A 72,089-nucleotide genomic window follows, 5' to 3' on the forward strand; every position below is an offset into this window, starting at 1 on the left:
TAAGGTCAAAATGTCCTAAAAAGGAACAGACAATGGACACACACACACAAACTCAAACTTGCACATACACCCAAGGAAACACCAACAGAGACAGCCTCAGAAAACACACAAAGACATACACACACACACAGACACACACAGACACCCACAGAAAACACACAAAGACATACACACACAGAGAGACAACCACATAAAAAACACAGAAAGACATACATACACACACTCTCACTGAGACATCCACAGAAAACACACAGACATACACACACCCTCACAGAGACACCCACATAAAACACACACCCTCGCAGAGACATCCACAGAAAACACAGACATACATACATACACACACACACACCCTCACAGAGACATCCACAGAAAACACAGACATACACACCCACCCTCACAGAGGCATCCAGAGAAAATACACAAAGCCAAACATACACACACCCTCACAGAGACACCCACAGAAAAAGCTCAAAGACATATGCACACACCCTCACAGACATCCACAGAAAATGCACAAAGACATACACACCCACCCTCACAGAGAGACCCACAGATAAAAAAATACATACACACTCATAGAGACACAAACCAAAGCACAAAGACATAAACACAGACACCCACAGAAACACTCACAGGACGAAACATTTATGCACCTTGCATCCCCTATCTCAACAGTGTGTGACATGCATGAGCATGATAAAAAATGTTTAGAAATTAAGAGATCACTTTTTAAAGAATCATATTTGTAAATGTGCAAACAAAAATAATTCTGTGAATTCAAAATTGTACATTAATGAACTGGGTAGATGGCTAGATGAAGAAAAATACCTTTAAAAGGTTGACATATGTTTGTTTGTTTGTTTTTCCCCATTTTCCCCAACCAAGACACCACTTCAAATATAGTGTACAAATTTTCCCAGCTGTCAGCTGTACTTATGAATTTTGAAAATGCTGTACTCTATATGGTCTTGGTGGGACCATAAGCTGTGGTACTCATATCATTAGATCTGGTTAAATGCAGGATTTAGGCTTGTTGGTATGTATTTCAAAATTAAGCTGTAGTGTAAACTGAACAGTTTTAAGTTAACCTCTCTCATTTCAAACACTAAGCAATCTTAGTCTGAGAGTATAAAATTTTATGCAGATGTAAAAATCTTAGATAAAATGCCTCCTTGCATCTGGAAAGTCCTTGAATAAAGGGGCAGTAAACTGGAATGTATATATATATATATATATATATATATATATATATATATATATACATATATATATATAATGCATATCTGCCAAAAGGGCATCTACCATTTGTGTATTGAGGAGGAAACATTTCTGCATGGTTTTAAATATAGAATTTCTACAGCATTGTCAAATAATCATAAATACACTGCTGCTAAAAAATTGTGTTTTTATGGACCCCTAGCCCCACCAAACAACTACTACCACACTGAAGTTACAATCCAAAATTGCACAAAGAAATAAAAAACATTTGCTAAGTAAGTACTACCTCCTCTGCAAATGAAAGTGATCTGCCGTCTGACTCAGGCACACACTGTACAAAGTGCCAAGTCTGTCTCACACTGCGCATAGTGGTTTAGTGCACACTAAGAAATCCTCTCAAATGCTAATACTTTACTCCTTGTAATAACATTTCCCATGCTCAATTAGCACTCTGCTGTAGTACCCACTGGTGGCTGCCCAAATGTAAAAAAAAAAAATTTTTTTTTTTTTTTTTTTTTAGTTCTTGCCTCATGGGGCCCCCCTGGCTCATTGGGCCCCTGACAGGAGTCACCCCTGTCACCCCCTGATGGCGGCCCTGTATATATATAAAAACATAGGATGCAGGATGGCGCAGATGAAACAGCTAGTATACACTGATATAAATCAATAAAGGTATTTACATAAAAGGTATAAACCTGTGATCAGTCATACCATGTAGGAAACAACTATGATAATATATTTTAAAATATAAAAATATGATAAAAATATGTAGTAAGATACACAGTCCCAAAAGATGATAAAAATGAAGTCAGAATAGCAATCTTCATCAATTTCTCCCCTTTTAGATTTGCACTTACTTCCAGCAACCTCAATTCTATGAGGTAAGAATGTAGCAATATCACTGATGGGCTAGGCACCTCCATACTACAGGAGTTTTTTTTTATCAAAATTTACAGGCTTTCAGCTGTGTGCAATGAACAAATCAAACAAAAACAACTGAAATAGCTTAACACAAGGAATGCTTCAAGTGGTTTTCCCAAAATTAACTGAAATTGCAACGTTTAATGAATTATGCAGTCTCAAAATTATTCAACCCCCTTAATAGAATCCCTCACTAAAGCACAAATATGCAAATCAGGTTTTGTCTCAAGCACACCTGATGCAACTAATCAAGCGCTTCATTAGTTGTACCAGGTGTGCTTAAACTAGAACACATGAAATACCTGAACTGGCTAGGGGTTAAGTGTCATTTTTGACTGCATATTAGAAATATGGCCAATTAAAAAGAATGGTCCAAAAAATTAGGAGAAGAGATCATCATCCTTGACAAACAAGGAACAGGATACAAAAAGATAGCAAAGGCACTGAATGTTCCTAGTGACACCGTTGGAAGTACAGTTCGCAAGTTCAAAGTTAAAGTGGTTACACTACCTGGATGGGGCAGAAAAAGGAAGCTTTCTATGTCTGCAACCAGATTTCTGAGAAGGCAGGTTGAGAAAAACCATTGAGTGTCTGCAAAGGACCTGTAGAAAGACTTGTTTATCTTGTTGAGGTTCATTCTTTGATTACGGAAATCATTGCTTAGCAATGGGATAAACCAGGTGTGCCTTTTACTCCAGCAAGCACATTTTAAAAAGCTTTTTTCTATTGCTGACTCCAATGTAGAGTTATGGGGTACTATTCGAAAGGTTGATGGCACAATCTCTATGCTAGCCAAGAGAACAACTATTCCTCTGGAGGATATTACTTCCTTTAAAGATCCTATGGACTGGAAACTTGAGGGTTACCTCAGGGGGACTTTTACTGCAGGATGGTTTATTATTTCAACCAGCTGTGAGCAGGTGTTATTTTTTATTAGAGTTGGTCTCTAGGGAGCCATCTTTAGAAGAGATTCAAAACAGAATTCAAGCACTGAAAAGTGCTAATTTCTTTATATGTGATGCAGTCATACAGATTGTTTGCATTACTGATAAGGATACTGCATTGCTAGTGCTTTCTAGAAGAGACCTTTGGCTTAAGTCTTGGTCGGCGGATATGGTTTCCAAAATTCACAGCCCAAAGTGATCAGGTAAGAAAACCACCTGGGCTTTGAATAAATGCACAGGGGCTGTGTGCAAAAACAAAGGAATCCTAGTATACTGTCAAACAAGGGTTAATCCAAGAGAGTAGTCAAGGTATTACAGAGATCTAAGGAAGCCAGAGGTGCAGGAAAACAATGAGCTGGGGTCACAAGCCAGGGTCAGTCTTGGGGATTCATGAACAAAGACACCTAAACTAGAAACAGGAAACATGAAACAAAGAACTGACAATGAGCACAGGAAAAGGCAGGGTTATATAGCCGGCTAATGAGCTGCTAATTAGTAGGAAGTCCCAGGTAAGCCTGACAGACAGGTTGTAAATGAGCACAGGTGATCCAGGCAAAGCAATATCCAGAGTCCAGCCCCAGTGCTGAAGGCAGGATAAAGAAAGGTAATGAAAGGCTTACATACACACACAAATAGAGAGAAGCAGCCATGGCTTAGAGGAAAGAGAACAAGCCTAGGATAAGAGAGGACTCAGGTTCAAGTCCCTCGCTTGCCCCCAAAGGTGTGACCATGCCTGGCTGTCTGCATGGAACTGTGGGAACTGTGACAGTTCCCTGCCCTTAAAATTGCCCCCCAGGCATGAACAGGCTCGGTAGATGCCACTTTGAGTTTGGGAGCAAAGTCAGCCTCATCTTCGGAGATGTCATCTGGCAGGACTGTGACTCTCCCGTGGGCATCCAGACCTACAATTTGGTCATCCTCTACATTACTGGAAAACACTGTGCCAATAGTGGCCTTAGCAGTAGTGATGACGCGAATAGTTCCCGGCGAACATAGCATGTTCGCGTTCGCCGCGGCGGGCGAACATATGCGATGTTCGATCCGCCCCCTATTCGTCATCATTGAGTAAACTTTGACCCTCTACCTCACAGTCAGAATACACATTACAGCCAATCAGCAGTACTTAAGATGGCGGGGACAATTGTGGGGTGGGGGAAGGGAGCTGTTTGGGAGGGATCAGGGGGTCTGATGTGTCAGGTGGGAGGCTTATCTCTACACTAAAGCTAAAATTAACCCTGCAAGCTCCCTACAAACTACCTAATTAACCCCTTCACTGCTAGCCATAATACACGTGTGATGCGCAGCAGCATTTAGCGGCCTTCTAATTACCAGAAAGCAACGCCAAAGTCATATATGTCTGCTATTTCTGAACAAAGGGGATCCCAGAGAAGCATTTACAACCATTTGTGCCATAATTGCACAAGCTGTTTGTAAATAATTTCAGTGAGAAACCTAAAATTGCGATTTTTTTTTAGTTTTTTTTAAATTTGATCGCATTTGGCGGTAAAATGGTGGCATGAAATATATCAAAATGGGCCTAGATCAATACTTTGGGTTGTCTACTACACTACACTTAAGCTAAAATTAACTCTACAAGCTGCCTACATGCTCCCTAATTAACCCCTTCACTGCTGGGCATAAAACACATGCGGTGCGCAGTGGCATTTAGCAGCCTTCTAATTACCAAAAAGCAACGCCAAAGCCATATAAGTCTGCTATTTCTGAACAAAGGGGATCCCAGAGAAGCATTTACAACCATTTGTTGTTTGCAAATAATTTCTGTGAGAAACCTAAAGTTTGTGAAAAAGTGAACAATTTTTTTTTATTTGATCGCATTTGGCGGTGAAATGGTGGCATGAAATATACCAAAATGGGCCTAGATCAATACTTTGGGTTGTCTACTAGACTACACTTAAGCTAAAATTAACTCTACAAGCTGCCTACATGCTCCCGAATTAACCCCTTCACTGCTGGGCATAAAACACCTGTGGTGCACAGTGGCATTTAGCAGCCTTCTAATTACCAAAAAGCAACGCCAAAGCCATATAAGTCTGCTATAATGGCATGTCTGGGACACAGTGTTGGGGTAAGGGTCCATCTGACCACTGATACCTGGTCTGCAAAGCATGGTCAGGGCAGGTATATCACCTACACTGCGCACTGTGAAGCGGGCGTAACCCTTACACTACCTGATCGATACAACATCATACCTGATGTTTTAAAGCACGTTTAAAGCACGTTATTCCAAACAATTTAGGAATGTTAGGTGATTTATGCCCTTTATGGATTAAAACTAACTATGTAATTTTCCATGGGAGTTTTACCATGGATCCCCCTCCGGCATGCCACAGTCTAGGTGTTAGTCCCCTTGAAACAACTTTTCCATCACTATTGTGGCCAGAAAGAGTCCCTGTGGGTTTTAAAATTCGCCTGCCTATTGAAGTCTATGGTGGTTCGCCTGGTTTGCCCGTTTGCGAACTTTTGCGGAAGTCCACGTTCGCTGTTCGCGAACCCAAATTTTTAGGTTCGCGACATCACTACTTAGCACAGCCTTCTTCCTATTCATTTTCATCTTAGCTGCTCTCAAAGTACTCGCAGGTGAGGCATTCACAGCATGCAATGCTGTCTCAAACATCACAAGATCCTCCTTGTAGACAAGGGTACCATTCGAGCCAAAAGTGCAGTCAGGTGGCAGTACTTTGTCAGGACAGAATGTAATGCTGGTGCTTGCCGGTACAGAAGTGATGGTTTCAGGATTAGGCAAATCATCAGAAAGTTGAGAAGATGCTCCTTCTTCTGGCTCTTTCTTGGGGGACCTGCCTATTCCGGATTACCCCCATCTCCCTGGGCTCCTCAATGTCCTGGAAATGAGTATACGATTCATTAGGAGCATCAAGGTTTGCGGTTGAGTACTGGTAAAAAGCATTCTAGTCACAAGGAAACCGTGATCTGTAGGAACGTGGAACAGTCATAGGAACCTTAGTTTGCCCTGTGGTAGTACACTGAGTGGCCATGGCTGTTATTTAAAGCCCCCCAGTTGTCTAGGACACAACTCTTAGACTGGAGCTTCTGGTGTGCCAATTTTTTTATCTGCCCAGAGAGCAGGTTAATGGCTGAGCGGACCATGATAAAGTCAGTGGCATACATAAGAGGCTTTAAGGCAAACAAGAGCTCACAATCTACCTTAAAGGACAAGAAGGAGGAACGGTTACCATCGAATCTCTCAGGTAATAGTACAAAAGGTTTACGATACGCTGGTTCTGGGTGTACCGTACCTTTAAGAGCACAAAACTCCTGCTGAAAATCCAGAACAGTCTGAGACAAGTTGGCTACTTGCTGGTTCAGGGCAGTGAGCATCCTATTCATCTCTGCGGGCTCCATAATGGTTAGTTCTTATGTAAAGGTCTTACCTGGATTGGAGTCTGTAGCATAGATATATGCTCACCCTTACAGGTATCACAGCCCAAAGTGATCAGGTAAGAAAACCACCTAGGCTGTGAATAAATACACGGGGCTGTGTGCAAAAATCAAGGATCCAAGTATGCAGTCAAACAAGGGTTAATCCAAGAGAGTAGTCAAGGTATTATAGAGATCTAAGGAAGCCAGAGGTGCAGGAAAATGATGAACAGAGCTGGGGTCACAAGCCAGGGTCAGTCTTGGGGATTCAGGAACAAAGACACCTAAACTAGAAACAGGAAACATAAAACAAAGAACTGACACTGAGCACAGGAAAAGGCAGGGTTATATAGCCAGCTAATGAGCTCCTAATTGGTAGGAAGTCCCAGGTAATCCTGACTGACAGGTTGTAAATGAGCGCTGGTGATCCAGGCAAAGCAATATCCAGAGTCAAGCCCCAGTGGTGCAGGCAGGATAAGGAAAGGTAATGAAAGGCTTACATACACACACAAATATAGAGAAGCAGCTGTGGCTTAGAGGAAAGAGAACAAGCCTAGGATAAGAAAGCACCCAGGTTCAAGTCCCTCGCTTGCCCCCAAAGGGGTGACCACGCCTGGCTGTCTGCATGGAACTGTGGGAACCGTGACAAGAACAAGAATCAGAGATCTGCATCTACACAAAAGACAGAAACACAAAAGGCTACCTGGAATCCTACCCCTGTCTGGAATAAAACTAAGTAGCACAAGAAATCTTCCTCTGATTCATAAACCACATGAAGGTGCGTTCCTCAGGGGACTTTTTCCCATCAGTTGCCTCATGGAAGCAGTGTACAACTCCATTCGATTTGCCAGGCTACATCTGAGACCCCTTCAATTGTGCATGCTCTGACAGTGAAATGAGGATCATTCGGATCTGTCTCAATAAATAAACTTGGATCAATTCACCAGACAGTCACTGAGCTGGTGGTTAGCCCCTTTTCCAATATTGGTAAGCATGGTTTTCAATTGTCCAAGGTGGGAGAAAATCACCATGGAAGCCAGCCTTACAGAAGGGGGCACAGTTTGGGGTCTTCAGAGGGCCAGGGTGTTTAGAACTTTTCCAATTATTCTTTTTCAATAAGACAATATTACAATGGTGGCATACATAAATCACCAGGAAGGAACAATGAGTTCCTTAGCAATGCAGGAGGTATCTCACATTCTGTCCTGGGCAGATACTTTTCTGTGAACCGTTTCAGCCTTTTACATCCCAGGAGTGGACAACTGGTAAGCAGATTACTTGAGTCGTCAGACTCTTCATCCGGGAAAATGGTCTTTCAATTAAATGGTCTTCAACTGTGTCTTGAGAATGTGTGGAACATTCTCAGAGATAGATCACATGGATTCTTGCCTAAATCACAAATTACCACAGTACAGCTCAAGGTTGAGGGATGTTTAGGCCGAGTTGATAGACACGCTAACTGCTTCTTGGAGGTTCAATCTAGTATATCTGTTCCCTCTTATCGTATTGCTTCCATGAGTTGTGGCTCATCTCAAGCAGGAGAGTGTTCTGGCTATTCTCATAGCTCTGGCATGGCCTCACAGTACTTGGTATGCAGATCTGGTGAGGATGTCCAGCGATCCCTCTTGGTGTCTACCTCTAAGATTGGATCTTTGGGCTCAGAGGCCATTCTTTTATCAGAATCTTAAGTCTCTCAATTTAACTTCTTGGAAATTGAAAGGTTAATACTTTCTCATAGAGGATTCTCTGACTCTGTGATAGACACTTTGATTCAGGCTTGAAAGCCTGTTATTAGGGAAATAACCATAAAGTAAGGAAAGTTTATGTTTATTGGTGTTCTAAACGAGGGTTCTCATGGCATTTAGTGCGTATTCCATGAATTCTTCAGTTTTTACAAGAAGGCCTAGATAAGGGACTTGTAGGTTTTATTTTATAGGAAGTTGGCTCGTTTGCCTGACATTCAATCTTTTGTTCAGGCTCTACACAGAATTAGACCAGTGATCAAGTCTTCTCTTCTGTGGAGCTTGAATTTGGTATTCAAGGTTTTGCAATATCCACCTTTTGAACCTATGCATAGATAGGATATCACACTTCTTTCGTGGAATGTTTTTTTGTTGTTGTTTTTTTCTTCTGCGCACAAGGTGTCAGAATCAGCCAATAGGATTTCAGTGGCGCTCATCCTATTGGCTGATTTAAAAATGACAGCCGAATAAATCCATATGGTACAGCACAATGATTGGTGGGTGGTGCAAGCTGTGGGGGTACCACACAATTCCCCAACAATGTAGCACAGTCCAAAAAAGGCAGCAGCAGTCACCACTTATACAAAAATTTCCATCTTTATTGGGATTTTCAAAGAAAAAAAGACAATGTTTCGGACCTCTAGTCTTTAGTCATGTCGACTGACATGACTAAGGACTAGAGGTCCGAAACGTTGTCTTTTTTTTTTTTCTTTGAAAATCCCAATAAATATGGAAGTTTTTGCATAAGTGGTGAGTGCTGCTGCCTTTTTTGGACTGTGTTAAAAATGACAGCCAATAGGAATGCAAGGTACCCCATTTTTAAAATGGTACCTTGCATTCAAGCAAGCCATGTAGGGCGGTGATCGTATCGTATGAAGAGGATGCTGGATGTCATCGACGGTCATGGATAGCTCCGCTCCGTGCCTCCACAGGTTTGCGCCACCGGGATGAAGATAGAAGATGGTCCCGCGATGGAGGAAGATGTTGCCTCCTGGATGAAGACTTCTCACCGCCTGGATGAGGATGGATGACTGGACTTCAGGATCCGTGAGTAGATGTTTTAGGTTTAGTGTAAGATTTTTTTGGGGGGGGTGTTTTTATTTTTAGCTTAGGGCTTTGGACAGTAAAATAGCTGAATGCCATTTTAAAAACAGTAAAAGTGCGGAATGCCCTTTTAAAGGGACCTATAACACCTTCTAAAAATTGTTTAAACTAACTTATATTTACTAATAATCACAAAGTAATCATGAATCCCTATTCTTGCTGCTCAGTTAATAGCTGTTACTATTAACTAAAACAGTTCCTCTAGCCAAATAGAGCAGTCAGACGTATTTCTTCTAGCTTAGAAAAAGTTTTGAGTTCTTTGAAATTAATAAAATGCATGCACAACAGAATATTTATTTATATAAATATGAGGCACATATGAAAACTGTTTATACAGCTAATTACAGCACTCACTTAGCACCACTGTGAGAGAGCATTCTGGTAATCCTCATGTGCATCACGTGACTACTGTGCCTGTGAGCAACGTGCGTTACAACATGGCAGCACACATAGCAGCACTGAGCTCAGTATCACCATTCTGTTTAACAACACTTTTCTTGAATACAATAAGGGTAAGCTGCATAGACTGCCTAAAAATCCTTTATTACTAAATTTGTAGTAGATTTATGGACTGACAGCAGAAGTTAGTTAGCAGAATCTGCATCAGGTGTTTAGTGTCCCTTTAAGGGCAATACTAATACAAATGCCCCTTTAGGGGCAATAGGTATCTTAGGATTTTTAGTTATATTTTTTTATTTTAGGGGGTTGGTTGGGTGGGGGGTTTTACTTTAAGGGGGGAATTTGTAATTTTTTGTAGGTAAAAGAGCTGTTTAACTTAGGGCAAGGCCCTACAAAAGGCCCTTTAAAGGACTATTGGTAGTTTATTGTTAGGTTAGGGGGTGTTTTTATTTCGGGGGGCTTTTTATTTTTATAGGGCTGTTAGATTAGGTGTAATTGCTTTTATTTTTGATAATTCCATTTATTATTTTTTGTAATCTTAGAGTTTTTTATTTTTCTTATTTTTAGTGTTTATTCTTTTTTGTAATGTTATATTTTAAATAGTTTATTTTTATTTTTAAAATGTTTCCGTAGTATTAGGTTTATTTAAATTTGTAATTTGGGTTTTTATTTTTTTCGAAGTGTTAGGTTTTTTTAATCATGTAATTTAGGATTTTTAATTGGTAGTTTTTTTTTTATTTTATTAGAATAGTTATGTTAGGTTAATTTATAGTTTAATCTTGTTTTTTTTATTTCACAGGTAATTTTTTATTTATTTTAAGATAGTTATATGGTAACTTTTAATTTAAAGTTAGGGGGTGTTAGGTTTAGGAGTTAATAGTATAATTTTGTGTTTTGCGATGTGGGGGGCTGGCAGTTTAGGGGTTAATAGGTTTTGTTAATTAGTTGCGATGTAGGGGGCTGGCAATTTAGGGGTTAATAGGTTTTGTTAATTAGTTACGATGTAAGGGGCTGGAGGTTTAGGGGTTATTACTTCATTAGAGTGTTGGCGATGTAGGGGCCGGCGTTTTAGGGTTTACTAGATTTTTTTAGTGTTGGCGATGTGGGGGGTCCGCAGTTTAGGGGTTAATAGGTTTATTTTAGTGTCAGCAATGTGGGTGGGTGGCAGATTAGGGGTTAATAAATTTAATATAGTATTTGCGATGCGGGAGGGTGGTGGCTATGGGGTTAATAGGTAGTATATGGGTGTTAGTGTACTTTGTAACCTTTTAGTTATGAGTTTTGTGAAACATTTTTGTTTTGCAAAATCTATAACTACTGGTCTCAGATCACAAATTGGCTTGTGTCGGTATAAGCCAGGGGTCAGCAACCCATGGCTCGCAAGCTGCATGCGGCTCTGTTGGTTCAAATCTGTGGCTCAGCCGCCGTGCTGCCTGGAGAAGACAGAGACAAACACATTGCTGCCAGAGTTGCGCCCATATTGCGCAGTATCAGTAATGCTCCGGCAATGTGTCGTCTCTTTCGATTATGTTTCTATGCCTGGGAATTAAGTGGGAACAAGCAGCTGTGTGACATCATCGTCTATGCTGCTTCTGATTAGTGCAGGTCAGGTAGGACATGACAGGTGGCGTATATTGCAGGTTTTCGTCTGACCAGGGTTTTGTGCAGTCTGATTGGCTGTTGCTAAGACAGACTCTGAGTTCCTTTCTAAATCTACATCTTGAATGGCAGTGGCAGTCTTTTTGACAGTGAAGTAAGTCCACAGTGTAGCGGCTTTAATTGAGGAGCTAACTATCGCCTAGATTTAGAGTTTTGTCGGTAAAGACCCGCGATGCTAACAAGCCTTTTTTTCCAGCGCACCCTTAAGACAACGCTGGTATTACGAGTTGTCTGAATGGCTGCGTTAGCCTCAGAAAAGGGACAGCATAATTTAGCTCCACTTCAACCCTCAATACCAGCATTGCCTACGGTAGCGGTAAGCTGGAAAACGTGCTCGTGCACGATATCCCCATAGGATACAATGGGGCTGAGCTGGCTGAAAAAAAACTAACACCTGCAAAAAAGCAGTGTTCAGCTCCTAACGCAGCCCCATTGTTTCCTGGGGAAACACTTTCTAAGTCTGCACCTAACACTCTAACATGAATCCCGAGTCTAAACACCCCTAACCTTACACTTATTAACCCCTAATCTGCCGCCCTGCTATCGCTGACACCTGCATTATATTATTAACCCCTAATCTTCCGCTCCAGACACCGCCACCACCTATATTATAGCTATGAACCCCTAATCTGCTGTCCCTAACATCGCCGACACCTATAATATATTTATTACCCCCTAAACCCCCCCCAACATTGCCGCCACCGACCTACACTTATTAACCCCTAATCTGCCGCTATAATAAATGTATTAACCCCTAAACCGCCGCACTCCCGCCTCGCAAACACTATAATAAATTGTATTAACCCCTAATCTGCCCTCCCTTACATCGCCGCCACCTACCTACAATTATTAACCCCTAATCTGCCGCCCCCAACATCGCCGCTACTATAATAAAGTTATTAACCCCTAAACCTAAGTCTAACCCTAACACCCCCCTAAGTTAATTATAATTTAAATAAAACTAACTAAATTTACTATAATTAAATACATTATTCCTATTTAAAACTAAATACTTACCTATAAAATAAACCCTAATATAGCTACAATATAACTAATAGTTACATTGTAGCTATTTTAGGATTTATATTTATTTTACAGGCAACTTTGTATTTATTTTAACTAGGTACAATAGCTATTAAATAGTTATTAACTATTTAATAGCTACCTAGTTAAAATAATTACAAAATTACCTGTAAAATAAATCCTAACCTAAGTTACAAATACACCTAACACTACACTATCAATAAATTAATTAAATAAATTACCTACAATTAGCTAAACTAAAATACAATTCAATAAACTAAACTATAATACCAAAAAAAAAAAAAAACTAAATTACAGAAAATAAAAAAAAATTACAAGAAGTTTAAACTAATTACACATAATATAAGCCACCTAATAAAATAAAAAAGCCCTCAAAAATAATAAAATGTCCTACCCTATCCTAAATTACAAAGTAATCAGCTCTTTTACCAGCCGTTAAAAGGGCTTTTTGCGGGGCATTGCCCCAAAGTAATCAGCTCTTTTACCTGTAAATAAAAATACAATACACCCCCCCAACATTACAACCCACCACCCATATACCCCTACTCTAAAACCCACCCAAACCCCCCTTAAAAAAAATAACACTAACCCCCTGAAGATCTCCCTACCTTGAGTCGTCTTCACTCAGCCGAGCCGAATTCTTCATCCAAGTGGGGCAGAAGAGGTCCTCCATCCGATTGAAGTCTTCATCCAAGTGGGGCAGAAGAGGTCCTCCATCTGATTGAAGTCTTCATCCAAGCGGGGCAGAAGAGGTCTTCCATCTGATTGAATTGTTCATCCAAGCGGCATCTTCTATCTTCATCCATCCGCAGCAGAGTAGCAGCATTCTGAAGACCTCCGACGCGGAACATCTATCCTGGCCGACGACTGAACGACGAATGACGGTTCCTTTAAATGACATCATCCAAGATGGCATCCTTTGAATTCCGATTGGCTGATAGGATTCTATCAGCCAATCGGAATTAAGGTAGGAAAATTCTGATTGGCTGATTCAATCAGCCAATCAGATTGAAGTTCAATCCGATTGGCTGATCCAATCAGCCAATCGGATTGACCTTGCATTCTATTGGCTGTTCCACCATGGCTACAAAGAAAAAGACAAGAAAAATTGGAGATGAAAATCGTGAATTTCAATCCAAGTGGACAGAGCTGTATGCTTTTATTCCAAGCACCACAGGTTTACCGACATGTTTAATCTTTAATGAAAAGCTGTTGAATAATAAAAAGTCAAATATTGAACTTCACTTTTTAACTAAACATGGTACTTTTGCCAATAGGTATTCATCTGGAGACAAAGGAAAAGCAAAAGTAATGAAATTAAAAAGTAATATGAAACAGTCAACGTCGACATTCAGCAACTGGTTGCATTCTTCAAGTAATCTTCTAGCATTATTTTTCTGGTGAAATAATAAAGAATTGGAAACCTTTTACGGATGGGGAGTAGATAAATGTTTTTTAGCATGGCTGAACACACTTTCTGTGAACTCAGTAATAAACAGGAAATAATGAAAAAAAATAAAGATATTGGCATGTATTTATCAAGCCGTCAACCACAAATACGCTGGAATTCCGCAGCGTATTTGTGGCGGGCCTGATTCGCCTTAGTTTTCAAACCCTACAAACCGGCAAAAGTAGAATTTGGTGACGTAACATACGATCCACATACTCAGTCTGACACAGATCGATGCTTACGTCACTCCAGATGTTCCGAATGCAAGTTCGGCACAATCTGACTACTTTTGCTAGTTATCAAATAACTAGCAGGTACGCTTGACACTTTTCTGGCCCAGCGTACCTGGTTTTCAATCCGCCGCCCTGGAGGTGGCAGATATCATAGGAATCAATGGGAGTCTGAAAGCAGCGAAAGCTTATGTTCGCTGCTGCCCGATATCCCATTGATTCCTATGGTAATGTCTACACCTAACACCCTAACATGTACCCCGAGTCTAAACACCCCTAATCTGCCCCCCCTACACCACCGCCACCTACATTATACTTATTAACCCCTAAACCGCTGCTCCCGGACCCAGCCGCAACTACATAAAGTGTTTAACCCCTAAACCGCCACTCCCGGAGCCCACCTCCACCTACATTATACTTAATAACCCCTAAACCGCTGCTCCCGGACCCCGCTGCAACTAAATAAAGTGTTTAACCCTTACTTATTAACCCCTAATCTGCCCCCCCTACACCGCCACCACCTACATTATATTTATTAACCCCTAATCTGCCCCCCCCTACACTGCCGCCACTATATTAAATGTATTAACCCCTAAACCTAAGTCTAACACTAACTCTAACACCCCATAACTTAAATATAATTTAAATAAATCGAAATAAATTATTCCTATTTAAAACTAAATACTTACCTATAAAATAAACCCTGAGATAGCTACAATATAACTAATATATATATAAGGATTTATTTTTATTTTACAGGCAACTTTGTATTTATTTTAACTAGCTACAATAGTTATTAAATAGTTATTAAATAGTTAAAATAAATTCAAAAGTACCTGTAAAATAAAACCTAACCTAAGTTACAATTACACCTAACACTACACTAAAATTAAATTAATTACTTACATTAACTTCAATTAACAACAATTAAATAAAATTAAATAAAATTATCTAAAGTACAAAAAAACCCACTAAATTACAGAAAATAATAAAATAATTACAAGATTTTTAAACTAATTACACCTAATCTAATCCCCCTAAGAAAATAAAAAAAAAAAAAAAAACCCTACCCTACACTAAATTACAAATAGCCCTTAAAAGGGCTTTTTGCAGGGCATTGCCCCAAAGTAATCAGCTCTTTTACCTGAAAAAAAAAGTACAATACCCCCCACCAACATTAAAACCCACCACCGACACACCCAACCCTACACTAAAACCCACCCAATCCCCCCTTAATAAAACCTAACACTAACCCCTTGAAGATCACCCTACCTTGAGACGTCTTCACCCAAACGGGCCGAAGTCCTCAACAAAGCCGGGCGAAGCGGTCCTCCAGATGGGTAGAAGTCTTCATCCAACCTGGGCAGAAGAGGTCCCCCAGACGGGCAGAAGTCTTCATCCATGCAGCATTTTCTATCTTCATTCATCCGGCGTGGAGCGGCTCCATCTTCAAGACATCCGACGCGGAGCATCCTCTTCCATCGACGTTGACTGTAGAATTAAGGTTCCTTTAAATTATGTCATCCAAGATGGCGTCCCTTCAATTCTGATTGGCTGATAGAATTCTATCAGCCAATCGGAATTAAGGTAGGAAAAATCCTATTGGTTGATGCAATCAGCCAATAGGATTGAAGTTCAATCCTATTGGCTGATCCAATCAGCCAATAGGATTGAGCTCGCATTCTATTGGCTGATTAGAACAGCCAATAGGATTGAACTTCAATCCTATTGGCTGATTGCATCAACCAATAGGATTTTTCCTACCTTAATTATTTAATAGCTATTGTACCTAGTTAAAATAAATACAAAGTTGCCTGTAAAATAAATATAAATCCTAAAATAGCTACAATGTAACTATTAGTTATATTGTAGCTATATTAGGGTTTATTTTATAGGTAAGTATTTAGTTTTAAATAGGAATAATTTATTTAATTATAGTACATTTATTTAGATTAATTTAAATTATATTTAATTTAGGGGGGTGTTAGGGTTAGACTTAGGTTTAGGGGTTAATAACTTTATTATAGTAGCGGAGACGTTGGGGGCGGCAGATTAGGGGTTAATAATTGTAGGTAGGTGGCGGCCATGTTAGGGAGGGCAGATTAGGGGTTAATAAAATGTATTATAGTGTTTGCGAGGCGGGAGTGCGGCGGTTTTGTGGTTAATACATTTATTATAGTGGCGGCAAGTTCCGGTTGGCAGATTAGGGGTTAATAAGTGTAGGTAGGTGGCGTCGACGTTGGGGCGGCAGATTAGGGGTTAATAAATATAATATAGGTGTCGGCGATGTTAGGGGCAGTAGATTAGGGGTTCATAGCTATAATGTAGGTGGCGGCAGTGTCCGGAGCTGCAGATTAGGGGTTAATAATAAAATGCAGGTGTCAGCGATAGCGGGGGCGGCAGATTAGGGGTTAATAAGTGTAAGGTTAGGGGTGTTTAGACTCGGGGTTCATGTTAGGGTGTTAGGTGTAGACTTAGAGAGTGTTTCCCCATAGGAAACAATGGGGCTGCGTTAGGAGCTGAATGCTGCTTTTTTGCAGCCAGCTCAGCCCCATTGTTTCCTATGGGGATATCGCGCACAAGCACGTTTTTCCAGCTTACCGCTACCGTAGGCAACGCTGGTATTGAGAGTTGAAGTGGAGCTAAATTATGCTCAATGCTCCCTTTTCTGAGGCTAACGCAGCCATTCAGACAACTCTAAATACCAGCGTTGTCTTAAGGGTACGCTGAAAAAAAAAAGCAGCGTTAGAACCGCGGGTCTTTACCGACAAAACTCTAAATCTAGGCCTTAGGGTTTATTTTATAGGTAAGTATTTAGTTTTAAATAGGAATAATTTATTTTGATTTATTTAAATTATATTTAAGTTAGTTAATACATTTAATATAGTGGCGGCGGTGTGGGGGGGCAGATTAGGGGTTAATAAATATAATGTAGGTGGTGGCGGTGTAGGGGGGGCAGATTTGGGGTTAATAAATATAATGTAGGTGGTGGTGGGCTCCGGGAGCGGCGGTTTAGGGGTTAATACATTTATTAGAGTTAAGGTGGCCTCCGGGAGCGGCGGTTTAGGGGTTAATACATTTATTAGAGTTGTGGTGGCCTCCAGGAGTGGCATTTTTGGGGTTAATACATTTATTACAGTTGCGGTGGGCTCTGGGAGCGGCGGTATAGGGAGTAAAGCAGCTAGTATAGTGTGGGTGTTTAGTGACAGAGTACCAATAAAGCTGTAAAAAAGCCGAAGAGCAGCGAGATCGATGACTGTTAGTTAACAACAGTCCGCTGCTCATCGCCCCGTACTTGGTGCGCGGCTTTTTGACAGCTTTTTTTTAACTTTGGAGAACGTATTCAGGTCTGTGGCAGCGATGTTAGGCGATCTTAGGCGAGCGTATTGGTGCCGTCGAATGCAGGTAAGTTGACGGCTTGATAAATAGATGCCATTGCCTTATCTGCAAAAACAGTTTGTGACAGAACACTCAAGATGGCAGTGAATGTGACAACACAACAGTTTTACAATTTAAAATCATCGCCTGTAGTCTCTCTGGCATGTGACAAGTCATGTGACATTAAGGATATCGCACAAGTTTGTCTTCTAGGGCCATATATATCCTGCAAGGGTATTCATGAAGAATTACTGACTTTGATTCCTCTCAAAGGACAAACTCGGGGTGAAGATATTTATTTGGCAATATTAGAATTTTTGACTACAAATGAAATACATACAAATAAATGTATATCAATTGCTACAGATGGGGCAAAGAATATGGCAGGTAAAGATAAAGGCTTTGTGTCCCGTTTAAAAAAGGTATTGAACGTGACGCTTTTACATTTCATTCCATATACACCAAGAGTTGCTATGTGCGGATGCATAATCCCTATGAAAATAAAAAAGCCCCCCCAAAATAAAAAAAACCCTAATCTAAGAATAAACAACCAGTAGCCCTTTAAATTACATTTTGCAGGGCATTGCCCCAAGATAAACAGCTCTTTTACAGAAAAAAAGTCTAAGTCCCCTTAACAGTAAATACCCCCACCCACCAAACCCCCAAAACAAAAGAACCTAACACTAAAAAACCTAAACTACACATTGCCCTGAAAAGGAAAACAAACTAAGTCTAACTCCCAGGTTGGTACTCCCCATTCCTGAAGTCCGGCCGAGAAAGTCCTCTCCCATGGGGTGAAGTCTTCTTCCAAGCGGCAACCTCTTCTTTCTTCTTCCATGAACAATCCGGCGTGGAGCGGAGGGCGGAGCTAAAGACTGATGACCGTGAACCTTAAGACCGGTGACCCTGGAACTGAAGATCGGTGACCCTGGAACTGAAAACTGGCGACCAAGGAGCCATGGAGTGTGGAGGATCCTCTTTGTACGATCGCCGCCATACACTGGATAGTGAATTCAAGGTATGCGATTAAAAATGACGTCCCTTGAATTTCTATTGGCTGGTTTGATTCTTCAAATTCAAATCAGCCACTAGAATGAGAGCTACTCAAATTGTATTGGCTGTTCAAATCAGCCAATAGGATGAGAGCTACTGAAATTCTATTGGCTGATTTTAATTTTTACTAGACTGTCCCTTTAATTTATACTTAGTTTTTTTTTTTGTTTTTTTTTTTAAAGTAGTGTTAGTTTTTTTTAATTTTAATAGTAACTTTAGTATTTCTTAATTTAGGTAATTTGGGTTCATTTAGGGGGTGTTAGGTAAGGTTAGGGGGTTTTAGGTTAGGGGGCTTAGTAATTTAATTATTTATTTGCATTGTGGGCTTTGGCGGTTTAGGGTTTAATACTTTAATAGGTCCTTTGCGTTGTGGGCTTTGGTGGTTTAGGGGTTAATATTTTAATAGGTAGTTTGCGTTGTGGGTTAATGGCGGATTAGGGGTTAATGGTTTTATTAGATAGCTTGCAATGGTTGGGTTGGCGGATATAGGGGTCAATAGTTAATTTTTAGTTGCGTGTGGGTTTGATAGGGGATATAGGGGTTAATACACTTTATTAGATATTGTGGTGGGATATTGCGGTTGACAGGTAGATAGATATTGCGCATGCGTTAGGTGTTAGTTTATTTTTGAAGGCAATTTCAGGAGTTACGGTGCTCCCATACTCAGCGCAAGGCTTGCTGCGGCTGCCTTTGTGTGACGAGGTGAAAATGGAGTATGAATTCTCCATTTTTGCCACGTAAGTCCTTGCACTGAATATTGGATACCGATTGATTATGCTATAAATTTCCATTGGTTTCCTCTTTTTTAAATTATTTTTCAGTCTCTTAAAACCTCACAAAACACCTATGTGTATTCATATGTTTAAGAAATGCAACCGCGGGTAAACCAGATGTTCTGGAATTATCACTAAAGCAATTTGCTACAGGAACATTTCATTCTCACCACAAATACAGATAGATTATTATTGCACCCCTAATCTTCTAAAATTAATAAGATTCTGTTTCATGTCCTGTTTCTCTGTTATACCGTTTTTTGTTTTAAAGTTTCAAAACACATTCTGGAATTTCAGAAGTTCAAAAAGCCCAACTAGGATTTCACCAATGCAGTTTAACGAAACTATCAACTGTTTAATACTGAATGTGTTAAATAAAGGACAATGGTTCTGAAATGAAAAATATTATAATCTGCAAGTACTATAACAATTAATGCCCTTAATGCTACAGCAGAATTAATCTCATCTAAAGGGAAGACTTTATTTTTATTGTAAAAATATTGCAAAAGGAACATATATTAATTTCTAAAATGAAAATAAAGTAAAATAGAGACTTGATACTGCTATATATATGCTGTGCAATAAACAGTGTATGCACAAAATGAAAAATACAAAAATGTATATGTATTTTGTGTAATTGTCAAATCTCTGAATAAAGTAATAGTTATTATACAATGCATGCATTACAGTCACACAGTCTTTGGACTAATTAACTTTAATAGGTTTGAAGTGATGAATTTACTTGCATAATTGGATTAAATTTATAAAATTCCTATTTGACATGAACCAAATCCTCTATTAAACAATATAATAACATGGCTCCCCCTGCCTTGTTGAACAGGAATTTTCCTGTGTGATTTTCATGTCAGAAGACCTCCTAGAATTCTAGGGGAAATGCAAGCTGTGAGTCAGGCAATCTCATTGGACAAATGCCTATGTGTGGTATACAATTACTTTCAAAGGATAATTAAGGACCTTAAACTCAGCCAAGCTTTAAAATTACTAATTAGCACAGCTGCAAAACATTACAGCAGGGGAACTATCAAAACATGATTTTTGTTTTGCAATTGCTAAAAAGGTACATGGTCAAACTGATCCAAACACACACATTATTTAACATCTGCTGCCATGCTAATCTCTTGAGTATAAAATCTAGGAAACATGCATAGAGGTATTTGTGCAGACAGGCATTACATTATTCAGAGATATTTAAAAGTCAAATTGGATTTGAGTTCAAATTAAAATTTGGACTTAAAGGATTACTTACTTTTGTCTATTGTGCTCAAAACGGAACCCACATTTCAACACATACATATAATAAAAAAATAACTAACCTATTTTAATTGTGAAATGAAGCTGAATAACGGCAAATCAACTTTTATTATTTCATCATGACGTCACCTAATCCAGCCCTCCAATATGGGCAGTACATATCCAAAAGCACTAACCTATCGTAGCTATTTTTTTGTATATAATTAACCGCCGATTACGGCTCTTTGCGCATGCGCTCTTTAATCCAACAAACAGCACATGCGTATTTGCTCTGGGTGAAGCCGAAATCGCCCATATCTTGAATCACGCTTGCGCATTGTTCTGCAGAATCAATTAAATTGGTTATCAAGGCATTTTATGTGCAATCAAAAAAGTAGTATGTTTCAATGCCTTTTGTTTATATCAATAAATGTCATGTTCTTTTTGGTATATATATGAAGATCCAAAATGAAATAATAAATAAATAACTGATTGTTTATACTGTATATATTTATCAGTTTTAATAAATAGTATTCCCAACTTAATTTTTAATTGCTCGTTAATTCTAGGGAGATTCTCTTTTTAAAAAAATATATTTTATCGTTAATTCTATGTATATTCTATTTTATAAAGTTAATTGCTTGTTAATTCTAGGGAGATTCTATTTTATAAAGTTAATTGCTCATTAAATCTAGGGAGATTCTCAAAGTGCACGCACGCACGCACGCATCCAACTTACCTACACAGTGCAGCAAACTCTTCTGATCCGCGATCCATAGAATGGGTCTACTGCATACAGAACTGACATGCAGAGAGTGACGTAATCGATGACGTTTCGCTATCTTGCGCATGCACAACAATGATAACAGTCGGCATCTTGCAACCGCGGTTGTCAGCCCGGAATGGACAACGATAAGATTGAAAAACGGAGTGGGTTTGGAAATTGTTAAAACTTCGGAGCCAAGTATCTTTAAAACGGCAAGTAATTGAAACAGATAGGGCATTGTAAATAGGTTAATTTTTGTTGTTTCTTTTAAGCGGTGATTAGCTTTTAGTGCCTTCAGTGTCCCTTTAAACTGTAGCTATCATTTTTATTACTGGGGGATAGTGATGTCACGAACCTAAAAATTTGGGTTCGCGAACGGCGAGCACGAACTTCCGCAAAAGTTCGCAAACGGGCGAACCGGGCGAACCGCCATAGACTTCAATAGGCAGGCGAATTTTAAAACCCACAGGGACTCTTTCTGGCCACAATAGTGATGGAAAAGTTGTTTCAAGGGGACTAACACCTGGACTGTGGCATGCAAGAAATAGCAGACTTATATGGCTTTGGCATTGCTTTTTGGTAATTAGAAGGCTGCTAAATGCCACTGCGCACCACACGTGTTTTATGCCCAGCAGTGAAGGGGTTAATTAGGGAGCATGTAGGCAGCTTGTAGAGTTAATTTTAGCTTAAGTGTAGAGTAGTAGACAACCCAAAGTATTGATCTAAGCCCATTTTGGTATATTTCATGCCACCATTTCACAGACAAATGCGATCGAATAAAAAAAAAGTGTTCACTTTTTCACAAACTTTAGGTTTCTCACAGAAATTATTTAAAAACAACTTATGCAATTATGGCATAAATGGTTGTAAATGCTTCTCTGGGATCCCCTTTGTTCAAAAATAGCAGACTTATATGGCTTTGGCGTTGCTTTTTGGTAATTAGAAGGCTGCTAAATGCCACTGCGCACCACACGTGTTTTATGCCCAGCAGTGAAGTGGTTAATTAGGGAGCATGTAGGCAGCTTGTAGAGTTAATTTTAGCTTAAGTGTAGTGTAGTAGACAACCCAAAGTATTGAACTAGGCCCATTTTGGTATATTTCATGCCACCATTTCACCGCCAAATGCGATCAAATTTGAAAAAAAAACTGAAATTATTTACAAACAGCTTGTGCAATTATGGCACAAATGGTTGTAAATGCTTCTCTGGGATCCACTTTGTTCAGAAATAGCAGACATATATGACTTTGGAGTTGCTTTCTGGTAATTAGAAGGCCGCTAAATGCTGCTGCGCATCACACATGTATTATGGCTAGCAGTGAAGGGGTTAATTAGGTAGTTTGTAGGGAGCTTGCAGGGTTAATTTTAGCTTTAGTGTAGAGATCCGCCTCCCACCTGACACATCAGACCCCCTGATCCCTCCCAAACAGCTCCCTTCCCTCCCCCACCCCACAATTGTCCCCGCCATCTTAAGTACTGGCAGAAAGTCTGCCAGTACTAAAATAAAAGGTTTTTAATTTTTTTTATTTATTTTTTTTAGCATATTTACATATGCTGTGGTGTAGCATCCCCCCTTAGCCCCCAACCTCCCTGATCCCCCCCAAAACAGCTCTCTAACCCTCCCCATCTGCCTTATTGGTGCCTATCTTGGGTGCTGGCAGCTGTCTGCTATTATTTCAAAGTCAAAAAATGTTGTTTTTTTTAAATGTACACTACTGTTACACCAGATATGAGTGGTGGCACTGGGCAAGTGGGCACAGTATACGCTGTGAGCCTGACACAGACGCTGGCAGGCAGGCAACTGCAATTAGATTACACAGGAAAATAAAAAAAAGCAGACTGATGTTCTAGCCCTAAAAAGGGCTTTTTGGGGTCCTTACAGCAGAGATCAGATGAGTCCTTCAGGACAGTAGTGGACACTGAATACACTAGCCTAGCTATCGATTTCCCTATTAAATCAGCAGCAGCTACACTGTCCCTCCTCTCACTAAGAATGCAGCTTCCAAATGAATCTAAAATGGATGCTGTCCAGGAGGTGGGAGGGTCTGGGAGGGAGGGTCTGCTGCTGATTGGCTGTAATGTGTCTTCTGACTTTGAGGTTCAGGGTCAAAGTTTACTCAATGATGACGAATATGGGGCGGATCGAACATTGCATATGTTCGCCGTCCGCGGCAAACGCGAACATGCTATGTTCGCCGGGAACTATTCGCCGGTGAACTATTCGCGACATCACTACTGGGGGATATTTCAACCTTCTTATTGGGGGATATTTCCCTCAGACATCAGGCTGATCTTCATATAAAAGCCTATGTAGCCTTATGGCTATGGGCTCCTCTCAAATAAATTACAGGTTTTATTTTAATGATTGTCAGCACAGATATGCAGTTTAAATAAAAATGTATGTGCTCCAGTAAATATAATTGTAAAAATACTTCAACCTTGATCTAAAAATATTTCACTATAAATAGCCAGTAAAATGTTATTAATTGCATAGAATGTCTAAATAAGAAAATGAACAGTGTAGTCAACTTTTATATTTAATTCATTTCTAAAGACATTTCAAAATATATGAGTTGTTTCTTTGTTTTTATTTCATGCTCCTGTCCTAAATAAAGCAATGCTTTTTTTTTTTTTTTGGGGGGGGGGGGTAATACTGGCATACGTGTGCTCCTCTCCACTTGCAAATCAGTGGCAATTTTTTTTCACCAGCCATAATAGATTAAATAGATGTGAAACCCAAATTTTTTTCATTTCTTTCATGATTCAGATAGAGCATGCAATTTTGAGCTACTTACTAATTTACTCCTATTATAAATTTGTCTTAATTCTCTTGGGCCTAGATTTGGAGTTCGGCGGTAGCCGTCAAAACCAGCGTTAGAGGCTCCTAACGCTGGTTTTGGGCGCCCGCTGGTATTTGGAGTCAGTGATTAAAGGGTCTAACGCTCACTTTTCAGCCGCGACTTTTCCATACCGCAGATCCCCCTACGCCATTTGCGTAGCCTATCTTTTCAATGGGATCTTTCTAACGCTGGTATTTAGAGTCGTTTCTGAAGTGAGCGTTAGAGCTCTAACGACAAAACTCCAGCCGCCTGAAAATAGCAGGAGTTAAGAGCTTTCTGGCTAACGCCGGTTCATAAAGCTCTTAACTACTGTACCCTAAAGTACACTAACACCCATAAACTACCTATGTACCCCTAAACCGAGCTCCCCCCACATCGCCGCCACTCGATTAAAATTTTTAACCCCTAATCTGCCGACCGCCACCTACGTTATACTTATGTACCCCTAATCTGCTACCCCTAACACCGCCGACCCCTGTATTATATTTATTAACCCCTAACCTGCCCCCCACAACATCGCAGCTAGCTACTTAAAATAATTAACCCCTAATCTTCCGACCGCAAAGCGCCGCCACCTACGTTATCCCTATGTACCCCTAATCTGCTACCCCTAACACCGCCGACCCCTATATTATATTTATTAACCCCTAATCTGCCCCCCACAACGTCGCCGACACCTGCCTACACTTATTAACTCCTAATCTGCCGAGCGGACCTGAGCGCTACTGTAGCTATATTAGGGTTTATTTTACAGGTAAGTATTTAGCTTTAAATAGGAATAAGTTATTTAATAAGAGTTAATTAATTTCGTTAGATGTAAATTATATTTAACTTAGGGGGGTGTTAGTGTTAGGGTTAGACTTAGCTTTAGGGGTTAATACATTTATTAGAATAGCGGTGAGCTCCGATCGGAAGATTAGGGGTTAATAATTGAAGGTAGGTGTCGGCGATGTTAGGGAGGGCAGATTAGGGGTTAATACTATTTATGATAGGGTTAGTGAGGCGGATTAGGGGTTAATAACTTTATTATAGTAGCGCTCAGGTCCGCTCAGCAGATTAGGGGTTAATAAGTGTAGGCAGGTGTCGGCGACGTTGAGGGGGGCAGATTAGGGGTTAATAAATATAATATAGGGGTCGGCGGTGTTAGGGGCAGCAGATTAGGGGTACATAGGGATAATGTAGGTAGCGGCGGTTTACGGAGCGGCAGATTAGGGGTTAAAAAAATATGCAGGGGTCAGCGATAGCGGGGGCGGCAGATTAGGGGTTAATAAGTGTAAGGTTAGGGGTGTTTAGACTCGGGGTACATGTTAGAGTGTTAGGTGCAGACGTAGGAAGTGTTTCCCCATAGGAAACAATGGGGCTGCGTTAGGAGCTGAACGCTGCTTTTTTGCAGGTGTTAGGTTTTTTTTCAGCTCAAACAGCCCCATTGTTTCCTATGGGGGAATCGTGCACGAGCACGTTTTTGAGGCCGGCCGCGTCCGTAAGCAACTCTGGTATCGAGAGTTGCATTTGCGGTAAAAATGCTCTACGCTCCTTTTTTGGAGCCTAACGCAGCATTTGTTTGAACTCTCGATACCAGAGTTAAATTTATGGTGCGGCCAGAAAAAAACCCGCGGAGCGTTAACAGCCCTTTTACCGCCGAACTCCAAATCTAGGCCTTGGTATCTTTATTTGAAAATGAAGGAATATAAGCTTAGGAGTCTGTCCATTTTTGGCTCAGACCTGGGTAGTGCTTTATGATTGGTGGCTAAATGTATTTGTGTATTTTGAGAAAAACATTTTATTTAAAGGGACATTAAACACCTCAAGATATTAATATAAAGTGTTTAATTGCAGGTAGTAAAACAGCTTTGCAATATACTTTCATTATTTATTTTGTTCTCATTTCCTGTAATTTAATTAAAAAAAATGGCAAATTTTAATGAAAAGTGGGTACTGGCAAACAGCTGCCAGTACCCAAAATGGCGGCAAAGAGTGAGAGGGGTAAGGGTTAGAGAGCTGTTTGAGGGGGTATAGCAGTGACAATAGTGAGGTGGGGTAGGGAAGGAGGCTATTTGAGAGGGGTCAGGGAGGGATCAGGGAGTGGGATGTGTCAGGTGGGAGGCTGATCTCTACACCAAAGCTAAAATTAACCCTTTAAGCTCCATACAAGCTACCTAATTAACCCCTTCACTGCTTTGTATAATACAAGTGTGGTGTGCAGCGGCAGTTAGCGGCCTTCTAATTACCAGAAAGCAATGCCAAAGCCATATATGTCTGCTATTTCTGAGCAAGAGGATCCCAGAGAATCATTTACAACCATTGTGCCATAATTTTACAAGCTGTTTGTAAACAATTTAAGTGAGAAACCTAAAGCTTGTGAAAAAGTGAATAATTTTTTTTATTTGTTTGCATTTGGCGGTGAAATAGTGGCATGTAATATACCAGAATGGGCCTAGTTCAGTACTTTGGGTTTTCTACTACACTACATTAAAGCTAAAATTAACCCTACAAGCTACCTAATTAACCCATTCACTGCTGGGCATAATACAAGCATGGTGCGCAGCGCCGTTTAGCGGCCTTCTAATTACGAAAAAGTAATGCCAAAGCCATAAATGTCTGCTATTTCTGAACAAAGGGGATCCCAGAGAAGCATTTACAGCCATTTGTGCCATAATTGCATAAGCTGTTTGTAAATAATTTCAGTGAGAAACCTAAAGTTTGTAAAAAAAAAAGTGAACAATTTTTTTATTTGATCGCATTTGGTGGTAAAATGGTGGCATGAAATATACCAAAATGGGCCTAGATCAATACTTTGGGTTGTCTACTAAAAAATATATATATTCATGTAAAGGGCTAATTAGGGATTACTGATAGATATCAGTGTTAAAATGTAACATTTTGAAAAAAAAATGGTTTAGAAATAGCAAAGTGCTACTTGTACTTATGGCCCTATAACTTGCAACAAAAGTAAAGAACTTGTAAACATTGAGTATTTCTAAACCCAGGACACAATTTAGAAACTATTTAGCATCATTATTTTTTGGTGGTTGTAGATGTGTAACAGATTTTGGGGGTCAAAGTTAGAAAAAGTGTGTTTCCATTTTTTCATCATATTTTATAATTTTTTTATAGAAAATTATAAGATATGAAGAAAATAATGGTATCTTTAGCAAGTCCATTTAATGGCGAGAAAAACGGTATATAATATGTGTGGGTACAGTAAATGAGTAAGAGGAAATTTACAGCTAAACACAAACACAGCAGAAATGTAAAAATAGCCCTGGTCCCAAACGGTAAGAAAATTGAAAAGTGTTGTGGTCATTAAGGGGTTAAACAACTAATGTAATTCATAAAATTGCACATACAAATTATTTTCCTGCTAATCTATGTTGAATACAACATTCAAACAATAATTTATTTAGGGCTAGATTACAAGTGGTGCTGTATTTTGTGTTTTGAAAACTCCGCTAGAATTAAGATTTTTGCGCTACTCGGGTTGCGCTAGTATTACAAGTTGAAAGAAAGCATTTTTGCTCTATCAGTAACCCAGCTAGCGCAAAAATCTAAACGTAGAATATTTTTTTTCCTGGCCAGGATTTTTGCTTGTGCACGAAGATTTGCTCATGTTTAAATACGTGGACTTTGTTGTTTATTTAGGCATGTATATATTCAATTTGTGGTAGCTCTCCCTATATATGGGTAATAAACAGGTTTGTTTGAAGCTTGCACCTGAGTTATCTGTGTCACATAGTGATTTGATTGTTTTTTTCTAAAAAAGGGTGCTGAATTCACTAACTTTGAAGGCTAAATAGTTTATATACTTCCTTTTCTTCCTATTTTTTTTTGTATTTTAATATTTATACCTATATATATATATATATATATATATATATATATATAAACAGTCCCCAGTATACCATACCTGGCCAAGGATTGATGGCAATACTGAAATAAAGCAGGAAACACAGGATGCGATGCAAAAAAGCCTTTTAATCCACAAGGTACTTAAAGAAATGGGGCCTTAACCCATAACGTTTCGGTTCAGGTTTGAACCTTTATCAAACGGAGCCCATAATAGAAATAAAGTGTACCCACCAGACTCCCCTAATATACCCCTTCTAATAACCAATATGTGAAACATATGTGACCAATACCAAACAATCACCCTGCCCCAAACCTCCAACTGCCCAGACATGCTACGTCCACTGACAACACAACCGCGCCCACCTATGATGTTATCAACAGCCACCGCGAGGATCCAAGGCAGTTGTAGCATCGTCATGGGAACGGTAAACAAACAACCATTCACAGAGCAAGTCAGGCTTGTAATAGCGGATTCGTAGGGTGATCGAGGAGAATAATATATTGTTAAAATTGTCCCCCACATGCCAACATACAGGAGGAACATAATAATCGGAACCTATGAGAAAAAATATATATACATATTCTAACAATAGCGCAAGTGGGTAACAAAAATAGAACCCCTATCTAAAGAGCATAAACGGGTTTTACAAAATATTACCCAATATTATAAGTGAACCTACAGTGCCAATATATACACATAAGTATCAATGGCAACTGCACAAGGTAACATATGTACAATGCATAATGTCATCAATTTGTGATGCTATACACAGGGCTTCAATGCCCAAGGAGTAGATAGAAACATATATTCATATAGAGGAGGTTCCTGTAGGCAGATGGGTCACTTGTACCAACATCCAAAGTCTATTATCGTATTGAGGCCCCTTGGGGTAACTGTATCCAAGTCGAAAATCCATTCAAGTCGTAGTAGGGCCAATGCCCTATCACCTCTCCATCTCAGCCGAGAGACATGATCAATGATTATCACTCTTAGCATTGATACCGAGTGTCCTTCTTGCAAGAAATGTCTTGCGACCGGTTGTTCTGAGCTGCCTTTATTAATGGCCTGGTGTATGGCAGATTTATGGTTCACCAGCCATTCCCAGAAGAGCACGGACAGAAAATGGCATACACCACAAACTCGTAGGTGCACGTCAACCTATGTCTGATGACAAATTTCTTGTTAGTATGCGGGTGGTGAAAGTTATTACAGGTCACAAAGTTATTACAGGTGACACAATTGCCACACCTGTAACAACCCTGTTTTGCCTTAGGTAGTCAAGATTGGTGTTCATAGCAGTGCACCGGGTCATTAAGCACCATTAGATCTTGTAGGTTTCTAAACCTCTTGTATACCATCCTGGGGAGAGGTAGATCATAGAATGGTAAGCTTGTGTCTTTTGCAACTATTTTCCAATTATCCTTAATGATGGCTGCTACAATTTCTGAGCCCAGAGTATAGGTAGTCAAGAAATTCAATCGTGGAGCTTCCTTTCTACTTTCCTCATGGTGAGACTTTCTTGTGTTTGTTGCTCAGCAACCAAACGTTGTTGTTTGATAAGACATGGGGGTTATCCACGCTGTAAAAAAATGTGAGCCATTTCTTGTAGCTGATAGTCCTTACGGGAACCCTCTGTGTTATTCCTGACGACCCTCAGGAGCTGCGAGTAACTGACACCATTCCTTTGGGTATAAGGGTGAAAGCTACCATAGTGTAGAATGGAGTTCTTGTCAGTATCCTTATGATACAAGGTGGTCTGTAAACTAATTATACCTCCCATTTCAGCTTTGTATATCTCTAAATTCAAAAAGTGGATTTTCTGATGATTCCATTCTATCTTGAATCTAATCGTAGATTCCAGAGTACTTAGCGCATTGAACCACTCCATGAGTGATTCAGAAATACCTCTCCATATTAAACAAAATATTGTCGATGTAGTGATGATAGAATCTGATGGAGCTGTGCTGCAGATCAAAAATATTATGTTGCTCATATTGAGCCATATATAGGTTGGCAAAAGATTTGAAGAAATCTTTTAACTTTAGGTGGTGCTGAAACCTTCCAAAATCAACATGCTAGTCAAATAAACTGCACTTAGATCTGGGTACAAATAATTGACCTTTGTTAAGTACGCTATGTTCTTCGGGGCTCAAGGGCCGCACACTAAGATTATATACTATTGTTTCTGTTTCCTAATAATAAAAATAGGAGAGTACATTTCCCGACTGTGGACAGCAGTGGGGGTGATTCCTCTGACAGGGATTCTATTCCCCCTATACAGTTTACCACACAAACAGGGGTTAGCACCAGATCAACACAAAAAAAAACTTTACCGCAGGCCCCCGACACCGACACATCAGGAGGGGGAGGGGGTCAAGAAAAAAAGTGATAAACAGGAAACAGAAACAATAGTATATAATCTTAGTGTGCGACCCTTGAGCCCAGAAGAACATAGCTTACTTAACAAAGGTCTATCATTTGTACCCAGATCTAAGTGCAGTTTATTTGACTTACATGTTGATTTTGGCAGGTTTCAGCGCCACCTAAAGTTAAAAGATTTCTTTAAGGATAAATGCGATTACATACACAAACCTTTAAAAGGGGACACCATTTTGGAACCTATCAACACTCATACCTCGATTAAGATGTTTCATCAGGTTTCCATGTCTACATTGTCTGACATTCATTCTAAAATATCACTGGGTAGAGATAATCTCACTCAGTCTGAAAGGATGGCCATTAAGTCTCTGTCTACTGACAGAGAGATTGTCATTAGGCCCGCCGATAAGGGTGGTGCCATAGTTGTCCTTGACTATGCCAAATATAGAATGGAAGCGCACAGACAATTATATGATGGGGTTACATATACCAAAGTGTCAGGGTGCCCTACTTCTGGCTTTAAGAAAATGGTTGATGGGATCTTGGGATTGGCACATACTGCTAACATCATCGATGATGACACATGGGCATTTTTGACAGTGGATAAACTCATTTGCCCTATTTTATATTTGCTTCCCAAGATCCATAAGACCCTGGATAATCCCCCTGGCAGACCCATTGTTTCTGCCAGGGGATCTCTTTTTCAGCCTTTGGCTGAATATATTGATTTTTTTTCCTTCAGCCAGTAGTTCAATCTACTAAGTCATACCTGAGAGACTCTTTCGAGTTAATTAATCTTTTAAAGACTTTTGACATAAATAGTGAGTTAGACTTACTTGTTACTATTGAGGTAGTAAGTCTACACACTGTAATTCCCCATAAGCATGGGGTACAAATGATAAAGGAGCAATTGATCAACAGTGAACATTACTCTTGCCCCCAATCAAGTTTTTGTTGAATCTGATGGAGCTGTGCTTAGAAAAAAAATTTAGTTTTGAAAACTAATTTTTTCTTTAAATCTTGGGTATGGCAATGGGGTCAAGCATGGCCCCATCTTATGCCAACCTATATATGGCTCAATATGAGCAACATAATATTTTTGATCTGCAGCACAGTTCCATCAGATTCTATCTTTGCTACATCGATGATGTGTTTCTAATATGGAGAGGTACTTCTGAATCACTCATGGAGTGGTCCAATGTGCTAAATACTCTGGAATCTATGATTAGGTTCAAGATAGAATGGAATCATCAGAAAATCCACTTTTTGGATTTAGAAATATACAAAGCTGAAATGGGAGGTATAAGTAGTTTACAGACCACCTTGTATCATAAGGATACTGACAAGAACTCTATTCTATACTATGATAGCTTTCACCCTTATACCTAAAGGAATGGTGTCAGTTCATCGCAGCTCCTGAGGGTCCTCAGGAATAACACAGAGGGTTCCTGTAAGGACTATCAGCTGCAAGAAATGGCTCAAAAATTTCTATGCGTGGATACCCCCCCATGTCTTATGGAACAACAACGTTAGGTTGCTGAGCAACAAACACAAGAATGTCTCACCGTGAAGAAAGCAGAAAGGAAGGAAGCTCCACAATTGAATTTCATGACTACCTATACTCCATGCCTGGAAATAGTAGCAGACACCATTAAGGATAATTAAAAAATAGTGGCGAAAAACACAAGCTTACCATTCTATGATCCCCCCCCCCCAGGATGGTATACAAGTGGTCTAGAAACCTACAAGACCTACTGGTGCTCAATGACCTGGTGCACTGCTATGAACACCAATCTTGGCTACCTAGGGTGAAACAGGATTGTTACAGGTGTGGCAATTCTGTCACCTGTAATAACTGTGTGACCTGTAATAACTTTCACCACCCGCATACTAACAAGAAATTTGTCATCAGACATAGGTTGACGTGCACCTCCAAGTTAGTGTATGACATTATCTGTCCGTGCTCCATATATTATATAGGTAAAATGGGTACCACCTTCCGGGAACGGCAAATATCCGGGAACTATAAATCTGCCATATGCCAGTCCATTAATAAAGGCAACTCAGAACAACCGGTCGCAAGACATTTCTTGCAAGCAGGACACTCGGTATCAATGCTAAGAGTAATACTCATTGATCATGTTCCTTGGCTGAGACAGTGAGGTAATAGGGCATTATCCCTACTACGGCTTGAAGCCAAATGGATTTTAGACTTGGATACAGTTGCCCCAAGGGGCCTCAATATGATGATAGACTTTGGACGTTGGTACAAGTAACCCAGCTGCCTACGGGAACCTCCTCTATATGAATATATGTTTCTATCTACTCATTGGGCATTAAAGACCTGTGCATAGCATCACAAATTGATCGCATTCTTCATATGCATTGTACATATGTTACCTTGTGCAGTTTCCATTGATACTTATGTGTATAGATTGGCACTGTCGGTTCACTTATAATATTGGGTAATATTTTGTAAAACCTGTTTATGCTCTTTATATAGGGGCTCTATTTGTGTTACACACTTGCGTTATTGTTAGAATATGTATATATATTTTTTTTTCTCATAAGTTCAGATTATTATGTCCCTCCTGTATGTTGGCATGTGGGGGACAATTTTAACAATATATTATTCTCCTTGATCACCCTCTGGATCCGCTATTACAAGCCTGACTTGCTCTGTGAATGGTTGCTTGTTTACCATTCCCATGGTGACGCTACAGCTGCCTCGGATCCTCGTGGTGGCTGTTGATTACATCATCAGTGGGCACAGTTGCGTTGTCAGTGGACGTAGCATGTCTGGGCAGTTGGCAGTTTGCGGCAGGGTGATTGTTTGGTATTGTTCACATATGTTTCACATGTTGGTTATTAGAAAGGGTATATTAGGGGGGTCTGGTGGGTACACTTTATGTCTATTATGGGATCCGTTTGATAAAGATGGAAACCTGAACCGAAACATTATGGGTTAAGGCCCTATTTTGTTTATGCAGCTTGTGGATTAAAAGGCTTTTTTGCATCGTATACTGTGTTGCCTGCTTCATTTCAGTATTGCCATCAATCCATGGCCAGGTTTGGTATACTAGGGATTGTTTGTATTCACTCTACTCAGCAGGGCACCAGGCAGTTGATTGGATGTTGTGTGCCACTTTATTCACCTACTATATATATATATATATATATATATATATATATATATTTATATATATATGTATATATATATGATTATATATAGGTATAGATATATACAGATATAAATATAGGAATATCTATTTAGAAATACATCAAACATATTTGGCTATGTACAGAACAATGGGATATGAAATATTTACAGTAGATATATAGTTAAAAATTTAAATAAATATAAATATTGCATAAATATGTTTTTACATGTTTTCATCTACTTAACGGCAAAAGGTTCTAATGCACTATATATAAGAGAGGGAGTTGGTAGTTGCGCCAAAATTGGAGAAGAGTTGTTTAGGGTTAGATGCCTTATGGAAAAGTCTAATGTATGCTGCTATTAGTGGTGTCTCAACCCTCCTTGGTGAGACTAAAAGGGAAAGTGGTGAACAGGGTTTGTTCTAATAGCGCTTGCAGAAGACGTTCCTCATGTGCATATGATGGGGAGGATACAGAAAAATACAAATATCCCAAATGAGTAATAGATCAAGTGGATAAAATAAATGCTTGTAAATGCTCACCTGTTGATTCACAGGGTCCAGTTATCAGCGTTGTGTGACCTATATTAATACTAGTAATCACAAAATAGGCAACAAAGAGTACACCATTACGGATGGAAAATGGTGAAACAATATAAACAAAATCATATATATATATATATATATATATATATATATATATATATATATATATCCTATTATATAAAAGGCCAAGTGTGTTTGTCTGAAGCTGTCATGCGCAGTACAGACAGCACGAGGACAAAAACACCTGTCCTTTGAGTCTCTGCTCCTGCTGGTGATCCGATCTGCGCCGCGGTATGAGTGGGCGTGGTCGGGCATAGATGGGGGCGTGCCAGGGGCGTGACCCGCCGTGAGTGGCCATGAAGGGGTGTGGCCTGGCGTGAAAGGGGCGTGGCCGGGCGCAGTCGCACGTTGGAAGATGGGAGAGAGATAGAGAGAGGGGAGAGAGATTGAGAGGGGAGAGAAAGAAAGGGGGAGAGAGACAGCAAAAGACAGGGGGGAGAAAGAGAGGGGGAGAGAAAGCAAAAGACAGGGGGGAGAGAGACAGTAAAAGAGAGGGGGAGAGAGACAGCAAAAGAGAGAAGGGGAAAGAGACAGCAAAAGAGAGAGGGGGAGAGAGACAGCAAAAGAGAGAGGGAGGAGAGACAGCAAAAGAGAGGGGGAGAGAGACCGCAAAAGAGAGGGGGGAAGAGAGACAACAAAAGAGAGAGGGGGAGAAAGACAGAAAAAGAGAGAGGGGGAGAGAGACAGCAAAAGAGAGGGGGGAGAGACAGCAAAAGAGAGAGGGGGAGAGAGACAGCAAAAGAGAGAGGGGGAGAGGCAGCAAAAGAGAGAGGGGGAGAGAGACATCAAAAGAGAGGGGGAGAGAGACAGCAAAAGAGAGAGGGGGAGAGAGACAGCAAAAGAGAGAGGGGGGAGAGAGACCGCAAAAGAGAGGGGGGAGAGAGACAGCAAAAGAGAGGGGGGATAGAGACAGTAAAAGAGAGGGGGGAGTGAGACAGCAAAGGAGAGGGGGAGAGAGAGCAAAAGAGAGGGGGAAGAGCGCAAAAGAAAGGGGGAAGAGAGAGCGCAAAAGAGAGGGGGGAGAGAGACAGCAAAAGAGGGGGAAGAGAGACGGCAAAAGAGAGGGGGAGAGAGACAGCAAAAGAGAGAGGGGGAGAGAGACAGCAAAAGATAGGGGGGATAGAGACAGCAAAAGAGAGAGGGGGAAAGAGACAGCAAAAGAGAGGGGGGAGAGAGCACAAAAGAGAGGGGGGAAGAGCGCAAAAGAGAGGGGGGAGAGAGCGCAAAAGAGAGGGGGAAGAGAGAGCGCAAAAGAGAGGGGTGGAGAGAGATAGAGCAAAAAAGAGGGGGGTGAGAAAGCTCAAAAGAGAGGGGGGTGAGAGAGCGCAAAAGAGAGGGGGTGAGAGAGCGCAAAAGAGAGGGGGTGAGAGAGTGCAAAAGAGAGGGGGGAAGAGAGAGTGCAAAAGAGAGGGGGGAGAGAGCGCAAAAGAGAGGGGGAGAGAGCGCAAAAGAGAGGTGGAGAGAGCACAAAAGAGAGGGGGGAGAGAGCGCAAAAGAGAGGGGGAGAGAGAGCGCAAAAGAGGGGGGGAGAGAGCGCAAAAGAGAGGGGGAGAGAGACAGCAAAAGAGAGGGGGAGAGAGCGCAAAAGAGAGGGGGAGAAAGAGCGCAAAAGAGAGGGGAGAGAGAGCGCAAAAGAGAGGGGGAGAGAGAGAGTGCAAAAGAGAGGGGGGAGAGAGAGAGCAAAAGAGAGGGGGAGAGAGAGCGCAAAAGAAAGGGTGGGAGAGAGAGCACAAAAGAGAGGGGGGAGAGAGAGCGCAAAAGAGAGGGGAGAGAGAGAGGGGGGAGAGCGCAAAAGAGATGGGGGAGAGAGAGAGCGCAAAAGAGATGGGGGAGAGAGAGAGAGCGCAAAAGAGAGGGGAGAGAGAGAGCGCAAAAGAGAGGGGGAGAGCGCAAAAGAGAGGGGGAGAGTGAGAGCGCAAAAGAGTAGGGGAGAGAGTGCAAAAGAGTAGGGGGGAGAGAAAGAGCTCAAAAGAGACGGGGAGAGAGCTCAAAATAGAGGGGGGGGAGAGAGCGCAAAAGAGAGGGGGGAGAAAGAGCGCAAAAGAGAGAGGGGGAGAGAGAGAGTGCAAAAGAGAGGGGGGGAGAGAGAGAGAGCAAAAGAGAGTGGGGAGAGAGAGCGCAAAAGAGAGGGGGGAGAGAGACAGTAAAAGAGAGGGGGGAGAGAGACAGCAAAAGAGAGGGGGGAGAGACAGCAACATAGAGAGGGGGAGAGAGACAGCAACAGAGAGAGGGGGAGAGAGACAGCAAAAGAGAGAGGGGGGAGATAGACAGCAAAAGAGAGGGGGGAGAGAGACAGCAAAAGAGAGAGGGGGAGAGAGACAGCAAAAGAGAAAGGGGGAGAGAGACAGCAAAAGAGAGAGGGGGAGAGAGACAGCAAAAGAGAGGGTGAGAGAGCGCAAAAGAGAGGGCGGAAGAGCGCAAAAGAGAGGGGGGGAGAGAGAGCGCAAAAGAGAGGGTGGAGAGAGAGCGCCAAAGAGAGGGGGAGAGAGAGCACAAAAGAGAGGGGGAGAGAGAGCACAAAAGAAAGGGTGGGAGAGAGAGCACCAAAGAGAGGAGAGAGAGCACAAAAGAGAGGGGGGAGAGAGAGCGCAAAAGAGAGGGGAGAGAGAGAGGGGGGAGAGCGCAAAAGAGATGGGGGAGAGAGAGAGCGCAAAAGAGATGGGGGAGAGAGAGAGAGCGCAAAAGAGAGGGGGAGAGAGAGAGCGCAAAAGAGAGGGGGAGAGCGCAAAAGAGAGGGGGAGAGTGAGAGCGCAAAAGAGTAGGGGAGAGAGTGCAAAAGAGTAGGGGGGAGAGAAAGAGCTCAAAAGAGACGGGGAGAGAGCTCAAAATAGAGGGGGGGAGAGAGCGCAAAAGAGAGGGGGGAGAAAGAGCGCAAAAGAGAGAGGGGGAGAGAGAGAGAGCGCAAAAGAGAGGGGGGAGAGAGAGCTCAAAATAGAGGGGGAGAGAGAAAGCTCAAAAGAGAGGGGGGAGCGAGAGAGCAAAAGAGAGGGGGATGGAGAGAGCGCAAGAGGTGGGACCGCTGTACTGCAAAAAATGGCCCGTGTGAACGGGCTTTAGGACTAGTATATATATATATATTATTAAATGGTTGGTAATCTTAACCGGGAGACTGCAAGCAGACTTTCCTACTCTTACCACTCTGTATGATTGGACGGAGGGTAGATGGTATGGAAATTCCTAATTAATATGAGCTGAGATCCAGAAAGAAAAAGAAGTGAACTTTTTTTTTTTTTTTTTTAAATGGATATATTCATGGGTTAAAAACAAAAAACAAAAAATGCAAACAGGTTAAAACAGGTAAAAAAGAGGGAATTTTAATTTATTATATGTATAATGTTTAAAAAATATATAAGGAATAAAAATATATATAATCACAATCAATGGTTTAAAAAAAAAAAAAAAAAATTTTGCTCAAATTTAATAGGTGTGTAAATGGATACAAAGTGAAGTAAAAAAGTTAATAATTGAGGATTGATAAATATGTATGCAATAATGTAATAAATAACACAATAAAAAGATTTTATATAAATACGCTAATGCAGGAATTGGCCCTCCGATAACAACTAAGTAATGATAAATAAATAAAAGAATATAGAATGTCAATAATTGAAAAGCTGGGTTTTTCTAAAGGTGAACCGAGAAATTGGCTGGTGGACCATAAAAATATAGCTAGAGTTCCCAGAGGTAAAGCTACACGTCCGTTAGGCTAAAAACTTACTATGAGAAGCAATACGGGCTGTAGAGGGGTGGCGATGTGCAGTCCTGAAAAGAAGCTGAATGAACAGCTGAAAAGTTTTACTGCACTGAGCAGCTGGCAAACACGCCTGACAGAGTAGTCGGAATTCCGGAAGTGCTCCTCAATTATTAACTTTTTTACTTCACTTTGTATCCATTTACACACCTATTAAATTTGAGCCAATTTTTTTTTTAAACCATTGATTTTGATTATATATATTTTTATTCCTTATATATTTTTTAAACATTATACATATAATAAATTAAAATTCCCTCTTTTTTACCTGTTTTAACCTGTTTGCATTTTTTGTTTTTAACCCATGAATATATCCATTTTTTTAAATAAAAATAAAAGTTCACTTCTTTTTCTTTCTGGATCTCAGCTCATATTAATTAGGAATTTCCATACCATTTACCCTCTGTCCAATCATACAGAGTGGTAAGAGTAGGAAAGTCCTACAAACAAAGCTTGCAGTCTCCCGGTTAAGATTACCAACCATTTAATAATATATATATCAACATATATATATATATGTATATATATATATATATATATATATATATATATATATATATATATATATATATATATATATATATATATTATATTGTTTATATTGTTTCACCATTTTCCACAGGCAGTTAACCTCAGACAGGTCTGGGTGCAAGGCCCATAAGGAAAATTACAAAACAAATTAATACAGCACACAGAGAAAGTCCAGCACTCACTTACAAGCTCTCAGCTAAGATTAAAAGCAAAAATGGAAGAGATAGTTACCGAATATGGCCAAATGGGATAAGCCCAGGTACCACATCAAGGTCTCTTCCAAAACCTGAGTCCCTAAACAGCCACGCAAGCAAGCTCTCAATCCAACAAACTGGGAACAAGTAAAGGGTGCACAGGCTTATGTAATCACCCTAGACATATACAAAACACGGAAGGGGACTGCACTCTAAGCCCGGACCGGGTACACATCCCATGACCCTGCAACATGCACAGCCCTGGGTGCACAATAGCACTCTCAGGAAGCTGCACTATCCCCAGAGCCACAGGCAGTTAACCCCAGACAGGTCTGGGTGCAAGGCCCATAGGGAAAATTACAAAACAAATTAATACAGCACACAGAGAAAGTCTAGCACTCACTTATAAGCTCTCAGCTAAGATTAAAAGCAAAAATGGAAGAGTTAGTTACCGAATATGGCCAAATGGGATAAGCCCAGGTACCATGTCAAGGTTTCTTCCAAAACCTGAGTCCCTAAACAGCCACACAATGCAAGCTCTCAATCCAACAAACTGCGAACAAGTGAAGGGTGCACAGGCTTATGTAATCACCCTAGACATATACAAAACACGGAAGGGGACTGCACTCTCAGACCGGACCGGGTACACATCCCATGACCCTGCAACATGCACAGCCCGGGGTGCACAATAGCACTCTCAGTCAGCTGCACTGTCCCTAGAGCCACCAGCAGTTAACCCCAGACAGGTCTGGGTGCAAGGCCCATAGGGAAAATTACAAAACAAATAAATACAGCACCCAGACCTGTCTGGGGTTAACTGCCTGTGGCTCTAGGAACAGTGCAGCTTCCTGAGAGTGCTATTGTACACCCAGGGCTGTGCATGTTGCAGGGTCATGATATGTGTACCCGGTCCAGTCTAAGAGTGCAGTCCCCTTCCGTGTTTTGTATATGTCTCGTGTGATTACATAAGCCTGTGCACCCTTCACTTGTTCCCAGTTTGTTGGATTGAGAGCTTTCTTGTGTGGCTGTTTAGGGACTCAGGTTTTGGAAGAGACCTCAATGTGGTACCTGGGCTTATCCCATTTGACCAGATGCGGTAACTAACTCTTCCATTTTTGCTTTTAATCTTAGCTGAGAGCTTATAAGTGAGTGCTAGACTTTCTCTGTGTGCTGTATTAATTTGTTTTGTAATTTTCCCTATGGACCTTGCACCCAGACCTGTCTGAGGTTAACTGCTTGTGGCTCTGTAGACAGCACAGCTTCCTTTGAGTGCCAGTGAGCACTCAGGGCTGAGCATGTTGCAGGGTCATGGGACGTGTACCTGGTCCAATCTGAGAGTGCAGTCCCCTTCCATGTTTTGTATATGTCTAGGGTGATTACATAAGCCTGTGCACCCTTCACTTGTTCTCAGTTTGTTGGATTGAGAGTTTGCATTGTGTGGCTGTTTAGGGACTCAGGTTTTGGAAGAGACCTTGACATGGTACCTTTGCTTCTACCATTTGGCCAGATGCAGTAACTAACTCTTCCATTTTTGCTTTTAATCCTAGCTGAGAGTTGTAAGTGAGTGCTGGACTTTCTCTGTGTGCTATATATATATATATATATATATATATATATATTTATATATATATATATATATATATATATATATATATACATACACACATATATATTTTATGTGTTTATGTGTATATATGTCAGTAAATACATATATACACATATAAATACATAAATAAATATGTACTGATATATAGACATAAATATATACATAAATAAACATCATTAGACATGGATATGTATGTATCTCAATGTTAAAGCCCTTTGGCGGCTTTTTTTTCTAACACCCTAGATCTTATATCTTTGATCCCTTATAACTTATGTCTGCAATATTTCTTTTTTAATTATTTTTATTAGACAGTGTTATTATGATTGCGCTCAACTTGTAATATCAGTGCAATGTAAACGGAGTGCAAACTATTGCGAAAACCCTCGTAAAAACATTTACGTGCCACTTGTCATCTAGCCCAAAGTGTTTAATGTCCCTTTAACATTAAAACATATCGGGCTCTATTTATCATTTGGCGCATTCATGAAGAGTTCAGTTTGATGTAACTCTGCCACCTCTAAGGTTACAGAGAGCTTCTTAACTAGTGATGTTGCAAACCTAAAATTTTGCGTTCGCGAACGGCGGACGCGCACTTCCGCAACTGTTCGCGAACGGGTGAACCGGGCGAACCGCCATAGACTTCAATAGGCAGGCGAATTTTAAAACCCACAGGGACTCTTTCTGGCCACAATAGTGATGGAAAAGTTATTTCAAGGGTACTAACACCTGGACTGTGGCATGCCGGAGGGGGATCCATGGCAAAACTCCCATGGAAAATTACATAGTTGATGCAGAGTCTGGTTTTAATCCATAAAGGGCATAAATCACCTAACATTCCTTAATTGTTTGGAATAACGTGCTTTAAAACATCAGGTATGTACACTACTGTTACACCAGATATGAGTTGCACTGGGGTGACACTGTACCCTGGCAGGCAGGCACTGAAACGCACACGTGTGAAGGAAACTGATTGCTATTATTTAACACAGTCAAAAAAGTGTTTGTTTTTTTTAAATCTACACTACTGTTACACCAGATATGAGTTGCACTGGGGTAACACTGTGCCCTGGCAGGCAGGCACTGAAACGCACACGTGTGAAGGAAACTGACTGCTATTATTTAACACAGTCAAAAAAGTGTTGTTTTTTTTAAATCTACACTACTGTTACACCAGATATGAGTTGCACTGGGGTGACACTGTGCCCTGGCAGGCACTGAAACGCACACGTGTGAAGGAAACTGACTGCTATTATTTAACACAGTCAAAAAAGGGTTGTTTTTGTTTAAATCTACACTACTGTTACACCAGATATGAGTTGCACTGGGGTGACAGTGTGCCCTGGCAGGCAGGCACTGAAACGCACACGTGTGAAGGAAACTGACTGCTATTATTTAACACAGTCAAAAAAATGTTTTTTTTTTTTTTAAATCTACACTACTGTTACACCAGATATGAGTTGCACTGGGGTGACACTGTGCCCTGGCAGGCAGGCACTGAAACGCACACGTGTGAAGGAAACTGCTATTATTTAACACAGTCAAAAAAGTGTTGTTTTTTTTTAAATCTACACTTCTGTTACACCAGATATGAGTTGCACTTGGGTGACACTGTGCCCTGGCAGGCAGGCACTGAAACACACACGTGTGAAGGAAACTGACTGCTATTATTTAACACAGTCAAAAAAGTGTTGTTTTTTTAAATCTACACTACTGTTACACCAGATATGAGTGGTGGCACTGGGCAAGTGGGCACAGTATACGCTGTGAGCCTGACACACACGCTGGCAGGCAGGCAACAGCAATTAGATTACACAGGGAAAAAAAAAAAAAAGCAGATTGATGTTCTAGCCCTAAACAGGGCTTTTTGGGGTGCTGTCCTTACAGCAGAGATCAGATGAGATCAGATGAGTCCTTCAGGACTGTAGTGGACACTGAATACACTAGCCTAGCTATCGATCTCCCTATTAAATCAGCAGCAGCTACACTGTCCCTCCTCTCACTAAGAATGCAGCTTCCAAATGAATCTAAAATGGATGCTGTCCAGTAGGTAGGAGGGTCTGGGAGGGAGGGTCTGCTGGCTGGAATGTGTCTTCTGACTGTGAGGTACAGGGTCAAAGTATTACTCAATGATGATGAATAGGGGGCGGATCGAACATCGCATATGTTCGCCCGCCGCGGCGAACAGGAACAATCTATGTTCACCGGGAACTATTCACCGGCGAACTATTCGCGACATCACTATTCTTAACTAGCAGTTAGCCTGCACCAAAAAGGCTATAACAGCGGTCTCCACAGCTTGATAAATTAAACCCACTAATTTTATTGCCATGTCCTGTGAATTTTTTACCTTGCACAATTTGAGACAAGCATATTAATTATGTTGCATTGAAGCTGACATAACAGTTTTCCTGTATTCTTTCTCAAGCTCAATAAATAAGCAGTTTGTGGCGAGATTTGTACAGGTATTCCTCAGCAAAAAAAAAAACCCTCAGATATTTTATATTTGGACGCCTTACAAACAGCATTTTAATCTATAAAAAACACTTTTTTTGCATGATTGTTGAACTTGATGTTTGCTAATTTAACAGCCTTAGGGGCTAATTTATCATTGGTCTGTCCGACATAATCCGCTCAGCGGATCATGTCTGACAGACATCAATGAATGTCGACAGCATACACTGTCTGCATTTATCATTGCACAAGCAGTTCGCCGATAGCAGGGGGTGTCAAACAGCCCAATCATATAGAATCGGGTGAATTGATGTCCGCAGCCTCAGAGCAGGTGGACAAGTTATGGAGCAGTGGTCTTTAGACCACTGCTTTATAACTGCTGTTTCCGGCGAGCCTGAAGGCTCGCGTTGAAACAGGGGCTTGATAATTTGGCCCCTTTATCTTGAATTCTATTTTTCCTGTTTCTAATGACGTATCATTGTGATTTGCTTGTTTGTTCGTTTATATGTTTATTTTTAAAGGTTATGCTTTAGGTCACATATTAATAACAATAGCATTTCCTTTGTAGTAAAAAAAAAAAGTTAAAATGTAGCACTGGTCTCATTTTTAACCATGTTTTCTTGAAATTGTTTTACCTGTTACTTCATATACTCGTTTAATAACTAATTACTATTTTAAAAGACCATGCTTCCTACCGACCAAATGAACTGAAAAATCATAGAAAAAGAAGATGGAAGTGACTGGAATTTAATCTGAATTGTTATATAGAAAACTTGAATAGATTATTTATTTATGGAATTTATTTTCTGTATCTTATATACCATATGTTTCTAACACTCATCAAAGAAGAGTTCTTATTTTACCATTAAGATTTCTTTAATTTGATGATGATAGTCCACATTGCCATGTCAAGTGGATCTGAATTCCCACCACTAGGAGGTGGTAGAGAACCCCAACAAGATATTTTAATCTCATCCCTACTCAGTTTTGTTCTCTGCCTCCCAGGAGAGAGGTTGGAGATAGATGTCATCCAGTACATTTATTTTGAATATTTGGGAGTTCCGATCTATGTGAGACCCATAACCCTTTGGACAGAATTATCTAGAGCTGCTGTAAGGAAAATTATTAATAGTATAGTATAGCCTTGGAGACACAGTCTACCTACCTGCAGACTGCACTTTATATACAGTTAAAGCCATTTTTTGGCCATATTCCTTCCTACAGGAGTCTATTGGACTCCCCATATCCCTTTAACCAACTTAGTAGATTGTTTGAGGTGAAAATTAAAGATTTCAATTTTAGGTGCATAGCTACCAGCAGTAGCATTTTGCTCACCCATGGGACACATTTTAGGAATTTGTTTTAAAAAATTGCTGTATGTAAGTTTTACTTACTTGGGCATGCAGTGCATTATTGGGAGAGAGGCTGGCCGTTTTCCTGCCCTCAGATTGGTGCCTTTTTCTTATGTCGGCTCCAGAGAGATTACATCAGCAAGTAAAGAGCTGCTCTGAGGTAACACTCAACATTTTCATAGTTCTCCTGATCTTAACCCCATAAAATACTTCTGGGTACTTTGCAAACCTTTGTACCAGTGTGTTGAGTTAACCAACTAGGCAATGGATGTGTACCTCAATTTATGCATAAAACAGCCTGTAGCAGTTGTTCTCAGCATGAGTGTGTGTGTCCTGCTCCAGTGCTAATTTTCAGGAAGCTTCTACTGATTTTTCCCTTGAAATTAGCAGCAGCAGTGACGTGTGGTGAGGTCAGTGGCTGGTGAGTCACTGGCTAGTATTGACATAATTTTTCTTAGCATTAATTACGGATTCCTTTATTTGGCAGATATGTCATCCATGAGAACAATTAAGACGTAATCTTTATTGAGACTTTAATTAAAAAATAGTGAAATTTAAAACCACAAATATAATCTCTAAGAATGAGGACAAAAATATTAATACAACAGGCGGTCAATCCAGTGATGCTTAATATAGTTCAGATATACCTATGAAATAATAGTATTAAAGTCATAAGCCTTTACTGGCCGCCTATAGACTTAAATTAATTGTATTTTATTCATTTGGAATCCTACAATTGTTTCTTTTAAATTAAATTGTCCCCCTTAAAAATCCCTCATTCTAAAGGTGGATAGGATAGAGTTACATTTGCAAATTAAAATAGGAAGCAGGAACGCCACTAACGTGTTCCGCCGTCGTGACTTTTTCAAAGGGTGATCTGTCAGTCTTCTCACAAGGTTTATATACACATGTTCGGCATTGATTGGCCGTTAAAATTGCCATTGTAGATGTTGGTGTACTGAAAATAGAATTATGCTAATAGATATGTGTTTTTCGTTTCCTTCCAAATTGAAATTCAGACGAATTCGCCAAATTCGGATTTGAATCTATTCAAATTTTCAATTTAACCTAGCAACGAAACTAAACTAATCGAAATACATTTGTAATGAATAAATCAGAATTAGTTCGGATTTATTTGTTATATTCGAAAGGCCATGGACTAATCACAATTCAGTATAAAAAATTTAATTTATAATCACAATTCAGTATAAAAATTAAATTTAGTGATATTTAGTGAGATAGAACAGTGAAATAATTCCATTTGTGTAACTTAAAACCATCTGAATCAACATAACACATACCAAACTTCCGAATTTACGAATCAAATTTGAAATGAATACATCCAAATACATCGGAATTTATTCGAATCCGAATTAAGTCGAAACAAATTCATTAGAATTTGAATCAATCCGAAATTAAATTGGAACAGCCAATAGGATGAGAGCTCAATCCTATTGACTGATTGGAACAGCCAATAGGATTTTAGCAGTTCTAATCCTATTGGCTGATTGAAATCTTTCAGCCAATAGGAATGCAAGGGACGCCATCTTGGATGACGTCACTTGCATTAAAGTTCAAGTTTACGGCGGCGACCGTATGAAGGGGATTCTCCACAACGGATATCATCAGGATGGACCCGATCTGCACTGGAGGGATGAAGATAGAAGATGCTGTCTGGGTAAATGTTGCATTTTCTATTCTAAATTTACCTTTAGATTTAGATCCAGGAGTGATTTTATCAATTCAGATTAATGTTTGGAAAGTTTCTTTGTTACTTTAACAAATTAGAGCTGCTAAAATCCTATTGGCTGTTCCAATCAGCCAATAGGATTAGAGCTCCTAAAATCCCATTGGCTGTTCCAATCAGCTAATAGGATTAGAGCTGCTAAAATCCTATTGGCTGTTCCAATCAGCTATTAGGATTGGAGCTGCTAAAATCCTATTGGCTGTTCAAATCAGCCAATAGGATTGAGCTCTCATCCTATTGGCTGATTGGAACGGCCAATCGGATGAGAGCTCAATCCTATTGACTGATTGGAAAAGCCATTAGGAACAGCCAATAGGATGAGAGCTCAATCCTATTGACTGATTGGAACAGCCATTAGGATTTTAGCAGTTCTAATCCTATTGGCTGATTGAAATCTTTCAGCCAATAGGAATGCAAGGGACGCCATCTTGGATGACGTCACTTGCATTAAAGTTCCAGTTTACGGTGGAGACCGTATGAAGAGGATGCTCCACACCGGATGTCATAAGGATGGATCTGCTCTGCGCCGGAGGGATGAAGATAGAAGATGCCGTCTGGGTGAAGACTTCTCGCCGCCTGAATGAGAACTTCGCCTGCTGGATGAAGATGGAAGAGGCCATCTGGATAAAGATTTCTTGCCGCATGGATGGGGACTTCACCAGCTGGAATGATCCTTCAAGCGGGACTTCAAGAACTGTAAGTGGATCATCGGGGGTTAGTGTTATGTTTTTTTAAGGGTTTTTGGGTGGGTTTTATTTTTAGTTTAGGGTCTGGGCATGTAAAAGAGCTAAATGCCCTTTTAAGAGCAATGACCATACAAATGCCCTTTTCAGGGCAATGGGGAGCTTAGTTTTTTTTTAGATCGTTATTTTATTTGGGGGGGTTGGTTGTGGGGGTGGTTGGTTTTACTGTTGAGGGGGTGTTTGTATTTTTCTTACAGGTTAAAGAGCTGATATCTTTGGGGCAATGCCCCACAAAAAAAACCCTTTTAAGGGCCATTGGTAGTTTATTGTAGGCTGGGGGGGTTTATTATGGCGGGACTTTTTTATTTTGATACGGCTATTAGATTAGGTGGAATTATTTTTTATTTTTGATCATTTGTTTCTTATTTTTCATAATTTAGAGTTTTGATTTTTTTTGTAATTTAGTTATTTTATTTTTTTTGTAATTAGATACGTTTTGTAATTTTTAGAGTAGTGTTAGGTTTTTTTAATGCGTAGTTTAGTTTAATTTAATTGGTAGTTAGTTTAATTGTAGTTTAATAAGTATCTTAGTTTAATTGTTAGTTTAAAATTAATTTATTTAATTTGACAGGGGAGTTAATTTAATTTAAGACAGGGAAATTGTAATTTTAATATAAAGTTAGGGGGCGTTAGGTTTAGGGGTTAATAGTTTATTTTAGTTTATTTCATTGTGGGGGGCTTTTGGTTTAGGGGTTAATAGTTTAAATATATTTAGTTGTGGGGGGCTTGCGGGTCAATAGGTTTATTATAGTGGTGGTGTGGGCGGACGGCAGATTAGGGGTTAATTATATTTAAATAGTGTTTGCGATGCGGGAGGGCAGCGGTTTAGGGGTTAATAGGTTTATTATAGTCGAAAAAATGTCGGGGAGCAGCGGAATAGGGGTTAATAACTTTATTATAGTGTTTGCGATGCAGGAGGGCCTCGGTTTAGGGGTTAATAGGTAGTTTATGGGTGTTAGTGTACTTTTTAACACTTTAGTTATGAGTTTTGTGGTACAGCTTTGTAACGTAAAACTCATAACTACTGACTTTAGATGGCGGTATGGATCTTGTGGTTATACAGTTTACTGCTTACTTTTTGGCCTCCCAGGCAAACTCGTAATACCGGCGCTATGGGAGTCCCATTGAAAAAGGACTTTTTTAAAAGTGCGGTACTGACATGCATGACAGGCTAAAAGATGTGCGGTACACCTATACCGACAGGACTTGCAATAGCAGCGTTAGGGAAAAAGAAGGGTTATGGGCCATAACAATGCTATTTGACTAATAACGCAAAACTCGTAATCTAGCTGTAGGTTAATACTTTGTATATTTCTGTGCATCTTACAACTTACATTACACTTTATGAGTTTTACATTACATTTTCTCTATTGTAAAATGAAACACAGCTTCAGAAAGTTCGAGGGACAGAAGAGTACCCTGGACTGAACAGAGGAGTTTCCAGGGTATGTCTGAAGCTCTCTCATGAAATTCTGTAAGCATTTTAAACCTGCTAGTCTTACTGATTTTTCTCTATGGGGAAAATAGATTCTCAACACCTGAAAACAGGTATAGAGAAAGATGTACTTTTGCTAAAAAGAAGCTAGATGTATGTGTAGTAGCTGACTAAAAATAAAACTAAAATTACCCTATATGGGTTCAGAGGAATACCGCTAAGTTTTAATAATAATATGATACCAACAAATTAATTAATTAATTTAAAAATAGCCTATAGAAAGAAAAAGAAAAACATAACATTCAAAAACATCACATTCACAAATCACATACATAGAGGTCATATAGATTCAAAAATAGCAGCTCAATAAAAAGCAATAATGAGTTAAATGTCCGTTAAAAAGCACATAAATGAACACATAAGATGATTAATAGAGATGTGATAGGCATCAGGGTTTTTTCAGGTGCTTTGCTTTTGTTAGCTGCAGACAAATAAACAACATAAAGAGATCCTTTTCAGGTAAATATAAAGTGTTCGTAGGAAAAGGTGCACTTAATTACTTACACCGGATATTTTATTTTCCGTCCACATCAAACTGAGGACCTCCAGATGTAAACAGTCACTTTGAACCGTTAAGGGACCTCCAGAAACTTGATCGCAACTGTGGTGCTATTCTCCCGGGCAAGCCGTCCTACAGCGTATAACCAGAATTGAAGCTAACTGCTGTATAGCTACGGATGCCGGATGCTCTATCTGAAACAGCATATCCTTACCCTATTATATCCATTCTTTAAAGGGATATATTTATTTCTTAAGGGGATATAGATGTTAAAACCCTATGGGAGCAAATGGATTATAGCAATGAGAACAATATAAAAGATATAAACATATATCATTATAAAAATATTTCAAAAAGGACAATATTTAAAAATATATATGTAGAAGATTTTTTTTTTTTTTTTAAATACTGAATATTTAAGAACATATTTGTTACTTGGTTAATACATAAAATATTGGCAACATCATTAGAAAAAAATTGTTAGAAAAAAGGTCATCATTATAGGAAAGACCTTGGATAAACAACATGGGATTAAAAAGATCCTATAATGGTGTTTGTATGGATTTGGAGATATTATTTTAGAATTATAATATATAAAATTCTATAGAAAATTCTATTGAACGTAGATTATAAATAGGGATTTGGATATACTTTACAATTGGCACCTAGTGTAGGTAGTAATATACATAATAATTCATAATACAAATTAGTTCATAGAAAACATACATGTAGATAGAATATAAATATATATACATAAACCTTAATAATTATTGGTATTTAGTAGTAATTAATTAATAATTTAATCTAATCTAAAAGATGACATCCTAAATCTAACTCTAATTTCAAACCCTTTGGAAACCCTTCTTTTTTTTAAATTTCGTTATGTAAATTGCCCCCTTTCCAAGGATGTGAACATTTATCGATACCCATAGATTCGCTCCATTACAATTAAAAAAATGCTTAGGAACAGGTAAATCTTTGTTTCTCTCTTTTTCGTGGTGCTCAATTGATAGAATATGCTCTCTTATTCTTTCATGTAGGGGTCTTTCTGATATATACAGCAGTAAAAGGAATTGTGTGGGGGGTGTTAGAGCTATACAATTCAGAAACTAAAAAGAAAGGGTTAATGATGAGGCACTGCAGTTTAATTTTACAGGTAAAGTAATTCAAGTACATATTATATTATTTTTTCTCTATCCCAACTTGTTTTATGTGTTCTTATGACGGCTGCTTCTTAACTTAAGTTTCCGGCGAGCTGCAGTTTCCTTATTAAAGTTAACGCATCCAAAAGATTTGGGTGGATTTGCATTCCCGAACCTCACAAATTACAATCTTGCATCTATGGCCAGAATCGCCATGGATTGGCTAACTGAAACCAACTATGTTACAAACTGCGATATAGAAGAGGCCATAGTTACTCCCTATGCTCTTAAAGCGTTGTTACACATCGCCAAATTCAAAGATGTAAGAGAATATGTCCCAAAATTTACAATTTATAACGTAATCATAGCATGGTATAAGATTTGTAATCTGTTAGAGGTGAATCATTAGCTCTCTAAATTTCTACCCATTAGAGGAAACCCAGATTTTGAGAGCGGGTGTACATCACCCGCCTTTAGAAAATGGTCGGCAAACGATCTGAAATTTTTGGAACAGGCCGTGGACCCAGTTACTAAGCATATGAAAACATTTGAATCATTACTTAGAGAATTCAATCTGGACAAGAGATCATTTTTCGCATATTTACAAATGAGGCATTTTTACTATAAGCAGGAACCCCTGGAGGTTGATGCCTGGTCGCTGGGTCCACTAGACGCCATTATTGGTAGCTTTTCCGCAGGTAACCATTCTATCTCATATATTTATAGATTATTAATACTTAAAGAGGCAAAAGTTAAAGTAAATAAGCTTTTTTACTCTTGTAAATTAGATATTCCTGAAATTGATTTGAATTTTTTTCAAAAGAGTTTTGACAGAGTAAGAAAGTTTTCAAATAATATGGCAATAAGAGAGTCTCACTTAAAACTTCTTAATAGAGCATACCTGACACCCTGCAGATTGGGAAAATGGAAAGGAGATATGGCCTGTTTTAGATGTAAATTCCCTGCAGCCGATCAATTTCATGTTTTTTATGCATGCCCAAAAATTTCTCAACTATGGAAACAAATAGAATTTTGGCTTAATAGATTTTTGCCAGTTAGAATTTTGCTTAAGCCTATACATATTTTCTTTCTGGTTCATGAGCAATTGCAGAATAAGTCCCTGATCAACACCGTAATCTTGTTAGTTAGACAGAAGATTTTAAGAGCTTGGAAGGACAAAAATGCTCCTAGTATAGCTGCTGTAATACAAGATGTAGCATATCAAATGGCTTTAGACCAGAATGATCCACTAATTTTTATAGAAAATAAAATAAAAAAGTATATGGCAAAATGGGATAAAGTAATTCTAGATCAGCCCAGAGAGGTTCAGCTGCAGCTATTAGGCTACATCCGTAGGTCACCAGAATTCCTACAACTATTATTATCAGATAAGTATCCAGAGTTTTGGAGACAACATTTCTTTTGAGGGTGGGGGGGGCGAGCATCGGGGGGGAGGCGGAAGAGAGTATGAGAGGTCCCTTTTTTTTTTTTTTTTTTTTTTTTTCTTTTCCCCTCTTCCTCTTCTTTTCTTTTCTTCTTCTTCTTTTCTTTTGATCTAGTAAATCAACATTGTTATGCACTTAATTGATCTAGAGAATGTTATGCTTAGATCCTAATGATTTTTTGTTATGATCATTTATAAAGCATATAAGCAGTAATGTGCTATATTTCAGACAAAGAGACAGACTTATGAGATGTATCATTGCTATGTAAATTTATATTTTGTCTTTTTCTTTGTTTAATCATGTTTCTTCTTTTATTAAGAGAACAACAATAAAAATTACATTTAAAAAAAAGAAATAGAGCCTCTCTTTTTTTTTACCTATCAAAACTATATATTTTTTTTAGTATCTTACCACAATTGCGAAGAAATAAGCATTCACAGACCGAGCTAAATCAACACTGTGTATTTATTGTCACATCGAAAAAACAAAGGTTCCACCACTCCACACACATAAGCTACATCCAGGATGTAGCTTATGTGTGTGGAGTGGTGGAACCTTTGTTTTTTCGATGTGACAATAAATACACAGTGTTGATTTAGCTCGGTCTGTGAATGCTTATTTCTTCGCAATTGTGGTAAGATTGGATCCTTTTTGGTGTGTGAGATACACCGCGGAGATCTTTTAAGCTACTAGTTCTATACTGGATAACGGCTGTCTGGTGAGAAGGAGGAGTGCCTGGACACTTTCTAACTACCCGCAGAGTGGGGCCGGATAACCGTGAGTAACCTGGGTTGATGTTTTCACCGCTGCATAAAGTTAGCTCAAGACCACCAATATATATGCTCATGTCATTTACCCATGATACAATATAATATACTGGAACACTGAAAGCTTTTGGAGGTTATTTGAAAGTATATTTACCTACAAAGGAGAAAATATAATACCCAAATATGTATGTGTAAAACTCACTCAGCCGAAAAAATATACACAGTTAACACTCTACTTGTACCCTGATATTAGAGTGTTACCGGTAAGAACTTTGCAACAATTTGATTCCTGTAGAAAACTAGGTTGTGGCAACGATACATATGAGACTACAAACCAATTTGCAAAAATATAACAGTTTGTTTTGGTTGCACACAGCTGGAAGTTGTTACATGTCTTATGGCTCAAAAGCACAGTTTTTGCAACAGTGTGTCTTTATTTTTTTTAGTAGACAACCCAAAGTATTGATCTAGGTCCATTTTTGTATATTTCATGTGACCATTTCACCGCCAAATGCGATTAACGTAAAAAAATCATTAATTTTTCACAATTTTAAGTTTCTCGCTGACATTATTTACAAACAGCTTGTGCAATCATGGCACAAATGGTTGTAAATGCTTCTCTGGGATCCTCTTTGTTCAGAAATAGCAGACATATATGGCTTTGGCATTGCTTTTAGGTCATTAGAAGGCCGCTTATACACTTGTATTATGCCCAGCAGTGAAGGGGTTAATTAGCTTGTAGGGTTAATTTTAGCTTTAGTGTAGAGATCAGCCTTCCACCTGACACATCCCACCCCCTGATCCATCCATGACCCCTCTCAAGCAGCTATCTTCCCTGTCCCACCCCCCAAAGGTGACTCCCATCTTAAGTACCGGCAGAAAGTCTGCAGTATAAAAATAAAACTTTTTTTTTTTTTTACATAATTTTTTTAATTATATATTTTCTGCAGGGTAGCATCCCCCCTTACCTCCCTGATCCCCCCCCCCCCCAAACAGCTCTCTAACACTAACCCCTCTATCTATTTGTGGCCATCTTAGGTACTGGCAGCTGTCTGCCAATACCCAATTTGCTGCAAAATAGCCATTTAAAAAAAATATATAATATCCATTTTTCTGTTGTGTAGCTACAATACCCAAACCCCCCTCCCAGATCCCTTTTTCTCAAATAATCCCACATATGATCCACCTCATTGCCCCTCCTCCCTCCTTCCCCCTCAATCACACAACTTTAATTTTTTTTCTTCTCCTGTAGCATGGCCGAGTGGTCCCACCCACTCCCACACTCCTCCCACCTCCTCCAGCGATGGGCCGTCCACCTGCCTCCCTCCTTACGCTCCCACATACCAACAATCGGTCCCAATGCTGTCCGATGCAGAGAGGGCCACAGAGTGCTTCGGTAACTCTGCAACTCTATTTCTGCAGTGCCCCACTCAGAAATAGCGCAATCTCGAAATTTTGAGTGAGATCGCGGCAGAAAGAAGCCTAGGAGTGAAGCAATGTACAGGGTATGGTACTGGTCGTTAAGGGGTTAACAAATTTCGATCCCAATTAAAGAAATGGCAGGATGATTTAAAACCTGACTGTGCTTTTCAGCAATCATGATCCCATCAATTTTTTGGCAGAAATTAAGCCCCAAACCAGAACAGACCCTCCACCATGTTTCACTGAAGGCCACAAGCATTCATTCTTCCATCTCTCTCCAAATATTTTAATCTTATATATTTAAAATGTATTTATTTCCTATGACATGGAGAGTTAACAACTTAATTATAATTACTAGTGGGATATTCAACTCCTGGCCAGCAGGAGGAGGCAAAGAGCACCCCAGCAAAGCTGTTAAGTGTAACTACCTTACCCATAACCCCCAGTCATTATCTTTGTTGCTGTCAAAGGAGGTTGTGTATAGTTAGTGTCTGAAGAATTTATGGGTACTTTCCCTGCAAGCAAGGATTGGGGTCTAGCTGTGTGTTTAAAAGGCGGCGAGGCAGTCCTTTGCTTTACTTTTAACACTTTACTACCCCTTTGTGGAAAGCCAGAGTTGGTTACTCCGTTCTTTCTTTTCCTGCAGGTCCATGACATGGAGTGTAGTTCCTGCCACACCTTGAGGATCAGCATCTCTTATGCAGTAGGATCTGAGGTAAGTGTCTTTGCCATCTAGGTAATGAAGGACAGCAGCACTTGTGGGGTTAATCCTCCCCCAGATCCATATTGTTGTTATATTACAAGACATAATACTCCTTGATTATTTGAGGATTCATATGTGCACATTTGTATTGGCACTTTTCAATATGGGATAAGTTATTCCTAATTTGGAGATATGAAAGAGACAGAGTTTTCTCAATGGGCTGGGATGTCAGAGATCTTTATTTTTTTATAGAGACCTGTAAGATTTGGGATATTAGGCTGGTGAGCCAAAGCATTTTGTTTTACTTGCGTTTGCTCTTCTGTGTAGTAGACGATTATGACATTTTTAAAGACAGTAGATTTTAACTGGCGCCTTTTTATCTCTACAGAGAAATTGTTGTGCACTTTATTTTCAGTCCGGTCACGTGACACCCGCACTTCCGGTTTAGCAGAGCGGTGCAGTTGCGACTGGGCTGATTTGCAGTTGAATTCAGCTCTTTAAGTGGAGGCTGCATTTGGTGTCCTCATCGGATCGTATTGCTGAGCAAGTCAGACTCCATTCCTATTACTAGTGGGGCATTTTCTTACCAGTAGGAACCTCAAACAACCGGAGGTATTTTTTTTTGGTCTTAAAGTTTTTTCTTCCCTCATTTAATTTTTAAACTTTAATAAAAAAAATATTTTTCTGTCATAGGCAATCTGAGGTTTTTTTGATCTAAGTGTTTTTCTTTCCTCATTTGATTTTTAACCTTTAATAAAATTTAAAGCATTTTATTTTTGTATTTCATTGCCTATTACTTGTGGGAATTATTAGCTATGGTCTTAGAACAGGATCAGTCCAGCGCCATGGATAAATGTTTAGTTTGTTTAGAAGCCCAAATTGTTTTGTCTATGCAATTTTGTTCTTCTTGTTTATCTAAGGATTTAAAATTTAAAGACAAATTACTCCCTTCTGAGCCTAATGTCTATCAGGATAATGATGTGCATTATATGCCTCAGCTTTCTCCGCAAACATCCCAAGCCTTAATTGTTTCTCATCCTGTACCTTCTGTGTCCTCTCATCCACCTAGGGTTGTTTATTTACCTGCGGATTTTGCCGCTCAGATTTCTTCTGCAGTAACAGCGGCTTTGTCAGCTTTCCCTTCATTGGGTAAGTGTAAGAGAAAATCTAAGCACTTGTCTGATGCAAAGGTTTCTGATTCTACAACTGCATTAGCCACTCTTGTTCAGATTTCTGATGATGAGAATACTTCAGTAGCTTCTGAAGGTGAGATTTCAGACTCTGACACTTTAGCAGAAAAATCTTCAGAATCTGAAGAAGTTATTTTAGAACTCACCATCAACTGCTCCATCAAAACCAGCACCTGCCTGGATGTCTGGAAGCACGCGGAACTGAAACCCCTGCTGAAGAAACCCTTGGCATACCCCACAGACCCGAATAACTACCGCCCCATCTCTCTATTTCCCTTTCCGACCAAAGTCATAGAGATGTCCATCAACTCGCAACTTATTGACCACATTGAGGCCAACCACACACTGGACCACTCCCAATCTGGTTTCAAAAGCAACCACAGCACCAAGACCGACCTTTTTGCCGCCACAGACGACATCCGCGTCATGCATGACAGCAGAGAATCCGCCGCCCTCATCCTCCTAGACCTCTCAGCAGCCTTCAACACTGTCAACCACAACACCCTACGCACCCGCCTACATAATGCCGGCATCTGCAGCAAAGCCCTGGAATGGATCACCTCCTTCCTTACGGGCAGCACCCAGAAAGTCAGACTCCCGCCCTTCTCCTCCAAACCCACACCAGTCAACTGTGGTGTACCGCAAGGCTCTTCGTTGAGCCCCACCCTCTTCAACATCTACATGGCCCCTCTCACAGCCATCGTCTGACGCCACAACCTCAACATCCTCTCCTACATCGATGACACCCAGTTAATCATCTCACTCACCCGAGATCCCACCACTGCCAAAAATAACGTCCACGAAGGCCTGACAGCAGTCACCGCCTGGATGAATGACAACAGGCTCAAATTGAACACAGACAAAACCGAAGTCCTCCTCCTCAGACCCAATAAATCCACATGGGATGACTCCTGGTGGCCCACAGCCCTTGGTGACCCCCCAACCCAAACCGAACATGCACGAAATCTAGGCTTCATCCTGGACTCCTCACTCTCCATGAACCGACAAATCAATGCCATCACCTCAACATGCTTCCACATCCTCCACCTGCTATGAAAAAATCAGAAAAATCTTCAAGTGGATCCCTACTGAAACAAGGAAAACAGTCACCCACGCCCTTGTCAGCAGCCAGTTGGACTATGGCAATGCACTCTACGCCGGCTATACCATCAAACTCCAAAAGAGACTCCAACGTATCCAGAACGCCTCAGCCAGACTCATCCTCGACATCCCTCTCCAATGCCATATCACCGAACACCTAAGGAACCTTTACTGGCTCCCCATCAACAAGAGAATCACCTTCAAACTCCTTACCCATGCGTTCAAGGCCCTACACAACATCGGACCCGAATACATCAACCACCGCGTATATTTCTACACCCCCGCCAGACAACTCTGATCGGCTGACCAAGCACTCGCAGTCATCCCCCGCATCAGCAAATCCACAGTGAGTGGAAGATTCTTCTCCCACATGGCAGCAAAGACATGGAACACCCTCCCGCTGCACCTCAGACAATCCACCTCCCTTACAAAGTTCAGAAAGGACCTCAAAACCTGTCTCTTTGACTGAACACCCATCCCCTCCCCCCCTCCTATCTGCTTTCCCTTAGCACCTTGAGACCCTCACGGGTGATTAGTTTGCACTCTATAAGTATCCAATAGATAGATAGATAGATAGATAGATAGATAGATAGATAGATAGATAGATTTAAGCTTTAGCACCACCAATTACTTTTGAAGAAGGTTCTTGCTACTTTGGACGACTCTGAACTGGCGGTTGTTCTAAACCCCAAAAAGTCCTCAAAATTGGATAGAATCTATGATTCCCCATCTCCTGAGGCGGTTTTTCCTGTCCCTAGGAAGATGTCTGAAATTATTGTTCAGGAATGGGACAAACCAGGGTTTCCTTTTTCCCCTTTCCCTGTTTTTAAAAAAATGTTTCCTGTGGCCGACTCTATTCGTGACTCATGGCGCACTGTTCCTAAAGTAGGAGCTATTTCTACTCTTGCTAAGAGAACTACCATTCCTATAGAGGACAGTTGCTCTTATAAGGATCCAATAGACAAGAAGATACAGGCTTACTTAAAAAAAGATGTATGTCCATCAAGGGTTACAGTGGCAACCAGCAGCGAGTATTGCTACGGCTGCAGGAGCTGCATCTTATTGGTGCGATGCATTATCTGATCTTTTTACAGAGGAAACTACTGTAGAGGATATCCAAGATAGGATCAAAGCATTAAATTGGCCAAAACTTTTATCTGTGATGCCAATATGCAGATAATTTGTCTGGGAGCTAAGATGTCTGGCTTCACGGTTCTAGCTCACAGGGCTCTGTGGTTAAAATCTTGGTCGGCTGATGTCTCTTCTAAGACCAAGCTTTTGGCTTTGCCTTACAAGGAAAAGACTCTGCCTAGACCTGGTCTGGCAGAGATTATTTAGGAGATTAAGGGTGGAAAGGGATCTTTCCTACCTCAGGGCAAGAAGAACAGACCTAGAGGTCGTCAGACTTCTAATTTTTGTTCCTTTCGTAACTTTAAGCGACAAAACTCCTCCTCTTTCTCATCTAAACCAGATCAACCTAGATCTTCTTGGAAATCCAACCAGCCTTGGAATAAGGGAAAACAAAACAAGAAGCCTTCTGCTGACTCTAAATAAGCGTGAAGGTTGTGCCCCCAATTCCTGTGTGGATCAGGTGGGGATCAAGCTTTATCTTTTTCGTCAAGCCTGAATACGCAATGTCCCAGACCCTTGAGCGGTGGACATAGTATCTCAGGGTTACAGAATAGGATTCAAGTCTTGCCCTCCCAAACCAAATAAAGAAGGAAGCCTTCTTAAACTGTGTAAAAGACCTATTATCTCTGGGAGTTATCGTTCCTGTCCCTCTAGCAGAACAAGGTCTAGGATTCTACTCAAATCTATTTGTGGTTCCCAAAAAGGAGGGAACTTTTCGGCCCATTTTAGACCTCAAGTGTTTAAACAAATTCCTCATGGTTCTGTCCTTCAAGATGGAAACTATTTGTTCCATTCTCCCTTTGGTACAGGAAGGTCAGTTTATGATGACTAAAGACCTGAAGGACGCATATCTTCACATTCCAATACACAGGGAACACCATCAGCATCTGAGGTTTGCCTTTCTGGACAAGCACTTCCAATTTGTTGCACTTCCATTTGGTCTGTCCATGTCTCCCAGAATATTCACAAAGTTTCTGGGGGCACTATTAGCTGTGATCAGATCCCAGAGAATTGCTGTAGTGCCTTATCTAGACAACATCTTAGTTCAGACGTAATCTTTTCAGCTAGCCCAATCTCATACAAAGATGCTGTTGTCTTTTCTACGTTCCCATGGGTGGATGGTGAATCTGGAAAAAAAGTTCTCTTGTTCCATCTACCAAAGTGTGTTTCCTAGGGACTATGATAGATTCCCTGTCCACGAAGATCTTTCTGACGGAGGTCAGAAAATACAAGATTCTTGCTTCCTGCCTTTCTCTCCAGTCTGCCCTGCGTCCATCTGTGGCCCAATGCATGGATGTGATTGGTCTGATGCTGGCATGAATGGATATCATTCCTTTTGCTCGGTTCCATCTTCGACCGCTGCAAATTTGTATGCTCCATCAATGAAATGTGGATTTTCAGCAATCTAAAGATTTTTGGCATTCGTCTGCCCTGTTTGTTGTTTTCTCTCGAAAGCGTAAGGGTCAGAAGGCCCCTTCTAGTACTCTGTCTCTCTGGTTGAGAAGTATGATTTGTTTGGCTTATGAGACTGCTGGACAGCAGCTTCCTGGGAGAATTACGGATCATTCCACTAGGGCTGTATCCTCCTCTTGGGCTTTCAAAAATGAAGCTTCTGTGGAACAGATTTGCAAGGCGGCAACATGGTCCTCTCTGCATACTTTTTTTAAATTCTACAAATGTTATACTTTTGCCTTAGCCGAGGCTTCTTTTGGGAAAAAGGTTCTTTAAGCGCTGGTGCCTTCTGTTTAGGTTCACCTTCCTTTTTTCTCCCTACCTGTTCATTCTGTGTCCTCTAGCTTGGGTATTCGTTCCCACTAGCAATTGGAATGAAGTCATGGACTCTCCATGTCATAGAAAAGAAAACAAAATTTATGCTTACCTGATAAATGTATTTATTTCCGGACATGGAGAGTCCATGACCCTGTCCTCTTATAATTCGGCAGGTTTTTTTGTGTAAACTTCAGGCACCTTTTCACCCTTGTGTTTCTTCCTTTTCCATTTCCTTCGGCTGAATGACTGGGGGTTATGGGTAAGGCAGTTACACTTAACAGCTTTGCTGGGGTGCTCTTTGCCTCCTCCTGCTTGACAGGAGTTGAATATCCCACTAGTAATTGGAATGATGACGTGGACTCTCCATGTCCGGAAAGAAAGACATTTATGAGGTAAGCATAACTTTTTATTATTATTATTATTATTAAATATATATTTCTATATATATCGGATAATGCTAATGTAAAAAAGACATATATACCTATATATCTATAGGAATAGATAAACAGGTATAGGTATATACAGAAACAAATAAAAATATATATTTACAATAAAAAATACATTATCCTGTATGTGAAAAACATTGGAAAGTTAAATATGTACAATAAATATACAATAAAGCATAAATACATCTGTACACACATATATGCATACATGCACATATTTAGACATGTATATGTATGTATATATCCATTATAGCCCTTTGCCTTTAAACACATTGTCACTTACCATATTCCTTTTAACCCTTATAACTTTTTTTTAGCATGTATGTGAATAATTTATATCAGATAGTGTTTATATGAGTATAACTGTAATGTTGTATATATTTTGTGTTTAGTGCAACTTTTTTTAAAGCACCACCCTTTTATACAAGGGTTTCAGTTGCGCTAACTTGTAACATCAAGCTTAATAATTATGTAAAATTATGAAAAAACACAATATCATTGCATGCAAATGTTAGCACATTGCCCACAGGCAGGAACGAGTTACACATGGAGGGGCAGGGTGTCTCTCAACCTGTGAAAATCCCACAGGATGCAGGGCAATTGGGAAGTTATAAGGTTTCTTGTAAGGAACTAATATTGCACAGAATGAATAGCAGGAACTAGTCCATACAGCAGTAAAGTAATCCATGAACAGGCAATAGGTCAGAACCAAAGACGTTGTCCGAAGCCAGGTGTCAGAACAGAAGGATAACCTGAGAGCAAAAGTCATTATACAGTTCCAAAGTTCATAAGCTAATGAATCAAACCAAAGATAGAGTATCTCAGTAGAATGGTCAAGCAGGATGTGTAATCCCTTAAATTTGCCAGGGTCAATATTAGCATATCAGGGTAGGAACAAGAATGCTTCAGTCTTCATACAAATAACCAAGCTCTGAATTAAAGTCTGAGATGACCTTTTAGCATTTCCTATTCAGGCTTGGAGCCAGGAACAAGGCCAAGGTCACTTCTGAGAAAAAGAATATAAAAAGCATTTAGGATAGGGTACAGGCACATACAAAATTCACAGTTTAGCATAAAGGTATCCAGAGAGACAGTTGCATCCAACATTACTTAGCAATGCGGTCACAGCAGTGCAGTCAGCTCAACCTGCAGTGCGTATAGCTCGGCTCCAGGCGCTCTTGGAAGCCTGGCAGGAGTGGACTGTAGGATATATATCTATAGAAGATAGGGGATACTTTTTTTACTTTGTTTCAGCCATTTATCTTTCACTATTATAAGGATATGTAAGTATTCTAATTTAAACCCTCTTGAACAACCAGTGAAATGTCTTGTAATGTTTTTATCTATTTAATTATTTTGATGCTATGTCATATAACATATAATTTGAGTTAGTATATAATTCTGTGCATTTTTAAAATGTTTAGGTAAGGATTCTGATTTAATAACTGGCAGACTTGGTAATTACCAATGTAGCCTAATTCTTATTACAAGACATCTAGCCTGGTGCTTAGTGAATACAAGAAATATAACAACAACAAAAAACAGTTTTCATACAATAACCTGTCTTTGATATTTGCTTTTAGATTTGTATTCAATGATTCAAAGAAAAGAAAACAAATCTAACTGTACAAGTTTAATGTTGTGAAAAAATGTTATATTGGCAAAACATTTTTTCATGCTGATGTTTTGTACACTCTTAAATGATCCCGTGGCGACTACAAAACCATGCTGTAGGAAAACATGAGCATAAAAAGTTGCCGAGTGAGAGATTTGCTGTTTTAGTTACTAGTTTGTTACAGCTTGAGGTTGCTGGCTGTGATGTTTAAAAGGCTTAGAGCTGAGTTCAATACTACAGAAATACGTCAACTGCAGCATGATTCCAGGATAGCTAGGTAGCATTGTGTCTATCCTTGACTTCTGGTTGAAATCATTTTTGACTAAACCTTAGTTGGAAGCTTCTAATATATCAATTTGGATGTGAATGTTTGAACTGGTGAATGAAATTTCCTTTTTTGTATCAGTACATATTGCTTAAAACAGTAACCTTATAACACTCAGATGCAGACAAATACACATACATAAGGGCACACATAAATTACATTATGATGTAAAGTATAGAGAAATTGAATGGTGATCTCCTTAAATAGGCTTTCTAGACTGTCTAATGCTATATATAGGACCTTTTTCTTGGCTATCTGATAATAGGTTAAATCACAATCCTTTATCAATCAAGGGTGGACAGGGACATACATATTCACCTCTGTCCATCCACGTTCTCCTCTGGCGGGCAGCAATTTGCTGCCCGAATTTAACATTGCACACATGCGTTATTTTGTGCTCGAATGTGACCCTGCTCATGCACGGCCAATCACGCGTGGGCAGGAGCTGTCAATCTCCCAGGTCGGACAAGACCAGGAGATTAAAATTCTCCATCTAAAAGGATAAATCCTGGCTGCAGGGGTCGAAGGGAGGAAAAGGGCTTGATAAATCGAGCCCTTAAAGTCAAAATCAGGAGCTGCAAGCCTTGCAGTTCTAGAGAAGGACATTAGGAGCAACAGTTGCACAACCACCAATGATCAGCTGTGTCATGCTCAGGAGGAGTAAGGTGTATTTAACCCCTACAAGGAGATAAACAAACAGCTATCTAGGACAATTAATACAAAAAGGTATGTTGTAATGAATTAGACCACATCATTTTTATGTTAGAATATCTCTTTAAATTCACGGCACGGTACAAACTTTATAATGATTTCATCCATTACTAATATGAAACAAATAGTATTATTAATTGCTACTCTTTTTGATATTTAAGTTGAATTTGTTTGCACTGTAAGTCTTGGCAATAAAAAGGGACAAAAATATTGGTGCCTTCACATCTTATCCAGAATAATGCTCACATTCAGCCAACTTATTCTATTAACATTAGTATTACTGTTGTTTTGACCTTTTCCTATTGTTGCCATTTTAGAATTTACAGATAAGCAGGCACCAGTAAATCTTGTCAAAATTAATGCAAATGTAAAACATAGTCATTACCATCTTCTCTCAATAAAGAATGGCTTTGTACAATGTTATTACAGGAAAACAATTTATCCTGATTGCTATGGAGATGGAATGCTTGCAATGTAAGAATTAGGCTGGGGCGCACAAATAAATTTTCTTGACACTGTGCACAGATATTGTGAGTGCAGCCAGAGAAAGGAAGTATGTGATTGATTCACTGCTGCAGAACCCAAAAAGGTTAATTTGTTTTTCTTTCATTCTGTAGTAACTGTAGAGGTATGAGCAGCACATTTCAAATATATACCTCAAAAGAATTACTACAAAGTGTGTATTGCAATTCTTTAAATATGCAGCTGTACTGTAGATAAATCATGTACTTAAAAAAAATAATATTCAAAGCAACTATTTTTTTTATTTATTTTTTTTTACTGCTTATCTGACATTTTGAATATGGCCAAAAATGTGTCAAATGCTGGTCCATGAAATGTTCTTTTTTTTTCATTTGATGAGCATTATTTGTATCTTGAATGATTACATGGTCTACAGTGGCGTCACTAGGGTTGGTGTCACCCAGTGCGTCATCTCACTGTGTCACTCCCCCTATTTTTTTATATTTTTTTTACTAATGTAAATCATAACTCCTATATAACACTGAATGTATTGTAATGGCAATAGAAGTGACATTAACAATTACCTAAATTAAAATTACACCTTTAAATACGGTAATATCATATGAAAACTATAGAATTGAAGTCAAATGTTTTTCAAAATTAAGGTTATTTTAACATTAAACTTTACTGGAATAATGAAAATATTAAATAATGAACAATTAAATAATACCATAAGAATAAACAGGAACAAATACACAAGTATTTAGTGAACATCTTTATTAAATAAGAACTTTGCTTTTCAGACCTTCAAAGCTGTGAAATTGTTTATCACTTCATCAAAATTAATGCCTTTCACTTACTCACTTTTGATGGATAATATTGCAAGATCAGAAAGCCTTGACTGTCCCATGGTAGATCGCAGATAATTCTTTATAAGTTTTAACTCTCACATGAAGCCACAGGCACACAGATCGTCAGAAATAATTTTAGGCTTAGTGAAATGGTTGGGAGAGTTTATATAAAGTCCCATTTAGCTATGAATGTCAAAACTTCTAATGTTGCCGAATCTTTGACTTCTTCCAGATCAATCCGTGCTGCTTTCAGATGCCTTCTCAGCCTTGGTTTTTCTTTTTAAAGCTCACTCTCGGATACCTCATCATAGAAAGTGGTCAGTTTTGGAATGGAAACCTTTAATTCTTCTTCAGTGGCAGATATAAGACTCTTCGCTTGAACAGCCTCAAACACACCTGCTACTTCCATAATAGCTCTTGATCTGTGTTGGTGTTCACAATGAAAGAGAGCAATGCACTTATAAGCATCCCCCTCTTATTTTCTTCTTGCAGACTCATGACTCCAGCATCTCTTACCTGCTCCCCTGCCATCCTCCTCTTTAACCTAGCTCTTCTCTCTACTGCAATTCCATATTTTTCAGATTTTAAAAGGGCCTGCTCATTTGCATGTTCCAGAGTCTAGGTGACTGTGCTCCTCATACAGAAAAAGTCTTTGCGTCTCTAGCTTTGTCACCACCTTGTTGAGACTTATGCCCTTAGTCTGCAGGTACTACTGTGTATCATTAACTTCCTGAAGTATGTCAGACCAGAAGTACAGGTAGCACAATATAGTGAAATTACAGAGAACAGGCAAAAGAACTTGTGCTGCTCCTCTTGTGTCTAAATTTTCATTTGTATCACAAAGAGCTTCAATCCCCTCCACAAACGTATCAATTTTTTCTTTTACTGGCTTAACTACAGCATGATGAGCAATCCAGTGTGTTGTTGATAGCCTACTCACTGACACTCCAGTATGGTCAATTAATATATGCCATCGATAGGTGGAAGCAGCAAAGAAAGAAAACATTGTCTAAAGAGTTCCAAAAAATGTCACACATGATGCATTTTCAGCAAAAGAGTGCTGACCGCACAAGTTACAGATTCTGCCTGGCAAGAAACAATGTGATAACAAGCAATCTGTGCAAGATGCCCCTCCCCTTTTTCTTCTTAACTTCCACGAAGGCAATAGTTTTGGCATCAATGGTTTTGTGCATGCTCAGTCCTGATGCCAAAGTTTTCCACTTTTCAAGGCAATGTAGGTGCTATTTGGATGTCTTGTGGTTATGTACTTTCGGGGTCTCAGTTTCCACCACTTTTGATTCCCAGTCACAAATTTGGATATGTTGTCTGCAGCACTAATGGCAAACAGTTGGCAGCAAAAACAGTATATATTCTCACTGACAGGTGAGTAAACTATCAAAGACCACAGAATTTTCTCACCATTTGGCATCACCTTTTTAAAACATAAATTATGCTTACCTGATAATTTCTTTTCCATCTGTGGGAGGAGAGTCCACTGCTTCATTCATTGCTTGTGGGAATTAAGAACCTGGCCACCAGGAGGTGGCAAAGACACCACAGCCAAAGGCTTAAATTCCTTCCCTACTCCCCTCATCCCCCAGTCATTCTGCCAAGGGAACAAGGAACAGTAAGATAATATCAGGGTATAAATGGTGCCAGAAGAATAATATTAAATTTAGGTTCGCCCCTGGAGAAACGTGCGGGAGCAGTGGACTCTCCTCCCACAGATGGAAATGAAATTATCAGGTAAGAATAATTTATGTTTTCCATCTTAATGGGAGGAGAATCACCTGCTTCATTCATTACTTGTGGGAACAAATACCCAAGCTCTAGAGGACACTGAATGAAAAAAACAAGAGGGTAAAAGGAGGCGGACCCTATACTGAGGGCACCACAGCATGCAGAACCTTTCTCCCAAAAGCTTCTTCCGCCGAAGCAAAAACATAAAAATTTTGCAAAAGTATGTAAAGAGGACCAAATAGCCACCTTACAAATCTGCCCCATAAAAGCCTCATTCTTAAAGGTCCAAGAAGAGGCCACAGCTCTAGTTGAATGAGCCGTAATCCTCAGAGGAGGCTTATGTCCCACTTTCTCAATGCAAAATGGAGGACACTCCTCAGCCAAAAAGATAAGGAAGTCGAAGAGGCCCTCTGACCCCCACGCTTCCCGGGAAAGAGAACAAACAGAGAAAGAGGTTTGTCTAAATTCCTACTTGGTCTGAAGATAGGACTTCAAGGCACAAATCACATCTAGAATTACGTTCTAGAACCACAATCTCTTGATTGATGTTGTGAATTGACACATCCTGAGGAAAAAAACCTAACTTGGTTTGTAGAACAGCCTTATCCGAATGAAAAGCCAGATAAGGAGGGACGCATTGCAAAGCAGTGATCACAGATACTCTGCATGCAGAAGCAATAGCCCATAGAAAAGGAACCTTCTAAGACAATAATTTAATGTCTACTTCATGCATAGGCTCCAACGGATCCTGTGCAAAACCTAAAGAATAAGATTTAAACTCCATGGAGGAGCAATAGATCTAAACACAGGTCTGATCCTAGCAGAGCCTTAACAAGTGACTGCACAACAGGAAGCTCAGTGAACCTATTGTGCAGTAACACAGACAGGGCCCAAATCTGTCCCCTCAGGGGACTTGCAGAAAGCCCTTCTCCAGTTCATCCTGGAGAGCAGAATGAATAGGTCCTCCATACCTTATGATAGATGCGACGAGCAACCAGCTACACGCTTGAATGAGATTAAAAATAACAATCTCAGAAGCCCTCTCTTGGCTAGTTCTAAGCATTCAATCTCCACGCAGTCAGCCTCAGAGATCTAGACATAGATGAACAAAGAGACCTTGGTCACCAGATCCCTGCGACAAGGTAACTACCACGGAGCGTGGATCTGGTGACCAAGGTCTCTTTGATGTCTCAGGGATCTGGTGACCAAGGTCTCTTTGATAACGACATCCCCACTAGTCCGCAAACCATATCCTTCACAGTCAAGATGGAGCAATCAGTATCACTGACACCTGCTTGATTCTAGCGACTAAACACGGAAGTAGTGGTAACGGCTGGAAAAGATAAATTAGATTGAACCTCCAAGGTACCGCTAATGCATCTGTTAGCTCCGCCTGAGTATCCCTGTAACTCGACCCATCTCTGGGTAGCTTGGTATTGAGACATCATAAGATCCACTTCTTGCAAATCTCTGCAAACACTCGGGATGGAAAGACCATTCCCTGTGAAATGATTGTCTGCTGAGGAAATCCACTTCCCAGTTGTCCACACCCAGAATGTGGATCACTGACTGCGAACAAATGTGGGTCTCCACCCACTCCAGACTCCGAGATACTTCCCTCATAGCTAGGGAGCCTCTCGTTTCCCCCTGATGGTTGATGTAAGCCACTGAGGATATATTGTCTGATTGGAATCTGATAAACTGGGATGAACCCAGCAGAGGCCAAGCCTTCAGAGCATTGTATATTGCCCGAATATCCAAAATGCGATCGGTAAGGAGCTTTTCCAACTGAGTCCATAGGCCCTGTGCCTTCTTGGCACCCCAAACATCTCTCCATCCTGACAGACTCGCAACCGTAGTCACAATCACCCAGGAAGGTCCAGAGACGGGACAAGTGATCCGGACAAAAACACCAGAGAGCGATTCTCTCGATCTGTTGTCCCGAGAAATCTGTTGAGACAGATCCAAATGATCACCGTTCCACTGCTTCAGCATGTGCAGTTGCAACAGTCTGAGGTGAAATCTGGCAAAGGAAATTATGTCCATGCTGGACACCATGAGAACAATAACCTCCATACACCGAACCACAGATGGCTTTAAGGAGGTCTGGAGGGCAAGACATGTTGAAGCTAGCCTGCAACGTCTCTGGTACTCAATACAAGAGAACTCTCTCTAGATGTATCTTCCATCCATGGGATCAAAGAAGACAGAGGAGAGATTCGATATGGTCAACTCTCCAAAAAACGTCTTGGAGAATGCTGCATTGGTTGAGAATCAAACCCAGGTCAACTACTTGGAAGGCAGTTATACTCACCACTATACCAGCTAGACCAAACAGAAGATCAATAAACTGGAAGTGCTAGTCCAGGAATGCAAACCCTAGGAACTGGAAGTGGTCCTTGAGGATTGGTACGTGAAGGGAGCATCCTTCAGATCTATTGTGGTCATGAACTGCCCTTCTCGAACGAGGGGAAGAATGGACCTATTGTCTCCCTCTTGAACGAGGGGACATTTAAAAACTTGTTTAAGCACTACATGTCCAAATCATACAGAAAGTTCCCTCCTTCTTTGGAACCATGGAAAGGTTAGAATAGTATCCCAAACATCTCACTGCAATAGGCCTTGGGACAATAACTCCTAAGAGGACAGATCCCGTATGCACCCCAGAAAGGCTTCCATCCTTTATGGTTCTTGAAACCTATCTTGTGACCCTGAGCTATGACCTCCAGGACCCATGGATCCTGAACATCCCTGAACCAAGTGACCAAAAAGAGAGACAGTTTACCCCCTACACGATCCAGAAGAGGACCAGGGACCGTCCGTTCATACCGACTTAGATTCGGCAGACTTCTTGCTCTGCTTGGATTTATTCTAGGACTGAGCCGGCTTCCAAGAGCTCTTCGTTTGCTCAGGCTTAGCGGAGGGCTGCTGACATGGGCTTTATCAAAATGAAAAGGACGAAAATTGTCCCTTAGACTCGATCATATTCTCTTGCGGTAAAAGGGCACCCTTGCCCCCTGTGACCATGGAGATAATTGAGTCCAGGCCTGGTCCAAACAAAATCATTTCCTTAAAGGGAAGGGAAAGAAGTCTAGACTTAGAAGTCATATCCACAGACCATGATTTCAGCCAGAGCCCGAGGGGCCTGAACAGAAAATGCTGAAGCCTTAGCATTTAGGCGAATAATCTGCCATATAGCATCACAGATAAAAGAATTAGCAACCTTCAAGGCCATAAATCTTTCCTGAGTAACGTCGAGGGAACCTCTCCACCCCAATCATCCTATAAGGAGTCACACCAGAAGGTAGTTTCTCCAGCAACGGCCGCCTCTGGTTGAAACAAATATCCTGTATGTTGAAAACAACTTTCCATCCTTTATCCATGGGCTCTTAAAACAAAGAGCTTTCCGCAAACGGGATAGTAATACATTTACCAAGGGTGAAGATAGCGCCATCCCTTTTAGGGACAGAACCTCACAACTCCATTGAGAGTCCAGAACCAGGAACGATTTATTAACGGGAGAAGAGAAGAACAATCCATTCCCATTCATTCTTAATAATGTTCGCCATCTTACCAGAGCAGGGAAGGATAAGGTATCACCCTGTCCTCAAACTGTATCCAATTTAGGAATTAAAGGTTCCTCAGGAAATTTGGCCTCTGGAACCACTGAATTCACCAAAAAAACTTCCTTTAGAAGAAAGCGCAAATTCCTAAAAGTAAAGTCTGGTTCCTCCGCAGCCGGAGGTTTAGAGGCAGCAGACTCCGACCCAGAATGTTAATACTCTGAAGTCTCAGAAAGAACTTCATCTTCTGATAACCCTATGAGTTAAACCCAATATATTATCTGATGTACACTGGGAAGGAGTGCAATATGTAACCTCTCGCTTGCGCTTAGCAGGGCGAGGTAAAGCATGAAAGGCCACAGACACCGCCGTCTGAGCGCAGTAATGTCTGGTGAAAAAATGGCCCCCTCCAGATGGAGGATAAGCAATGCTACGGGAAACTGCATGTGTAGAGAGATAAGCATATAGGGTATGCACCTCACTGGATGACAACTCCTCAGAGGTGGACAGCTCAGTGGTATCAAACATGTTTGATATTATCACATTATCAAGGCATATGAAACATAATTGATGGGATGGTACTAAGGTCTCCTCACATTATAAACAGGAATTAGTCTTTAGGAATAGAGGGTGTGCCTAAGTAACAGAATCCTCCATCGCTAGTGCAATAACCGGAGAACTATAGAAATAAAAACATTATTTTATTTTAAAAAAGCTGCACCTTTATATCACAATGACTGTGGCACTCACCACCTCCCACGACCCAGACAGTACAGAGAGTTAGGACTCCTCTCTGATAGACACCTGGTCAGGAAAGAGGGAAAGAATCATATGGTGCACAATGTGGGACCGCCCCTGCCATGAGAAAAAGTGCGGCACGCTTGTAAGCTGCATGGCTCTCAAAGTAAAAGTGAAACCTGTATATTCCATAACAGCCTATGAGTCCATAACATTTCACACATAAAAGAAGCATAAATTCAAATAAACATATAAGATTATCCCCCCGTTCAATAATCCCCCTCAGGAGATATTAACCCTTGATTCTATGCAGGTAAAAGGAGTCACACTGTGACCCTGTCTTCTAGCGTTATCATAGATGTATAAAAAAAATGAAGCAATCTTACCAGAATCTATGCTGTGGAACAGGAACACGGCCTTTCAAGTGTGACAACTGTAAACTGCCTTTCAAGTGTGACAACTGTAAATCTGAGTCGGGATGGGTTCGCAGAGATGACACTCCATGCATCTCCGGAATCTAACTTTCACCCATGCTCTCACTGAGAGGCTGAAAGGACTACTTTAAACTCCAGTCCCATTGCGAAGAGTACTACCCTCCATAAGAGACTTCTCCGAATCTTCCGACACTTCTCTGCCAACCTCCTGTGACGAAAGCAAAGAATGGCTGGGGGATGAGGGGGTGGGGTGTCTTTGCCTCCTCCTGGTGGCCAGATTCTTAATTCCCACAAGTAATGAATGAAGCAGTGGACTCTCCTCCCATTAAGATGGAAACCACTTTTTTGAAAGTTGGCACACTTCTCCCTTTGCTTCAGCTTTTGCATCTTGCCTTTTCGCAACACTGAAAGAACCATCTTTATTCTGAAAAGAAGCACTTCCCTTTTTGATTATTTCAATCTGAAAATGGTCTGGAACTGGTATCTCCCAGAAAGAAACATCACATAAAATATGCAAATATTTCACCTTAATGTCACTCATCTCTTTTACAGTATCATGGCTATGGCTAGAGTCCCTTTCAGCACTCTCTTCTGCTTCAGATTCTGCCCTTTCCACTCCTTGCTCTTCTACTTTAGATTCTACCATTTCCACGTCATGCTCTTATGCAGAATGCATGCTAGCAATAGCATCAGAAGAAACAGCTTTATCAATTTGAGACTGACAAGCAGTGTCTTTTGATGAACCCTGGCCATCATCCGTTCTTTTGACATAATGAAGCATGGATCCAGCAAGTGTTTTGATTGATTTAGTTTTTGCCTCTTTTCTTTCCTTTACTGGTATCCACTTGGCCTATTTGTTTTATGCACTCCATGTGGCATGATAAAATAATCCTGCTATAATAATCAAATATATTCTATTAAACAAACAAAATGGCTTTTTCCTTGTTTTTCTAAAATCTTTTTACATGTCAACTGCTTTGTGCACTGAGGTGAATCAAGGCTTCAGAATAGGCATGAGAAGGCCAATTGTCACAGAGAGATGGCAAGCAAGTAACGTGTTTGCTTATTCTCTTGGCACCCTTTGTTGAAAGAGCAACAATGCGCTACTGGGAGATTGAGGAATATGTGAAGTCACCAATCAGCAGCTAGTTTCCATATAGTGCATTACTGCTCCTAAGCCTATCTAGGTATACTAGCATTTCAATAGAAAACATAATAGAAGTACATGGCAAAGTTTTTTTAAATTATTTGCTTTATCTGAACCTTGAAAGAAAAAAAATTGGTTTCATGAAACATAAAACAAGTTGGTATAGAGACAAAATATAATAATATGTACTTTAATTACTTTACCTGCAACTTTCTACTGTAGTGCCTCGCCATTAAAGGGCCACTAAACCCAAAATCTTTCTTTCATGATTCAGATAGAACATACAAATTTAAACAACATTACAATTTACTTCTATTATTTATTTTGCTTCATTTTTTAGATATCCTTATTTGAAGAAAAAGCAATGCACATGGGTGAGCCAATCACATGAGGCTTCTATGTGCAGCAACCAATCAGCAGCTACTGAGCATATCTAGATATGCTTTTCAGCAAAGAATATCAAGAGATTAAAACAAATTAGATAATAGACGTAAATTAGAAAGATGTGTAAAAATGCATTCTCTTTCTAAATCATGAAAGAAAAAATGTGGGTATCATGGCCCTTTAACCCTTTCTTTTAAGTTTCCAAATTGTACAGCTCTAACTCCCCCTATACATTTCCTTCTATGCCTGTATCTATATCTACCATTAATTTGGTAGAATGCAGAAGTGAACATTCATTATCCGTTGGAACATGCCTAGAAGCTAATAAGCAGCTGTGAACTCAGTTGAAATACAATGGCTGTGTTTCTGATGCTATACACTGATAAGGGGGTGGATCAGACTATTCCAGACAGCATGGCTATGTAACTCATTTTGCTTATTTTTTATATTATTTTTAATTACTTGCCAGCAATT

This window comes from Bombina bombina, chromosome 1, assembly GCF_027579735.1.
Source record: "Bombina bombina isolate aBomBom1 chromosome 1, aBomBom1.pri, whole genome shotgun sequence".
Classification (NCBI taxonomy): Eukaryota; Metazoa; Chordata; class Amphibia; order Anura; family Bombinatoridae; genus Bombina; species Bombina bombina.